Source organism: Ochotona princeps, chromosome 2 (assembly GCF_030435755.1).
Source record: "Ochotona princeps isolate mOchPri1 chromosome 2, mOchPri1.hap1, whole genome shotgun sequence".
NCBI lineage: Eukaryota > Metazoa > Chordata > Mammalia > Lagomorpha > Ochotonidae > Ochotona > Ochotona princeps.
The window spans coordinates 20760672-20817098 of NC_080833.1; the positions used below are offsets into that span (position 1 = coordinate 20760672).

The window sequence follows — 56427 nt, forward strand, 5'->3', positions numbered from 1 at the left end:
TGAGGCTCAGCTTTGACACTTGTACTCCATGGTCAGACCATGGAACCTGCACTTTTCCTCCATGGTTGGGTTCTGAATTGAGCAGTTTGATTGGGGAGATCCCCAAAGAAACTTTGTCTGAGATGATCCCAGACCAGATTCTTGTCTGTGCTTGCAAGCACAGGTCCTGGAACAGTCCTTCACCTCAATCAGCTTGGTTGCAATTGCTGGGTCAGTTCTATTTCCAGCCCTGTCTTCCACATGAACCAATGGGTGTTGCAGCCCAGCCTGATTCTGTCCAGCACACACTCAGCCCTCACACAAACCAGTGGGAGCTGCAGCCTAGTCGGAGCGACCCGCAATAACCCCTACCAGGCTTGCCCCCTGCCCTGGTTCCCATGCTTGCCCATATGTCCCGCAGACTATTCCAGTCTGGCCCACATCACATTCAGGCCTCATAACTGTCAATGGACATTGAAGCCTAGTTCAACCCAGCAAGCTCCACTATCCAGCCCACACACATGCTGATGGTTGCCTTTCTGTCTAGCCACCCCAGTCCCTGTGCTGGTTTTCATGTGCTCCAGTGGGAGTGATAACCCACGAGGGAGGATCCCACTATTTCCCTGCTGGGTCCACTCCCCTTCCAGATCCTGCACTTTCCAGGTGGTTCTGCAGTTTAACTTGACAGATTTAGCCTCCAGTGCCAGCATCTGCCAGCTGTGCTGCAGCAAAACCCAAGCAACTCTCACCCATTCTGATTTATGCTTGCACCAGTAGGAACAGTCAGCCCAACCTGGCTCTTCCCTGATCTGGCTCATATGAGGCCCACAGGTGTTGTAGCCCTGCCAGGCCTGGTCTGTTCCCATCCCAACTCATTCTCTCTAGTGAAAGTGGTGTTCCAGCAAGGGGCCCCTCCATATTCCCAGCTTTACCCATCCCTCCCTGGTTCCTACATGTTGGTTTGGTGCTGCAATTCAGTCTGGCATGGCCCCCTCGCCTTGGCATTTGCCAGTGAGTGCTGTAGCCTGGCCTGGCCCAGCCCATCCCCAACTCTAGCTGATGCTGGTGAAGGTTACAGTCTAACCCAGCCCAGCAGGTACCCAATCCCAGCTGTAATGTGTACTCGTATGTGCTGCGACTGAACCTTGCCCAACCCGCACTATTCTGGTGCTTGGATTCGCCAGCAGGGGATGTGAACTGGTTCAGCCTGGTCCGTCCCCAACCTGTGCCAAATATATGCTGGTGGGTACCTTTCCCTGGCCTGCTCTGGGCTGTTCCCTATCGTGGTTCTTGTGTGGGAGAGGTTTTGATGGAGGAGCTTGGGGAACTCCTCTGTAGTGACACAGTCCCTGGAGTTGAACACAAGAACAATGATAGGAAGCAGCCCAGAGCAGGTAAGGTAATGGTACCCACCAGCATACGTTTGGCACAGGTTGTGGGCGAACCAGGCTGGGCCAGTTCATATTACCCGCTGGTGAATCCAAGCACCAGAATGGAGTGTGGGTCAGGCTGAGTTGGGTCGCAACACAGGTCATTTCATTTGAGGGCTGGGAGCGAGGGCTGGCTGCAGCTTCCAAAGGTGTAAGCTTGTAAGTGGGGGTGGGCCCACTGTGCTGAGGCAGGCCATGCCAGACTGGGCCGCAGTGCCCAAGCAGCACATGTGAGTCTCAGAGGAGAGGGGGCAAATCTGGTACAGGGTCTGCATGAGACTCCCCTGCTGGACCACCATTCCCACTGGTGAGCAGGAGAGCTGGCATGGGGGCAAACCAGGCCAGGCAGGGCTACAATACCTGTTGGCCTCATATGAGTTGAATCTGGGGGAAACCAGGCTGGGATGACTGTTTCTGCTGGTGCAAACATAAGTCAGAGTGGGTATGGGTTGGTTGAACTTTACCACAACATTAGCTGGCAGATGTGGGCACAGGAGGAAAATTCTGTCAAGTTAATCTGTAGAACCACCTGGAGAATGCAAGATCTGGGAGTGAGTGGGCCCAGTACGGAAACAGTTGGCACTTTCCTCTTGGGCTGCCGCTCTGAATGGTAGGCATGAGAACTAGGACTGGGATAAGCATGGCTAGACAGAGAGTGGTACCCACTGGTGTATGTGTGGGCTGGATAGTGGGGCTGGTTGGGTTGAACTAGGCTTCAATGCCCATTGACAGTTATGAGGCCTGGATGGGATGTGGGCCAGACTGGACTAGTCTGTTGCATATACTGCCAAGCACCAGGACAGGGGCAGGCCTGGTAGGGGTTATTGTGGGTTACTCTGACTAGGTTGCAGCTCCCATTAGTGCATATAAAGGTCGAGTGTGTGCTGGACAGAATCAGGCTGGGCTGCAACACCCATTGGTTCATGTGGAAGACAGGGCTGGAAATAGAACTGACCCAGCAATTGCAACCACCAGCATGTGTATAAGCTGATTTGGGTGATAGACTGTGCCGGACCCTGTGCTGACAAGCACACACCAGAATAAGATCTGGGATAACCTCGGATGAAGTTTCTTTTTTTTTGAAAGATTTATTTGTTTATATTACAAAGTCAGATATACAGAGAGGAGGGGAAATAGAGAGGAAGATCTTCCGTTCAATGAGTCATTCCCCAAGTAAGCGCAATGGCCGGCGCTGTGCCAATCCGGAAACAGGAGCCAGGAACTTCCTCCAGGTCTCCCATGTGGGTGCAGGATCCCAAAGCATTGGGCCATCCTCAACTGCTTTCCCAGGCCACAAGCAGGGAGCTAGATGGGAAGTGGAGCTGCTGGGATTAGAACTGGCGCACATATGGGATCCCGGCGCATTGAAGGCAAGGACTTAAGTCCCTAGGCCACGCCGCCGGGCCCTCAGATGTTTTCTTTGGGGATCCTCAACTGAACTCAGAACCCCAACCATGGAAAGATTGCAGGTTCCATGGTCTGACTATGGAGTGCAAGTGTCAGAGCTGGGCCTCCTTGGTGGCTTGGATGGAGCAGTGGACAGCACATCCAGATGCACATGGAGGATATGACAAGTACATTGGAGTCTGCAGAGGACACCTGGTACCACAATAGAGGATGGAGGACAGAACCAATGGATCAACTACCCCAGCCAAGAGTTGGCAGTGTGGCCCGGCGGCGTGGCCTAGTGGCTAAAGTCCTCGCCTTGAATGCCCCGGCATCCCATGTGGGTGCTGGTTCTAATCCCGGCTGCTCCACTTCCCATCCAGCTCCCTGCTTGTGGCCTGGGAAAGCAGTCGAGGATGGCCCAAAGCTTTGGGACCCTGCACCTGTGTGGGAGACCTGGAAGAGGTTCCTGGTTCCCGGCTTCGGATTGGCTCAGCATCGGCCATTGTGGTCACTTGGGGAATGACTCATCGGACGGAAGATCTTCCTCTGTCTCTCCTCCTCTCTGTATATCTGACTTTGTAATAAAAATAAATCTTAAAAAAAAAAAAGAGTTGGCAGTGAATATCTGGGCAAACGGAGACTCTAAGGTGGACTATGTCAGTCAGTGGATTCTGGAGAAATTTCATTGTATTTGGAATGGCAAGTTTGGCAATAATTCAGAACTGTTGAACTGTCAAAAACTGTTGAACTACTGGGTCGTGTCAGATGACTGTCTGCCATCCCAGGATAAAGAGGCTCTGGGAGGCTGGATGTGGCTTCTCTGCTTATCTCTCCTCTTACCCCAGATACAGGAAGGAAAAACAGAGAACATGGATTTGATGATCTCACAAACTTTCCTGTCATCATTGACCATTATCACCCTAATTAACTATGTAAAAATCATCAAAATAAATAAATAAATCTTAATAAATAAAAGAAACAAAAGGGTGGGAACTGGTTGCAGAGAGAGATTTCATTCCAAAGTCACCTGGTGAGTCGGGAAGAAGAGGGAAGGGGGAAGCACCCCTCGGAGAGAGCCGGAAGTTGGGGCGCCTCTTGAATGGACACCAAGAGTTTGAGGAAGGGTCTTAGGATTCTAAGGCCTCCCTGACCCCTCCTTGTTCGGCATGAACCTACAGGTTAAAGGCTCCCCAGTGGTGAGTTCTCAACCAGTTAGGAAATGCCTGGGCAATGCTTGGGCCACCCAGCTGAAGCTACGGCCACAACTTCAGCAGGCTTCGGCAGGATGAAGAGGGTAGAGAAAATTACTGGGCATAGAGTTCCATGTTGGGAAGATGAAGAGATCCTGTAGATGGAAGATGGTTACATAAGAATGAGAATGGCCTTGGCACTGAAGTGTGTGATTAAAAATTGTGGAAAAGGGGCCATAACTGGGGTATAGTAGGTGAAATCACCAATTACGTTGACCACATCACATATGAACAGCTCTTGCAGTCCCAGCTATTCCACTGTGTTTTTTTAAGTATTATTTATTTTAAGATTTATTTATTTTTATTGCAAAGTCAGATATACAGAGACAAGGAGTGCCAGAAGATCTTCCGTCCACTGATTCACTCCTCAAGTGACCACAACAGCCGGAGCTGAGCTGATCCAAAGCCAGGAGCCAGGAGTTTCTTTCGTGTCTCCCACACGGGTGCAGGTTCCCAAGGCTTTGGGCTGTCCTTGTCTGCTTCCCATCCAGCTCCCTGCTTGTGGCCTGGGAAAGCAGTTGAGGACGGCCCAAAGCCTTGGGACCCTGCACCCACATGGGAGACCCAGAGGAGGCTTAGATTTCCTGGCTTCGGATTGGCACAGCTCAGGCCATTGCGGCCGCCTGGGCAGTGAATAAATGGACAGAAGATCTTCTTCTCTGTCTCTCCTCCTCTCTGCATTTCTGACTTTCCAATAAAAATAAAATTTTCAGAAAGCATATATTTATAAATATACATTTATACATTTAATAAAGCCTGTTCTTCCACATGTGATAGAGAAGTGAGAGAACTGTTCACTGACCACTTCCCAAAGTCTGGAAAACAGCTGGCAGCCAAGGTCTCAGTCGGGTCCATAGGTGGGAGGAGCCAAAGTGCGCTATCCCGATGGCCTCCCAGGATGCACAGCAACAGGCAGCTGGAGTCGGGAGCCCAAGAGGATCGCGGAGACCAGATTGGTTACCCAGATGTGGGATACAGGTACCTGCACTGGCCTCTCAACCACTAAACAGGCTAAGGAGCTTTTCCTTCCCCTGATGCACATCTCCAGAGAGCTGATCACATGCCCGACAGTGTTCCACGTCCTTTGGTGCCTACTGATTACACCTCTGAATCCTCCTTTCCGCCGCATGGGAAACACTGTTTGCGTCTCCCCGTTCCAGAGTGGGGAACAGGCTGGCTCAGGGACTGGCTTCAGGTCCCAGAGCCAGGAGGCCTTGGACGCTGTCCTTCCTGGTCTCAAAACCAGGAAGTCAGCCCTTTGCTGTGGTTGCTGTGGGGGGTGTGAGGCAGGGTGGGGCTGGGGCTGAAAGGTGAATCACTGAACTTTATCTAGATTCTTGCTCTTTTTTTTTTTTTTTTTTTTTTTTTGAGAACAGCAACACTTCCTTCTTTTCTGATTCACTCCCCATCTGTTAGTGGCTCAGGAATGTGGAGGCAGAAGGGTGGGCTAAGCTGTGGGGGTTGGGGGAGTAGACACACATAGTACAGACTGCTCTTGAGAGTCACAGTTAAGTTTTAATTTATTTAATTTACTTTATTAAAAAGGACAGGGGATGGCTCAATATGCTGGTCCTCCAACTATGGGTGCCAGCACCCATGCAAATGCTGATCTTGCCCTGGCTGTTCCACTTCTCTTCCAGCTCCCTGCTTAGGGCCTGGGAAAGCAGTAGAGGATGGCCCAAAGCCTTGGGACCCTGCACCCATGTGGGAGACCCAGAGTAAGCTCCTGGCTCTTGGCTTCATATTGACTCAGCTCCAGCTGTTTCAGTCATTTGGGGAGTGAATCAGCAAATAGAAGATCTTTCTCTCTGTTTCTCCTTCTTTCTGTAAATCTGCCTTTCCAAAAAAAACAAAAAACAAAACAGTATATCTTAAAGAAAGGAAAGAAAAGAAAAAAAGGAAAAAGGAAGGAAGGAAGAAAAAAGTGAGAGTAAGCGATAGAGAGAAATAGAGGTTTTCCATACACTGTTTTACTTCCCACCACAGCATGGACCGGGTCAGGTTGAAGCCAGGAGCTTGTGAGGAATGCTCCGCACGCAGGAAGAGCAGGAGGGGATGTCGTGGGAGCCAGGACGCCTATGCGGAATGCAGGCCTTGCTTGGCTCTCATGGAGCTTCTTCCGCAGGGTGAGTGTAGTGGCAGGTAGGCAGGGACCGCAGATAGAAACAGGGTATGTTGAGACGTGGCAGATTGGGGACATGGGGAGGAGAGGGCAACACGGGACCCTGAGAACAGGAAGCCCAGGTAGGACGCCGCGGTGCCCTGCAAGGGACAGAGGCAGCCCGTCTGGAGAGTATGCCAGGCACGGGCAGGATCAGTTTCCCTGCTGTTTCCAAACTGCTTGGTAGCCACCAACTGCCTGTGTCCAGCTCACACCTAAAGTCTCACCAAGGTGGGCCTGGGACGCCTTGGACATCCTGCACTGAGGCCTTTCTTAACGATGCCGGTTGCCCACTAAAAGAAGCTTCAGTTGTTATTGTTATTGGAAAGACATATATACAGAGAGGGGGAGAGACAGAGAGGAAGATCTTGTGTCCAATGGTTCACTCCCCAAGTGATAGCAAAAGCTGGTACTCACCGATCCGAAGCCAGGAGCCAGGAACTTTTCCAGGTCTCCCACATGGGTCCAGAGTCCCAAGGCTTTGGGCCGTCCTCAAGTGCTTTCCCAGGCTACAAGCAGGGAGCTGGATGGGAAGTGGAGCTGCCAGGATTAGAACCGGGGCCCATATGGGATGCCGGGGCGTTCAAGGCGAGGACTTAAGCCGCTAGGCCACGCCACCGGTCCCAGGGTAAATAAATTTTTTAAAAAATAAATAAATCTTAAAGAATTTTATTTTTCGAAATGACATAGTGGCTCAGCAGGGTAATCTGCAAGGCTGGCATTCCATATGGGTGCTGATTCTAGGCCCAGCCGCTCCAAACTCATCCAGAGGATGTCTCAAGTCCTTGACCCCTGCACCTATGTGGGAGGCCCAGAAGGTGTTCCTGGCTCCTGGCTTCATATCAGTTCAACTCTAGCCATTGTGGCTATTTGAGGAGTGAACCAGCAGATGAAAGATCTCTGTCTCTTTTTATGGCTGTAAAACTGTAATTTCAATAAAAACAAAAAGAAACAAACAAACAAAAACAAAAGAACTAGAACACTTAGAGGAAGAGTCTAGTGTTGTGGTGTAGTGGGATAAAGTCACTGCAATCAACACTGGCTTCCCGTGTGTGTGCTTGTTCATGTGGCTCATATCACAACACAGGCACCTCTGCCTGTGAAAGTTGTCCTTTCAAATAAATTAATAACCACTTTTAAGGTTTTATTGATTGATCGATCTAAAAGGAAAAGCTAGAGATAAGGAGAGAGAGATTTTCTATCTACTGGTTCACTCCCCAAATGATCCCAATGACCAGGACTGGGCTAGGTCGAATCAAGCACCCATGAGCTTCTTTTGGGTCTTCGGCATGGATGCAAGTGTCTAAGAATTTGGCCATCCTCTGCTGCTTTTTCAGGCGCAATAGCGGGAAACTGCTTCAGAAGTAGAGTAGCCAGTGACTTAGCCCACAGTTCCATGGTGCTAGTGCCTCAGTGACAGCTAGCTTTTTTTGGTTGTCATGTATTCATGGACTCCAGGTACAACTGTGAATCAGCAACATCTTGTGACCAGCCAATGATGGTACTGAGGGAGAGAGAGGGACAAGAAAGACCTCACGGGAAGGCAGAAAGCAGGAAGCCTTGGTGGGACTGTTTGGAGACTGACGGGAAGATGAAGGATGAGACCGTTTGGACTTCCGGGGTCAGGGTGTTTCTGCCATACAGCTGGAGATGTCCCCAGGAAGCTGGATTGATTTGTGTTGGAGGCCTAGGTTGAGGGTTGTAGATGGGACCATTAGGCCAAGTGTGGAAGAGACCATCTGGGGTGACTGGAGAGAGGGTGGGCAGCGGAGAGCCAAACCTGGTGATCACCATGGCCTGAGGAAGAACCTCTAGAAGCAAGCAGAAGTGCTCTGAAAAGTTGGGTCTGCAGACAGAGGGGCCAGAAGAAGTCCTAGAGCAGGCCGAGCAGCACGGATGTTGAGAATTTAAAGCCGGCAGAAGAATGGAAGCCACTATCCTGGGAACTAGATGTCCATGAAAACAGCCACACCAGGACTTACACAAGTGCCAAAGCATGCTCACAGAGAAATTGCGCCCAACATGAAGGACTGCCTGTCTCATTTTGACCACGGCCTAGGACACCTCCCTGCTGCTGGGTGCTGGGTGCTGGCTTCTGCCTGGGGGAGTCCTTATTCTCTCTTGGCTGGATGATGTCATTATCTCACTAATGTCCTTGTTCTGGTCTTCTCTGCAGCAGATGTCTTTTTGTTTTAGATTACTTTTTGCTACATTATTATTTTTAATTTTTAAGGATTTATTTATTTTTATCGGAAAGGCAGATTTATGGAGAGAAGGAGAGACAGAGACCTTTCATCCATTGGTTCACTCTGCAGTGGCTGCAATGACTGGAGCTAAGCTCATTCAAAACTGGGAACCGGGAACCAACAGTTTCTTCTGGGTCTCCCACGCAGGTGCAGGGTTCCAAGGCTTTGAGCCATACTCTACTGCTTTGCCAGGCCACAGGCAGGGAGCTAGATGGGAAGTGGAACAGCCAGGGCATGTACTGGTACCTTAATGGGATCCCAGGGTTTCTAAGGCAAGAACAATGCCACTGAGCATTCATGCCTGGCCCTTATTTTGTAACTTTACTTTTAACATTTTTACATAGTTGAGAGGGAAGCACACCCAGGTGGGTCTCAAATGAGGGTGGGGAGGCTCAAGGTATTGAGAAAGGTGGATGGCACAAATATTTCAGCTCCTTTTTTTCCTCTTGTGTCTGCACAGAGAGCGGTGGAGAGGCTGCTCCTTGCTATCAAATTTCATCAGCACCCAAGAATGGGGAACCGGGGCCCAGTGCAGTAGCCTAGTGGCTAAAAGTCCTCGCCTTGCAAGTGCTGGGATCCCATATGGACACCAGGTTTAATCCCAGCTGACCTGTTTCCCATCCAGCTTCCTGCTTGTGGCCTGGGAAAGCAGTCCAGGACAGCCCAAAGCCTTGGGACACTGCACCTGCCCAAGACCTGGAAGAGGCTACAGGCTCCTAACATTAGGTCAGTGCAGTTCTGGCTGTTGCGGCTGCTTGGGCAGTGAATCAACAGACAGAAACTCTTCCTCCCTGTCGCTCCTCCTTTCTGTATATCTGACTTTCCTAAATAAATAAATAAATAAATAAATAAATAAATAAAACAAATCTTAAAAAAAAAAAAAAAGAATCGGGGGCGGGGGGGAGGGAGGCGGCGTGGCCTAGTGGCTAAAGTCCTCGCCTTGAATGCACCAGGTTCCCATATGGGTGCTGGTTCTAATCCTGGCAGCTCCACTTCCCATCCAACTCCCTGCTTGTGGCCTGGGAAAGCAGTCGAGGACGGCCCAAAGCCTTGGGTTCCTGTACCTGCGTGGGAGACCCAGAAGAGACCCTGGCTCCCGAATTGGCCATTGTGCTCACTTGAGGAGTGAATCATCGGACGGAAGATCTTACTCTCTATCTCTCCTCTCTGTATATCTGCCTTTGTAATAAAAATGAATAAATCTTAAAAAAAAAAAGAATGGGAAATGGTCATTTGATGAATCCTCAGAGATTCTGATATGGATAGAGTGTTCTGTGGGTACTGAATGTTTTGATAGTTCTAAGATGTCGTCAGCTTTGTTGCACCAGGCTTGAGAAGATCTTTCCAAAGTCTGTCGACTGACCAAGTCCACCTTAGTGCATCCATAAACCCAGGAACATGTTGCAAAGCTTGGCCAGGAGTTGTTCAGCCTGTACTGCTTTCCATCCTCTAAGGAGGCAGTGGACATGCCCTGCTGGCCTAGATGAACTGGCTGTCATGCCCCCCGTGGGCATCTGGACATGCTGTCCACTGCACAGGCATCAGTAACTGAAGAGGCCCAGTCCTGACACATGTACTCCAAGGTTGGACCACATATCTTGTGATTTTCCCTGTGGCTGATATTTGAGTCCAGCTGTCTAACTGGGGAATCCTCCAAGAAACCTTATCTGGTATGATCTCAGAGTTGACTCTTGCGTGTTCCAGCCAGTGCAGGGTCAGATTTTGTCCATCACCTGAACCAGCCAACACATATGCTTGTGGATGCAACTGCCTGGTCAGTTTCATCCCGAGCGCCATCTCTCACATGAACTGATGGGTGCTGTGGCCTAACCCAACACAGTCTACCCCAGGCCCAGTCTTCATGCACACAAGCGGATGCCATGACCTAGTCAGAGTGATCCCCGATAACCTTTGGCAGGCCCACCCCCTGTCCTGGATTTTGCATGTACCATCATGTTCTGCAGTCTAGCTCTCATATACACCCATCGGTATTACAGCTTAGCTCAGCCTGACCTGCCCCCAGACCCAGACCCCGTCCATACACATGCTGATGGGTGCTGCTGCCTTGCATACTGGGTCTGCCACCAGCCCTGGCTCTCGTGGTCACCAGTAGGAGCTGTAACCTAGCAGGGGAGTGCCCACAGTTTCCCCATAAAGTCCATTCCCAGCCTCAGATCTTGCACATGCTGGGGGGTGTTCAATGCAGCCTGGCATGGCCCGCCGGCAGTCTGAGCTCTTGCTGGTGGGTTTTGTAGCCTAGCTCACCTGGGCATGGCCTACACCCTGGCCTGGGTCCCATGCATGCCAGTGGGTGATGTGGCCTTACCAGCCTAACCTGCCCTCAGACCCAGCTTATACAAGTGCTGCAGCCTTTCCTGGCCTGGTTTGCCCTCAGTCCAGCTATTGTGCTTCCCAGCAAGAACTGCAGCCCAGCAGGGGAGTTCCTCAAGTTCCTCTACCAGGCCCAAGATCTCACGGGTGTGAGCAAGTGCTGTTGCCTGGCTGCAGTGATTTGCCCTCAGTCCTGGCTCTTGTATGTTTTCCCAAGTGCTACAGCCTGGCCCAATCCAGCCTCTTCCCAGCCGTGGTCCTGTGAGTGTCAGCTGAGTTTCATGGTCCAGCCTGGTCTGGCCTGTCCCCACTCTCAGCTCTCTGTGCAAGCTGGCAGATGTTACAGTCCCACAAACCTCCTACAGAATCTGCCCCCAGATCCCGTTCTCTCGTATTCTGGTGGGTGCCTTGGTCCAGCCTGATACGCCCCAGCTCCCGTTCTGACACTCACAGGTGTGTGCTATGGCCTGGTCCAGCCAGGCATGCTCCCCAGCCCCAGCTTTGCATGCACCAGTGTGTGGTGGGCGATACAACTTAGCCCTGCTAGGTCTCCTACGAGGGTGGGTGCTCTGGTCTGATCCAGATACGCCCTCTGCTTTCCGCATGGAAAACACTGTCTCAGCTCCCTCACCTACCTGTGAGTGCAGTGGCCAGGTCTGTGGAAGCCCCCAGAAGTCGTTTTTCTGTCAAACATGCCCTAAAATGCTCCCACTCCAATATGTCCCCAGAACCCCTTCCCCAAGCAATCTGCAACCCCCCCCCCCAGTACCCTATGCCCAGTTTTCGCCACCTTTCCCACATCTTTTAAAAAAGGAAAATAAAATAGGTAACTATGCTGGCACACTGGTATAGTTAAACACACATTTGGCATTAACCAGACCCAGGATGCCCACTAGCGATTAGCTATTTTTTGTTTGTTTTAAAGATTTATTTTTATTGGAAAGGCAGATCTACAGAGAGAAGGAGATACACAGAGATCTCATGCAACAGTTGGAGCTGAGCCTATCTGGATGGGAAGTGGAGCAGTTGGGATAGGAATCGCTCCTATGGTATGCCGAGAGACAAAGCAGGGATTTAGCCATTGAGCCATTGTGCCGGCCCTTTCAGCTGCTTTTCTCCCAGCAGTGCAACATTTGCCTAGAGACAAGGCAACCTAACCTGTTCCTATAGTTGGGTGCGCTTCTCAGAAAAGGGTTTATTAGGGGCTGGCTCTGCAGCATAGTGTGTTAAGTTGGCAACCCATATGCGTGCTAGTTCTAGTCCTTCTTACACTACTTCACTGACGTCATTTGGGGAATGAGCCAGCAGATAGAGATCTCCCTCTTTCTCTCTCTGCAACTCGGCCTTTCAGTTAAATAAATTCTTAAAAAAATTGGTAATTAGGGCCTGGCATGGTAGCCTAGTAACTGAAAGTCCTCACCTTGCTCGCACTCAGCTCCTATACGGCCGCCGGTTCTAATCCCGGCAGCCCCCGCTTCCCATCCAGCTTCCTGCTTGTGGCCTGGGAAAGCAGTCAAAGACGGCCCAAAGTCTTGGGACCCTGCACCCACGTGGGAGTCCTGGAGGAAGTTCCTGGCTCCTGGCTTCTGAATTGGAGCAGCTCCGGCCATTGAGGTCACTTGGGAAATAAATCATCAGATGGAGGTTCTTCCTCTCTGTCTCTCTTCCTCTCTGTATAGATACAGCTGAATTTCCAATAAAAAAAATTTTAAAAATAAATTATTTAAAAACCTGGTAATTTATTTTACAGACAGAGATGCCAGTGTTGTAAACTGTTCCACATAAACCAGCACATATATGGGAAGCCAGTGTTACAGGCAGTGTTGTTACCCACTACACCACAATACCAGACCCTTCCTTTAAAGTGTTTTTGTTTGTTTGTTTTTTCAGATAGAGAATTTTATTTGTAAAGGGACCATGTGAGCGGGGAATGAAGAGGGAAGGGAAAAGCCCCTCCTGAAAGAAAGCCGGGAGTTGGGGTGCCTCTTGAAGGGACAGAGGGAGAGACACCAGAGGTCTGAGGAAGGGTCTTAGGATTTTGAGCCTTCGTTGACCCCTCCTTGTTGGGTGGGAACCTATAGGTAAAACGTTCCCCAATGGTGGTCTCTTAGCCAGTTAGGAAATGGCTGGGCAATGCTTGTGCCACCCACTTGAAGGTGTTGCCAAGATTTCAGCAGGCTTGGACTGTCTCAGACCCCCTCCCCCGGACTCCTACATCCTACTTCTGTAGGGGTGAGGGACAAACGTCTTCTAGCTACTTCCTGCTGAAACAGGCATCATTTGGGTAAAGGGGCCCCTGGAAGTGTGGGATCCATAGAGCAATGGTCTGGGTCATCCAAGCTGCTGTGACAGAAGTCGGTCACCATATCAGGGCCAAGTTCAGGACGATCTGAAATCTGAAGGCCCCTTGTGAAGTCTTCTCTCAGTTGAGCTGGGCCACATGGCTCCAGTCTAAGTCTCTTTTTCAAGCCCCATGTTGCGCACCACGGAAAATACGTTACCAGAAAAGCATGGTGAGTTTCTTCCTCAGCTTAATATAGAAATAAAAAGCTGGGAACCAGTTGCAGACAGAAAAGTTTATTTGCAAAGGGACCAGGTGAGTGGGGAAAGAACAGGGAAGCAGAAGGTGCCTCTGGAAAGGAGAGAGGGAGAGACACTCGAGTTGTTTTTCCTAAAGATTTATTTATATTTATTGGAAAGGCAGATCAAATTTATGGAGAGGAAAGACAGAGAGAAAGATCTTTCATCTGCTGGTTTCCTCCCCAAATGGTCACAACCGCTAGAGCTCTGCTCATGCAAAGCCAGGAGCTTCTTCCGGGTCTCTTACGCGGGTGCAGGGTCCCAAGGCTTTGGGCTGTCCTCGACTGCTTTCCCAGACCACAAGCAGGGAGCTGGATGGGAGGTGAAGCAGCCAGGACACAAACTGGTACTCATATGGTATCTCAACTGCTTGCAAGGTGAGGATTAACCATTGAGCTGTTGCTCCAGGCCCTAATTTTTTTTATATATATATCATCTCTGTGGACTCTGGAGAAGGAAGAGACCCTCCTGATTATCCCACCTACATTCACATGAGCTCAGTTAGCTTCTATTGACGTCTCGCTCTTGATCTGTGGAAGTGATCAGTACTCATTTGAACATGATGCTGCCCCTGGCCAGGTCTCTCAAATTCCCCACGCTCTGCCCGGTTAGGAAGTTCCATAGGAACCTCATACTCCCAACAGCAAAGTTCACATTTGAACCCAGAACCCACAAGCAGGAAAGCCTGGCACCTGGGCTGGAGCACAGAGCCCGCTCCTCGCACAGGGTCTGGGACGAGTAACAGGAACATGTTCAAGCAGAGCTTCTGCCTTCGACCCTCGAAGGTATGATAAGGCACTAGGCACATCAAACAGGGGCAGAGTCCTCCAGAGGAGTCGAGAAACCTGGCTTGGGCCCCCCGAAAGGCGGGGCCTTCCTTCGGGCCCTTTTTTGTTTGTTTTTTCAGCTATGACAGTGGAAGGGGAAGAGTTACTGGGGTTCCCAGCGATCTTTCCAGCGCTGCCACGGAAAGCCCCTAATCCCGCCGGCTGAGGTGGAGCCTCCGCGGCACCGGCAATAGGGACGCGTCCCCTTTAAGGCGCCAGCTCCCCGGCGGCGGCGGCGGCCGGAAGTGTGGAAGCCCGGCCTGGCGGCGGCGGCGGCGGGCCCGGCCGTGGCGGCCTGTGCGCATGCTCCGTCGCCCGCCCGCCCTAGCCGCTCGCCGCCCGCCCGCCCGACGGAGACGGTGAGGAGGGGGAGGGGTGGGCGCGCGGGCGCGGGGCGGGGTGGGGGCGGGGGGCGGGCGCGGGGGCCGCGCGGCGGCCGGCGAGGGCGGGCGCGCAGGGGGCGGGGGGCTGCTGCCTCCGCGGGCGCCTCCCCACGCCCCGTGCGTGCCGCCGCCGCCGCCGGGGAGCGAGCGGACGTCGCGGCGCCGCGGGGGGGTGGGGGGACGCTGCCGCGGGGGCCGCCCGAGCGGCCGGGCCGCCCCCAAGCGTGGCCGGCCGTCGGCGTGGCTCGGGCTCCGGCCCGGGTGTGAGGGCGGCGGGGCTGAGCAGCCGTGGGCTGTGTGTGCGTGTGTGTGTGTGTTTGTGTGTGAGAGTGACGGGGACCGGCGGCCCCCGACCGAGGGTCCCGGAAGTCCTCGGTCCAAGGGCCAGCAGAGGTCAGGGCGACTCCGGACTGAGATCTAGACGCCCAGGGGATCCCGGGGCGCCCCGGCCCTAGGTGTGGGGATCTGGGTGGGGAGAGGAGGCCTTGGGTCCCGATCAGGGGGAGGGGGAGAGCCTGCCCCGGAGGAGACCCCCCTCGGCAGCGCGATGGGGAATAGGGTGCTAAGGAAGATAGGGTACTAGCTTCCCCGGGGGAGGGCGCGGCCGAGGCCCTGGGGCTATCCTGTCAAGGGGACAGGAGCCTGCTGGTTTTCCGATGACGGGGACACTAGGAAGAGGCTCTCCGAGGGGGAAGTGAGCCAGGCCCGGGTCACCCCCCAGCTGCGGGGGCGGCGGAAGGAAGGCGAGCTGAGCTGCCCGGAGCCGGAGCCAGGGGCTCCTAACGGGCAGCTGGAGGGGGTGGGGGTGGGCCACTGCGGCACGGGAGGGAGCCACCTGTCTTGCTGCGGGCTGAAGGGTGTGGCTAATGAGGGAAAGGAGGTTAGGGTACTCCTGCTTTTGTAAGTGACCCAGGACTGGGCCAGGTGTCTTGGAAGGAGGGGCTGGAGAGAGGAGGGCAGAATGTTTTGACTAGGACCTCCCATCTGAAACAGGCCTGCTGGGCTCTTCAAAGAGCAGGGCCAGAGCCCTGGAGTCGGCCCAAAAGGAGAGGATTTTTTCAAAACCACTTCCTACCACCACCAACAAGGAGGAAAACTTGGAAGTTGCTGCATGAAATGTGTTTTTCCTCCTTGGACAGGCACTATTGAATAATGCTAGCCTTAGGGGGATTTTTCTAATAGTTACCAAAGTGCTTCTGCAGATTGGTTAGTTAAATTCTTGGTTTTTCTCCCACATGACAGCTCTGGGTGTGTTAGCTATGCTTACTGTCTACTGACCTAAGCCATTCTCACATAGTGAGGCGGCTTGAATCCCACTTTGATTTTGCCTTAGGCATGAGTCCCCTGAGTTGATTCTGAAGAACTCCTTTATCCTAATGTCTTCCCCACCACCCAACACCCACATAGGGTTTCTCCATCCTGTGACATACAGGGACTTCCTATGCTCTGGAGACCTCCCGCCGTGTGCTTCTGCGTAATTTCTTGGCTTTGTTACATCCGGATCATGTAGTAAAAGCATGAGAAGGATAAGGGCCGGGCGGGGGAAGCCAAGTTTTGGCTTTTAAGTAGTGAGAAAGTTTTAATCTGAGCATTTCTTGAGACTAAGCACAAGCCACATAAGTTCCAGTGGAGTGTGGAATAAACAAATGATAGCATTAAGGAATTTCAGATTATTTGGCATTTATTGTTTGCAACTACCAGTTGGGTGTTCCTGCAATCATGTGATGTTTATTTTTACTTCCAAGGTAGCATCCTACCATGTTTCAGACATTGTCAAGACACAAAAATGAGTCATCCAAATAGGTCAAATGTCATTTTAGTTTTCTGAAAGCATGTGTGAGCTCATATGCTTGCTTTGAGCACACCTTTAATTTTTTTTGAAATGACAATATACTTTTATTAAAATTGGCATTTTTTGTGCATTCTCTGGCATGACAAAATGGTGTGATTTCACCAGGTATACTTAGAAGTCCCTTCCACAAAACAGCCGGAGGACCCACTCAGTCATCTTGTCCCCAGAGCTTTTGTTGCTAGTAACTAGAGCTGCTTTGCAGTTTACACTCAGCTCCAAGAGATGACCTTGCACTTAGCCTGTGTAGTGTACAGAGCTGGCTTCTAGTTACCTGCTAAGAATATAGTATTTAGCGTAATGAGAGATATTCAAACCAAACCTGCTTCTCTAAAGAATGGATGAATTGCCGTGTTAAAACAGACGTCTGGGGCCCGGCACGGTAGCCTAGTGGCTAAAGGCCTCACCTTGTACGCATTGGGATCCCATGTGGCTACTGGTTCATATGTCGGTGACCCTGCTTCCCATCCAGCTCCCTGCTTGTGGCCTAAGAAAGCAGTCAAGGACGGCCCAGAGCCTTGGGACCCTGCACCCATGTGGGAGACCCAGAAGAGGCTCCAGGCTCCTGGCTTCGGATTGGCTCAGCTCTGGCCATTGTGGCTACTTGGAGAGTGAATCAGCAGTCGGAAGATTTTACTCTTTGTCTCTCCTCTCTGTGTATCTAACTTTCCAATAAAAAAAAATCTTTAAGAAATGACCAACAAACCAGACATCTGTCTGTGACATTGAGCATTATGAATGATTATTATTGTCTTCTCTGATAAACTCTTAGAAGCTTAGAGGAGCATCCAGCACATTCCTTCTGGGTGTCCAGGTGTGGGAGGGATTGGGAGTAAAATAGGAGTTCCTGCTGAGGAAACATTAATCAAGTTAGTCAACCATTTGCTTCAGAATGCCATGGAGAGGACTCAGTCTTAGGGTGGAAGATTGAAATGAACAACGTCCTTCTAATTCTGCTTCTGTAACTTATTAATTTACCCAAGCCACTAATTTAAAATTTAGAACACTTTTTTGAATAATAGTTATGTTAACTCATGAACTCCCAAAAGTTGCTTTAAAAAGGCTTGTATTTCGCATGCAGTAAATTCATGGACTAATTCTTACTCTAAAAAGGTACTTTCAAGAAATTTAGAAATCAGTGGCTTAGGTAAATTAACAGAATATACCAGCCAGAATTAGAAGGATGCCTGTAACTTAAATTTTCCACTCTAAGGATGAGTCCCCTTTGTGATGCTCTGGAGAAGTTATTGACTAACTTCCTGATTAGTATATTCCTCAATAAGAAACTCATTTTATTCCTTACCCTCCCAAACCTTGAAACCAAAGAAAAATGTTTGCTACAGCTGTTCTCACAGTTTATCAGAGGAGATCATTTAAGTTAATTAAACGTGTAATACTAAAAGAACAGTGTTTAACAATATCCAATTCATGGGCCCGGCGGCGTGGCCTAGTGGCTAAAGTCCTTGCCTTGAACACCCTGGGATCCCATATGGGCACCGGTTCTAGCCCTGGCTGCTCCATTTCCCATCCAGCTCCCTGCTTGTGGCCTGGGAAGGCAGTCGAGGATGGCCCAAAGCTTTGGGACCGTGGACCCCTGTGGGAGACCTGGAGGAGGTTCCTGGCTCCCAGCTTCGGATCTGCACAGCACCAGCCATTGCGGCTCACTAGGGGAGTGAATCATCGGACGGAAGATCTTCCTCTCTGTCTCTCCTCCTCTCTGTATATCTGACTTTGTAATAAAAAGTAAATAAATCTTAAAAGAAATATCCAATTCATGTTAACTTGATTTTTGTTCAGATTATTTACTTATTTGAAAGGGTGACAGAGAGACGGATTTCCTCCACAGATGCCCACAGTAGCAGGAGATGGGCCATTATGAAGCCAGGGGCCAGGATCTCCATCTGAGTCTCCCACATATCTGACAGGAGCTCAAGTACATAATATCTGACTTTCCAATAAAAAAAAATAAAATCTTTAAAAAAAGGTCTGGGACAAGGCTTTTGAGTTATTTTATTATTTTGTTTTTTTATTTGAAAAGGCAGATTTTTTGGGGGTTAAGATTTATTTTTATTGGAAAGTCACATATACAGAGAGAAGGAGAGACAGGGAGGAAGATTTTTCCATCCGATGATTCACTCCCTAAGCGACTGCAATGGGGGGAGCTGAGCTGATCCAAAGCCAGGAGTTAGGAGACTGTTCCAGGTCTCCCACGTGGGTGCAGGGTCCCAAGGCTTTGGGCCATCCTCAACTGCTTTCCCAGGCCACAAGCAGGGAGCTGGATCGCAAGTGGAGCAGCTGTGATTAGAACCGGCACCCATATGGGATCTCAGCACGTGCAAGGCAAAGACATTAGCTGATAGGCTGCCACTCCAGGCCCAGGGAAAGATATTCTGTATGCTGTTTCATTCTCAGATGCTACAAAGCCAGGAATAGGCCAGTTGAAGCTAGTAGCCAGAGACTCCATTCAGGTCTCCCGTATGGGTAGCAGGATCCCCAGTACTTGGGCCATCAGTCGCTGCCTCCAGATGCATTAGCAGGAAGCTGCATCGGAAGTGTGAAGTGATTGCGAGTTGAACCAGGCACTCCGTGTGGCAGCCAAGCACCTGCCCTACTCTGAGCTGCATTAAAATCAAGGTGTACCTAGTGCAGGACACTGCTTTCCTCTGCAATTTTCTGAAGGAGGTGTCAGCCAAGGTCATCTTGCTGCTCATTCTGAGACAAAAGGGCATTAGAAAGCCCCTAGGAAAGCAGATGCTGTGGCACAGCTACTTAAAAAAAACCCCAAAGAAGTAATTCCTAGAGATCATATGTAAATTGAAATCAGCTTTCATTAGAGATCTAAGGTACGCAAGCCATCTTACCCTTACCATGAAGTTCAGTTTAGTTAATTTGCAGATTATTATTTCCTTTATTGTAAAGATTTATTTATTTGAAAGTCAGTTATAGAGAGGGTGTGGTCTTCCATCCTCTGGCTTGCTCCCAAAATGGCCACATGCTGGAGCTGGACCAATCCAAAGCCAGGAGCCAGGAGCTTCTTCTGGGTCTCCCACATGTCACAAGAATTTAGGCTGCCCACCTCTGCTTTGCTAGGCCAGAAGCAGGGAGCTGGATGGGAAGGGGAATGGCCGGGACATGAACCGGCACCCATATGGGATGCTAGCACTTAAAGCTGGAGGATTAGCCTGCTGAGCCATGGTGCTGGCCTTGCACCAGTCCTTCTTACTAAGTATTTACACACAACAGAACACTGATGGGGTATCATGAGTGATTGGACAGAATACAGATAGGATTTCTGCTGTCCAGGACCAGTGGGATGGAACTATCAGTGACTAGAATCATTTTTTAGAAAACAAATAAGCAAAACCTGGTTTGTAGTGCATGTCAATTTCTGTGATGTGTGTATTCCTCACATCACTGTCTCAGTCTACCAACTTGATGTCACCAAACTCAGCACTGAGATGAGAGGCGGACAGTCAGTTCTCCAGAGCTTATAGAGTTGGCTCCAGCTCACCACTGGATGAATCACACATACTGAGAGAATCTGCTGCAGCAAGTGAGTACTAAGGCATTCCTGAAAGATGAGAACTTATATCAGCCCCTTCTCATAGTTCTTGTCCTTTTTTTTTTTAAAAAAAAGATTTATTCATTTTATTACAGCCAGATATACACAGAGGAGGAGAGACAGAGAGGAAGATCTTCCGTCCGATGATTCACTCCCCAAGTGAGCCGCAACGGGCCGGTGCGCGCCGATCCAAAGCCGGGAACCTGGAACCTCCTTCGGGTCTCCCACATGCGGGTGCAGTGTCCCAATACATTGGGCCGTCCTCGACTGCTTTCCCAGGCCACAAGCAGGGAGCTGGATGGGAAGTGGAGCTGCAGGGATTAGAACCAGCACCCATATGGGATCCTGGGGCTTTTAAGGCGAGGACTTTAGCCGCTAGGCCATGCCGCCGGGCCCATAGTTCTTGTCCTTTTCAGAGGGTCGTGACCTTCGGGGTAGAGGTGGTAGTTGTTGCCTTGACATTGCTTTCCTGTGGTTGCCATCTTTTCAAATCAGGTGAAGTTACCAGTGCTTCTTATTTCTGACAGCAGTCCCCTCTGTTTGACTTCATGTGAAAGATGGCTAATGCGGAAGTGAGTGTCCCAGTGGGGGATGTGGTTGTGGTACCCACCGAAGGAAATGAGGGAGAGAACCCTGAAGACACTAAAACCCAGGTGATCTTGCAGTTGCAACCTGTGCAGCAAGGGTAAGTGGCTAGAATATTTGGATTTCCTGAAAAACTCAGGGAGGGTGTTTTTGTTTTTTTAAAAGATTGATTGATTTGAAAGTGTAAGAGACAGAGGGAGAGGGATCTTCTATTCACTGTTTACGCCCCATATGGCCACAGCAATTCTCCATCTGGGCTCACTTGGGTGGCAGGAACTCAGGTACTTCAACTATCATCCACTGCTCCCAAATGTGATGGCAGGGGGCCCAACTGGAAGCAGAGTAACTGGGCCTCAGGCCGGGCCTCAGGCTAGTGCTCCAGTGTGGGCTGCAGGCAGCCTAGCTTGCCAGCTATGCCATAAAGCCCTTCCCTGCTTTCTGTTTTTCTTTATTCTTTTCTTTTTTCTTCTCCTTCTTTCCCCCCTCCCTTCTTTCCTTCCTCCCTCCCTCCCTTCTTTTCTTTATTATTTTTTTTAATTATTAATTTGAAAGGCAGAGTGAGAGAGAATCTTGCATCTGCTGGCTCATTCCCCAAATGGCTGCAACTGCCAGGGCTGGACCAGACCAAAGCCAGGAGCCAGAAAGCTCTTCCAGGTTTCCCACAGGTATGAAAGAGACTCGAGTGCCTGAGTTATCGTCTGCTGCTTCCGGGCACTTAAGCAGGGGGCTGGATTGAAAGTGGACTAGCCAGGATCTGGAAGGACGCTCTGATCTGGGATGCCAGCATTCCAAACAGTGACTTGACCTTTTGTACTACAACATGAAGTGTTGGAAGAAATACATAGCACATTGGTTCTTAACATTATAGGATTTGCAGTTTAGTTGTAAAAATAAACAAAATACAGGGGCTGGCATTGTGGTTTAGTGAGTAAAGCCTTTGCGTGCAACACTGGCATCTCCCAGTGTTTGAGTGCTGGTTTGAGTCCCAACTGCTGCAGTCACAATCCCTGTTAATGTGCTTTGGAAAGCAGCAGAAAATGGTTCAGGTCCTTGGCACCTGCACCCCTGGCTACTGGCTTCAATCCTGCCCAGTCTTAGCTGCTATAGCCATTTGGGGAGGGAACTATTGGATGGAAGATCACTGTCTCCCTCTCTCCCTCTCTTTGTAACTACTTTTCGAATAAATAAAGATTTCAAAAAGTACATAAGTGAGGGAGGATTGAAAAAAAGTTTGTGGGAATAAGTGTTTGGTGCAGCTGTTAAGATGCTATTTGAAATGTCCATTCTTTATTGGGGTTCCTGGGTTCAAGTCCTGGCTCCATTGCTGATTCTAGCTGCCTTGCTGGAAGGCAGCAGATGGTGGTCACGTGAACAGGTCCCTGCCACCCTGCGGGAGACTTGGATTGAGTTCTTGGCTCCTGGCTGTTGCTACGGCACAGTCCCAGCTGTTGCAGGTATTTGGGGAGTGAATCGGTCAGTAGGAGACCTTTTGCCGTCTCTGTCTATGTTCACTTCACATGAATTAGTAAAAAGATGATATGCAGTTTTTGTTTACTTTTTGAAGCTCTCTCATATGTAAATAGAGATTACCTGTATGGCAAAAATCTGAGAAATGCTGAAGCACTTAGGAAATGCTTTGTAGTTCCCAGGAACACTGATTTTGGAAGAATTGTATTTAAAAGGCAGAATAACAGGGAGAGCAGGAAAAAGAGAGAGAGAATGCAATATCTTTTATCCAGATGCCTGCAGTTGCTGGGGTTGGGTCAGGTCAAGATCCATCCTGGTCTCTCACAGGCGTGACAGGGATCCAAGTGCTTAGCCCATCATCTGCTGTTTCCCGAGGTGTACAGAAACAGGAGGCTGGATGGGAAAGGCTGGCGGGCCTCAGTTCCAGGCAGGTGTTCCAGCAGTGGCTTAACCTGTGTGTCACAACTTGCTCCAGTAATTTCTTTTAAAATTTTTATTTATTGGGCCCGGCGGCGTGGCCTAGCGGCTAAAGTCCTCGCCTTGAAAGCCCCGGGATCCCATATGGGCGCCGGTTCTAATCCCGGCAGCTCTACTTCCCATCCAGCTCCCTGCTTGTGGCCTGGGAAAGCAGTTGAGGACGGCCCAATGCACTGGGACCCTGCACCCGCGTGGGAGACCCGGAAGAGGTTCCTGGTCCCGGCATCGGATTGGCGCGTACCGACCCGTTGCGGCTCACTTGGGGAGTGAAACATCGGATGGAAGATCTTCCTCTCTGTCTCTCCTCCTCTGTATATCCGGCTTTCCAATAATAATAAAATCTTTAAAAAAAATTTTTTTAATTTATTTCCAAAGCAGACAAACAGAGGCAGATACTCAAAACTAGACAGAGATGAGAAATTCTGTCTGCTGGTCCATTCCCTGTGCCCATGATGGCCAGGACTGGGCTAGCTGAAACCAGGAACCATGGACTCAATCCAGGTCTCCCACATGATTGGCAGGAACCCAATTTACTTCAGCCATCACTTGCTGTCTGCCTAGGTTTTTTTTGGTAGTAAGCTGTACCCTCTGATAGGAAATGTGGGCATCTTGTTCTTTTCTTTTAAAGATTTTTTTTTTATATTAGAAAGGCAAATTATAGAGAGAAGGAGAGACAGAAAGGTCTTCCATCCGCTGGTTCACTCCCTTTTACTCCCGCTTTCTGTGTAACTCTGCTTTTCAAAAAAGTATCTTTTAAAAAATAAATAAATAAATGGCTGCAATGGCCAAGGCTGGGCCAGGTTGAAGTCAGAATCCAGGAGCTTCCTTCCTCTGAGTCTCCCACATGGAGACTTGGGCCATCCTGTACTGCTTTCCCACCTGCTTTAGCAGGAAGCAGCTTCTTCTTCTTTTTTTTTTTTTTGTTTAAGATTTATTTATTTATTTTAAATCTTAATTTTTATTGGAAAGTTAGATTTATATAGAGAGAGGAGGACAGAGAGGAAGATCTCCCATCCAATGATTCACTCCCCAAGTGGCCGCAATGGCTGAAGCTATGCCAATCCGAAGCCAGGAGCCTGGAAGCCCCTCTGGGTCTCCCATGCTGGTGCAAGATCCCAAGGCTTTGAGCTGTCCTCGACTGCTTTCCCAGGCCACAAGCAGGGAGCTGGATGGGACTGGGGCCTCTGGGATATGAACCGGTGCCCATATCGGATCCTGGCACATGTAAGGCGAGGACTTTAACCACCTGTCTACCGTGCCGGGCCTCTTTGGGGTTATTTTAGACATTGTGAATTCACATAGTCTAGTGGGATATCCAAATGTATTTATCTATCCAGCTAACCTGTATCCTGTGTGAAATTCAGAGGGGAGTTATGTTCTAGAGGTGTGTCACTTGAAGATAGACAATTATGTGAAGATTATTCAGGGAGTGCTTTTAAATAATTAAATAAGGTGCAAAATCGGCACATTTGGCTATTACAGAAATTAAAGAATGTCAGTGGGGCAGGCATTTAGCCTGGAAGTTAAAAGATCCTTACGTCCTGTTTTGAAACACCTGCTTGACCTAGTCTTGGCCATTGTGGCATTTGAAATGTGAACCAGCAGGCAGAAGTGCTCTCTCATGCTGTCTCTCTCTGTCTCAAGTAAGATAAAACAAAACAGAGAGAAGTCACAGTGTATCATGTTAGGTTAAGAGTCCATCCATACATAATGGACACATTTAGAGAATCCGTGATGTGTAACCTTCCCTAAATGGTGCTAGTTAATATCTAGTTACTTGGAGTGTAATTTCTCTATCACCTCTCTTTTGTTTTGAAAGGCAGAGAAAAAGAGACAGGGAGTGATCCTCTATCAGTTCACTTCCAATGCCTGTGGTAGCAGGCCTCGGCCCAGCTGCAGCTAAGAGCCTTGACTTCGCTCTAGGTCTCCCACATGAGAGACTGAAAGGGGCTCAAGCATTTGAGCCATATTACTTTCCAGGGTGTGCATTAAGAGGAAGCTGGAATTGGAAGCAAAACAGGGACCCCCAAACCAGACTCTCTTAGCGAATGTGGATGTTCTAAGCAGTGTTTCAACTGCTGTGCTAAATGTACACTCCCTCTATTACTTTTTTCTGCACTAGGCTTTGCTCATGTCAATAGTTTTGTTATTGTGCCTTAGTAAATGCTAAAGTATTTTTTTAAAGTGCTGGAATTTGGATTCCAGCAAACATCAACTAGCATGATCAACATGTCTTCAACTGTCAGCGGTACTAATATTTAGTCTTGTGAAGTCAGATCCCTGGTGTAAAACTTACTATGTTACCAGCATTGAAAGTTACAAATGGAAAAGTCTGATGAAATGTTGTAGCAAGAACTACTTTCTTTTGTGTTGAAGAGAGTTATTCTTTTCTAAGACAGGCTGTTAAACAGACCTGGGCAGCCTGAAGCTTAAATACAGCAGCAAACTATCTACTCAAAGCACTGATACAGATTGTAAAGTATATTATTTGTTTTGAGATAGATTAAAACAAATTTTAACCCCATGCTGTGAATATTAATTTTTTCATGATTTATGTAGTTTGTTTATCGATGGACACTTTTACAACAGGATTTATGAAGCTGGGTCGGAAAACAACACGGCAGTTGTAGCAGTAGAAACGCACACGATACACAAAATTGAAGAAGGGATTGGTAAGCCTCTTTGTTACTCTGGTACCTCTGACCTTAGCCTCTGTGTGCTTTCCATTTCCCCCCACCCAGTATGCCTTGCCAGTAGCACAGCCATCAGTTGGATAGTAGCATATTGAGGGACACCAGTGACTAAGATAGTTTAGTAACAGCTTACTAGAGTAGCTAAAAAGATTTTTTTTTGTCTATAAAAATGCCAAAAAGATTGGAGCTTGAGGGTTGATTTCTGTCATTGGAAAAGTTGTTGATGAAGACTGTTGAGTTACTGACTAGTAGACAGACAGTAAGAAGAAACTTTGGAATTTAACAAACTTGACAGAATTCTGCTTTCTTACTTCTTAGCTTGTGTGCTTGGGAGTCTCTTTATCTTTCGCAGGGTCATCCACTTATATATAACATAAGAGATAACCACGCCTTCACAGGATTATTTTAAGAAAAAAGATTAAGTGTGTAAAAGTATGTAGTGGCTTCTGGTGCATAGTGGGAGCTTGGTAAGAGCTAGCAGTGATACCAGACTAGCAGAGAATTCCTCAACAGGACCAGCAAGAGTGAACTGTTACCCCACAGAGCATCCAGGAGGCCAGAAACTTGAATTTAAGCTTTAGGGAAGTGATTCTGGGTAAATAACTGATTTCCTGCCTTTCCCCATTTTTAGATGCCAGCACTATAGAAGCAAATGAGGATATGGAAATTGCTTATCCCATAACTTGTGGGGAGAGCAAAGCCATCCTTCTTTGGAAGAAGTTTGTATGTCCTGGAATAAATGTGAAGTGTGTCAAGGTAATTGTCTTTTTATTTTTTCTATTTAACAGAATCACTTACTAATTTTAAAGACAGACCTGGTAGGAGAACTTTGGGGTTGCCCCTGCTAGACTGCACCTGCTGGGCTGGTTACAGTGAGAGAGAAATCTTCCATTTGCTGGTTCACTCCCCAAATGGCCCCAGTGAGGGATGGGTCAGGCCAGAATTTGGAACATGGAATGCCACCTTGTCTCCCACGTGGGTGGCAGGAGCCTAAGCACTTGGGTCATTTTCTGCTGTTCAGGCAGCACTGGCAAGGTGCTAGATGAGAACTGAAGCAGCTGGAATTTGGATTTCATATAGGATGCCAGCATCCCAGATTGTGGCTTAACCTGCTGTCATGACAGCACTACCTGACTTGGATTTAAGTCTCACTGAGTATAAAACCTGTAAGAGAGAACTTACTTGTTTGCTAGTTTTTCCTCAGCAAGTATATGGTGCTTGATATATAGTAAAGGATCAACATTTTTTGAATCAATGGGATTCAATCTGTCACTGCACTAGCTAGATGATCTTAAATAAGTTATTCAATACAACAGATCTCATTTGCTAAAATAGAAATAATTGTATATTATTCTACTATGTAAGACTGCTAGATTAAATACTGTATGTGAAATGTCTTACACTGGTGTGCATGGTCGTAGTTTATTTGAAAATGTTATGGACCAATGGGTGGTGGAAGGGTGCCTGCCACGCTACGACAGGTACCATGCGGACTGGGGCTGTGCATTGCACAGGGAGGGGAGTCTGGGGACAGGGCCACTAGGGCTTGTTTGACATGTGAGGACTATTGTACCAGCAGGTAATTTGGGGAGATGAAATGGATGAATCGAATGGGGCAAATTGGAGGACTTCCCTGGGTCAGACCAAGACATGTGGAGGTGCTCACAGAAGCTGGGGCTGGGAGGCCAGGCGCTGTCACAGCACCTGCCTGTGCTTGCGAGGGCTGTGTTTGAGGGCAGGCATAGTAGGGTTTGTTGGAGTTGACCCGAGTAGGCCACAGCATCCATGCACACATATGCCAAAGCCAGGGCTGGGGGTGGACTATACCTGGCTTGGGGCTACACCTAAAAGTTTGGCTGCTGGCACACCTAAAAGTTGGGATCAGGAATAGGCTGGGCTGTGCTGGGCTAGGCCACAATGTCTTCTGGCTAGAGTTGGAACTGGGGATGGGCTGGACTGGACTGCGTTGCAGCACCCACCAGTGCATATAAGAACTGAGCAAGGGGAAGGATAGGACTGTACTAGGCTGCAGCATCCATTGGGCAAATGCTGGGCTAGGAACAGACCTGGTAGAAGAACTGTGGGGTTGCCCCTGCTAGGCTCACCTGCTGGCACATGCGAGATTAGAACTGGAGGCAGTTTGGGCCAGGCTAGGCTGCACATCTGTAAGAACATGTGAACCAGGACAGGGGAAGCTAGGCTGGGATAGACTGTAGCCCCCACCAGCTCACATGAGATCTGGGTTTGGGGACAGGTCTTGCTGGGCTAAGAGCGTTTACTGATGAGTGTTGGGGCTGAGGGTGGGCTAAAACTGGGTGGGCTAAAGCATCTACCTGCATATGTGAGAACTAGGGCTGGGGGCTGGCCTGGCAGGGATTCTTTGGGGTTGGCTGACTAGGCCACAGCACTTACCTGTGCAAGAGAGAGCTAGGACTGGGGGCAGACCAGGGCCTGATTTGGCTGCAGCACCCACTGGCGTGTGCTGAGAGTGGGCCTGGTGGGGGTTCTTAGGGCTGTTCCAGCTAGGTTGTAGCACTTACCAATTTGTGAGAATCAGAGCTGGGGGTAGGAGTAACCAGCCAGCTACTCTCACTGGGATGTGGGTTTCCTGGCACATGGGGCAGGCTAAGCCAGATCCTGTACCAGCTGTGCACATGAGAGCCAGTTTTGAGAACTTCTCAGGTGAGATTTTTTAGGGGATTCCCCAGCTGGAACAATGTACTCCATTCCTGACTGCAGAGAAATCACAGGCATGTAGTATTGGGAGGGCACATTTAACAGAGAGAAGGAGATACAGAAAGATCCTCCATCTGCTGGTTTACTTCCCAAGTAGCTATAATGGCCAGAGATGAGTCCATCTGAAGCCAAGAGCCAGGAACCTCCTCCGGGTCTCCTATGCAGGTTCAGGATACCAGGGCTTTGGGCCATCTTCCGCTGCCTTCCCAGGCTATAAACAGGGAGCTGGATGGGAAATTGGGCAGCTGGGACTCAAACCGGTGCCTATATGGGATCCCAGATGTGCAAGGCAAGTATTTAGCCACCAGTCCATCATGCCGGGCCCTGCCAAAACACATGTTGTGGTACTGGACCACCTCAGTTGATGTGTCCATGCAATAGAGAACATATCCAGATACACACAAAAGGCAAGATAGCCAACTCATTTAAGCCGAAAGAGGACCTCGAATACTTGTTCAAAGGAAAGGACAAGTTGAACAGCATTCTTGGCCAGATTTTACAGCATGCATCTTGGTGTATGGACACATTGAGATGGACATGGACATCCAACAGCCCTTAAAGTATCTCACTTCTGGTACAAAACAACTTGTCAGAACAATGAAGACCACTCAGGTGACACTCTTAGAACATTCTCCCTCTCATTGGAGTCTCTAAGGCAACGTCAGATGGTCATCTCTGACTCCATGAGCAGATATAGACAGCATGGAGTGGTGCATTTCATTTCCTCTCTGCTACCCTCACCTGCCTACAGACACAGGAGGGGAAGATGAAACATTTTACCCTCACCTTTGGAATTGGAGACTCACTTGGATCTCAACTCCCTCACCTTTGTTAATACTAGAAAAAAAATTTTTAAGCCATGGCATGATGATTCAGTTGGCTAATCCTTCCCACTGCAAACTCTGGGATTCCATAAGGGCACCGCCATTCATGTCCTGACTGCTCCACTTCCCCATTTCCCTGCTTGTTTGGCCTGGGAAAGCAGTGAAGGATGGCCTGCAACTGCACTTGCATGGGAGACCCAGAGGGATCTCCAGGCTCCTGGCTTTGCACGGCTCAGCTTTGACCGGTGTGGCCATTTGGAGAGTAAACCAGCAGATGGAAGATCTTTCTCTCTGTCTCTCCTGTATGTAAATAACTTTTTAAATTAAAAGAGGAGAGGGGGGACATGTCCATTGTGTTCTGTGAGATTAATGTAAACTTGAAGCTTCATCAGGGTCACCATCCCAATTCTTTTGCAGGAAAATTATCTGACTTTTTTTTTCCCTAAAGATAAAGCTGTTTTCATAATGGGAGGAGCTAAGGCCCAAAGGTTAGGAAAGATCCAGCTAGTCAGGGTGCCCAGCGTCTCTCCTGCTAACAATTAAAACAAATAAATCCTTAAAAGATTTAATTAAATAATTTAGAAAAATGCTATGGACCAATACTGTGGTACTCACTTCCAATAAGGGTGCTGGTTCAAGTCTTGGCTGCTCCACTTCTGATCCAGCTCCCTGCTAATGGCCTGGGAAAGCAGTGGAGGAAGCCCATGTCTTTGGGCCCCTACATTCCTGTGGGAGATGCAGAAGCTTCTGGCTTAGTATCAGATCTGCTTTGGCCATTGTAGACATTTGGGAAGTGAACCAGCAAATGGAAGATTTGTGTCTCTCTCTCTTTGCTTTTCAAATAAAAACCAGTAAATCTTTCAAGGAAAAGAAAATATAACTGGTAATAATAATCTTTATGAGAGCATAAGATAGGAATAATTGTTTTTATTGTGTGTCCATTGATAGCTACAGCTATACTCATAGATAGCAGTCACCAGAGTAGCATCTTGATTAATAAAGATTACAGTTTTGAGGCTTTGTAGTACTATTGATTTCTGCCACGTTTATTCTTTCCATCACATCCTGAATATTGTCTATAGGGCTAGATATGTTTATTTTGTTATTTGACCAACCTTCACAATGCTAGACCCCACCACCTGATTCGGGCATTCATGGATTTCAGATGCTTGTCAGTTTCTCTTTCATCTTCCTTCTGAGTTTGATAGTTTTATTAGGAGATTGGATAGCCAGGGGTTGGATAATATAAGGTATGACTTACAATGTTGTCTGGATGGATTTTTTTTTTAACGTAACAAATACAGCTAAGTTCACATTGAATTATTTTGAACTTCTTTTTCTGCTCTAGTTCAATGATCAGTTGATCAGCCCCAAGCATTTTGTTCATCTGGCGGGCAAATCCACCTTGAAGGACTGGAAGAGAGCCATTCGTCTGGGTGGCATCATGCTCAGGTAAGTGATTTCCAAGTTCAAGCCTCTTGAGAAACTTTGGGACACTTAGTCGTGGTTGAATCCTGTCTTTTCTCCACCCCCTGTTTTTTGTTAAAGTTCTTTGTTTCCATTTTATTTGAAAGGCAGAGAGAAGGAGACAGACACATTTCCCATCTGCTGCTTTATTCCGCTGTTTTCACAATACCTGGGACTAGATCAGGTCAAAACCAGGCAAAGAGAAACAATAGCAAGGACTCCAAAAGGTGCTCTGTCATGACGTGCAGGTACATCAAGTGGCAGTGTAATTGCTGTGCCACATGCCATCCCTCCTCCAGGAATTTTAAAATCCAGCTTCCTGATATGCCTACCTTGGGAGGCAGCAGTTAATCATTCAAACGCTTGTCACCCTTGTGGGATGCCAAGTGTGAGCCCTGGGCTCTTGGCTTCATGCTGGCTCAGCCCTGACTTTTATGTGCACTTAGGTCATAGACTAGTAGATGAAACATTTTCCCACCTATTTCTCTTTGCTCTTCAAAATAAAAAGAAAGGGGCAAGTACAATGGCTCAGTTGGTTAATCCTCTGCCTGCAAGTACCAGCATTCATATGGATGCCTGTTTGTGTCCCAGCTGCTCCACTTCATATCTACCTCTCTACGTGTGAGGATGCCTGGGAAAGCAGAGGAGAGTAGCTCAAAACTTTGGGACCCTGTACCCATTTAGGAAACTTGGAAGAAACTTCTGGCTCTATTTTTTTGTTTGTGTGTTTTGTTTTTTAATGTTTACATAATTGACAGGAATAAACAAATGCCCATGAAAACCACTGAATAAATAGAGTGGGGAGGGTTGAGGTATGTAGGAAGGTGGGTAGAACAAATGCTTCCATTTTTCCTTTTCTTCCCTTTTCTCCTGTATGGGGAGGGGGAGGTGAGGAATTGGCAGGGGGTGCTCGCAGCTGCCAGACTGCATCAGTATGTGGGGATGGGGCTATCTGCTTGATGCCATCTTAGAAACACTGATGTATCACAGGATGTGTGGTCCTGAGAGTGCTTGTGTCAGGACTGGGCCTCCTCAGTTACTGATGCCTGTACAGTGGACATCATGTCCGGATGCACGCAGGGGACGTGACAGCCAGCTCATCTAGGCCAGCAGGGGATGTCTACTGCCTTGCTCATAGGATAGAAGGCAAAACAGGTTGGACAGTTCTCCTGCCCCAGCTTTGCAGTGTGTTCCTGAGTCTGTGGAGGAACTAAGGTGGAATTTGTCAACCATTAGACCTTGGAAAAATATCCTCAGCCCTTGAACAATGAAACCAACAACTTCTCAAAATTATCAAAACCACTCAAGTAACACCCTCAAAACACTGTTCTCTGCATTGGAGTTTCTAGGACATCATCAAAGGACCATCCCCCCTCTTCCCCTGTGTACATAGGAGAAAAAAACACTAAAAGACAAGCATGTGTCCTACCCACCTTCCTCTATGCCCACCCTAAACAGAGGCCCACATGGGCTTGTATCCCTCTCAACTATGTAAACAATGTAAAAAATAACATTTTTTAAAAGTGAGAAAATTTAAAAAAAATTAAATGGTCACAAACAAAAAAGCAAAATTAAAAATAGAAACTGATGTGGAGAAGAATTTCCAAGAATATTGCTTGATTGATTTTGATAGTTTTGAGAAGTTGTTGGTTCTGCTGCTCCAAGGTCCACTGACAGAGTTTACCCCAGTGCATCCACTCACCCAGATACTTGCTGTCAAAGTTTGGCCAGGAGAGTTGTGCAACCTATTTCGTTCTCCATTTTTCTTACATGACACTCAATGTCCTCTGCATTAACAACTTAGGATACATGTAATCCAGGGTTGGACCACAAATCCTGTGGTTCTTATGTGGCCGCAGTTTTGAGTCCAGTGGTCCAGTTGTGGAATCTCCCAAGAAACCTCACCTGGGGTGACCCCAGACCCAAATCTTGCATGTACCAGCCAGTACAAGGTCCAGTTCAGTACACCAGCTATATCCTCTTACACACACACGGTGGTTATAGTTGCCTGGTCAGTTTTGTCCTCAGCTCCACGTCCCATCACACCGATGGGTGCTGCTGCCTAGCCAAGCCCAGCATGCCAGAGACCTGACTCTTATGTACACCAACGGGAACTACAACCTAGTTGGGGTGATCCCCACTTACCCCCACCAGGCCTGCCCCCAGCCTCAGTTCCTGCATGTACTAGTATGTGCAGCAGACTAGTCCTGTATGTGCCACGTCCCAGTCAGACTCTTGTATACACCTATGGGTGTTGCAGCTTAATTCAGCCTACCCGACCCCATGACCCAGTCCACACATATGCTAATGGGTGCTGCTGCCTCGTCCATGACCCAGTCCCAGCTGGTGGGTGCTGCCACCTTGTCCAGCTTGATGCACCCCCAGTCCTGGCTGTCACGGACACCAGCAGGAGCTGTGGTTCAGAAGAGGAGTGCCCACAGTTTCCCTGCTAGGCCTAGTCCCCATCCTGGATCTTGCACTTTTCTTTCTTTTCTTTTCCTTTCTTTCTTTTTTCTTTCAGGTTTGTTTGTTTTATTTATTTTTGGGGGAAGGCAGGTTTTTTTTGTTTGTTTGTTTTTACTTTCAATGCCATTTTCCATGAACTTTAAGAAAAGATTTATGTATTTATTTAATTTTTTGGTTTTTTAAAATTATTTTTTATCTATTTATTTATTTATTGGAAATCAAATATACAAAGGAGAAGAGACAGAAAGGAAGATCTTCCACCCACTGATTCACTCTTCAAGTGGCCGCAACAGCCAGAGCTTAGCCAATCCAAAGCCAGGAGCCTGGAGCCTGGAGCCTCTTCCAGGTCTTCCGTGTGGGTGCAGGGTCCCAAGGCTTTGGGCTGTCCTCAACTGCCTTCCCAGGCCACAAGCAGGGAGCTGGATGGGAAGCAAGGCTGCTGGGATACAAACCGGTGGCCATATTGGATCCCAGCACTTGCAAGGCGAGGACTTTAACCACTAGGCTACTGTGCAGAGCCTGGGAAGGCAGATTTACAGAGAGAAGGAGAGACAAAGTTCTTTCATCTGCTGGTTTACTCCCCAAGTGGCTGCAAAGGCCAGAGCTCAGCCATTCCAAAGGCAGGAGCCAGGAGCTTCTTCCAGGTCTCCTACACAGCTGCTGGATCCCAAGGCTCTGGGCCATCCTCTACTGCTTTCTCAGGCCACAAGCAGAGAACTGGATGGGAAGTGGAGCAGCTGGGACACAAACCAGCACCCATATTTGATCCCAGCATGTGCAAGGCGAGGATTTAGGCACTGAGTCATTGCTCCAGGCCTGGATCTTGCACTTTCCAAGAGATATTGTGACCCAGCCTAACATGACTTGCATCCTTTCCCAGCACTTGCTAGCAGATGCTGTGGCATCAGGCCAGTTGGCACTTACCTTGGCCCTTGTGTATGCCAGCATTGTAGTGGCTTGGCCTCCTAGCTCATCCCTCACCCAGACCCAGCTCACATGCCTGCCGACAGTTGTTGCATCTTTGCCCAGTCTGCTCCCAGTCCCAGCTCTCACACTCACCATTGGGGGGTTTGCCCAGCAAAGGATTCACTGCAGCCTTCCCACAAGGTTCGCTCCTGGCCTGGGGTCTTGTGTGTCCCAATGGGTGCTGTGGCTCAATCTGACATGTCCTGTCACACCTCATTATTTGCTGGCGGATGCTGCAGCCTGGCTCTGCCCAGCCTGCTCCCAATCCCAGTTTATGCTGGCAGGTGGTGCACCCTAACCCAGCTTGGCCATCCCCCACTCTTGGCCCTAATATGACCTGGTGGGTATCACATTTTAACCCCACCTGGCCCACACCCTGTCTTGACTCTTGCACTTGCCAGCGGTGTTGCTGACTAGCCTAGCCTGGCCTACTCCAGACCTGACGCACATGTATGCTGATGGGTACTGTAGCCTGGCCTGGCCTGGATTGCCCCCAGCCTTGGTTGTTGCACTTACAAGCCAGGGCCGTGTCTTAACAGGGGAGTTACCCAGGATCTCCTATCAGACCAGCTCCAAATTGCGGATTTTGTGCATACCAGCAGGTGTTTGGCTCAGCCTGATTTTGTCAACCGGTAGAGCTGACATTAACTAGTGGTACTGTGGCTTTGACAGAGCAGCTTATATCCTCCCATTGGTGGGTGCTACAGCCCAGTCCTTTCTGGCCCACCCTGCAGACCAGCTCACACTTGGTTCAGTGAGTGCTGCAACCTAGCTCAGCATGTCACATACCCACTCCGGCTCTTGGCTTTGGATTCGGTCAGTTCTGACTGTTGAGACTATTTGGGGAGTGACCCAGATCTTTCTCTCTGTCTCACTTTTTCTCTGTAAAATCTTGTTTTCCAATAAAATTACTTAACTTCAAAAAAAGGGGAGGGACAGGGAGATGGCTTAACTGGCTAATCCTCAGTCTGCAAGTGCTGAGATCTCATATGGGTGCTGGTTTATGTCCTGGCTATTCCCTCCCAACTCCCTGCTTGTGGCCTAGGAAAGTAGCAAAGGATTGACTATGGCCTTGGGACCCATTTGGGAGACCTGGAAGGGAATCCTGGCTCCTAATTTCAGATCAGCTTAGCTCTGGCCATTGCAGCCATTTGGGAAATGAACCAGCAGATGGAAGATCTTTCTCTCCCTGTCTGTCCTTCTCTCTGTCAATCTACTTTTCCAATAAAAATAAATAAATTTATAAAATTTTTTTTCAAAGTTCCTGTGAAGACATCTGCTGTGATACCATGGATTAAGTGACTGCTTGAGATACCCATATCTTAAGTAGGATAAGATTGTGTTCTGCCTCCGCTTACCGTCAAGCTCCTGCTAATGGGCCCCCAGGGCGGCAGCAGGTGATTGCTCAAGTATTTGGGTCTTTGGGGAGACCTGGATGGTGTTCCTGCCTCCTGGGTTTAGAATGGCCAAACTTCAGCTATTATAAGCATTTGGGGAATGAATCCATGAATAGAAGCCGTGCCTGTCTGTGTCACTCTGCCTTTCAAATAGATAAACTTAAGAAAATCCATGTGAGAACAGAGAGGTTGAATTGAATGAATTCTCAGTGTCTGGAATAGACATCCTGGATATCAGGATTTTAGGCAAAGAAGCTGCCAGGGAGTAGGTGACAGTCCTGTTTGGGATTCCCAAGCAGAGGCAGGGCTATGCCTGGTGCTGAGGAAGCATCGTAACCATGGAGAAGTGTGGGCTGACCGACAAAGCCTGGGATGATCTGGGAAAATAGGAGAGTATGCTGATAAATAACACTTGCACTTAATACCATCCTTGTCCTAACTGTGCCTCTCTCCCATTCCTTGGCTTGCAGCAAGCTTACATTTATCATCCTTCCTTCCTTCCTTCCTCCCTCCCTTGCTCCTTCCCTCCCTTCTTTCCTTTCATATGCGTAGTTTGTAAAGGTTAGCATTATTTGGTATGCGTTGAATACTCACCAAATGATTAAAAATTTTAAAATGTGAGCAAGATTAAGAAGTTCAATGCCATCACTGTGGCACAGTGGGTTAGGACCTGACTGCAGCACCTGCATCCCATAAGGACGCTGATTCATGTCACAGATGATCCACTTCCAATCCAGACATCTACTAATGGCCTAGGGAAAGCAGCAGAAAATGGCCGAGTCCCCGGCCCCTGCCATCCTTGTGGGGAAGTCTGAAGGAGCTCCTGGGTCCCAGCTTGCCTGGCCCAGCCCTGGTCATTACAGCCATTTGGGGAATGAATCAGTGGTTGGAAAATTCTCTTCTTCTTCTTTTCTTTCTGTAACTTTGTCTTTCAAACAAATAAATAAGTCTTTTTTTAAAGCATGAAAACTTCCCTCTAAAACATATTAGGAACCTTTAAAACATCTTTTCTTTGCTTTAAAAATTATTTTCAGTAAAGTAACAAGGAGCAAGAGAGAGAGTGAGAAATCTTCTGTTCACTGGTTCACTCTTTGGATGCCTGCAACAGCCAGTGTCAGGCCAGGCCAGACCTCAGAGCCAGGAAATCTGTCCAGGTCTCTCATGTGGGTGGTAGGGTCCAACATTGGGCCACAGCATGGTAAACCTTTGACACAGCATTCATTATCACAGTGACTCCTTTGAGTCTCAGCAGATCCATTCCGATCCAGCTCCCTGCTGCTTTTTCTGGGTACATTAGCTGGGAGCTGCAATTCCTTCCATGGTTGAAGTTCTGAGTCCAGTAGTTCAGTTGGAGTGATCCTCAAAGAAACCTCATGTGCAGTGATCCTAGACCTGATGCTTATGTGTGCTTGTCGGTACAGGGTCCAACTCACCCACATCAGCCTATGCACACACTGGTAGTGTCAATTCCTGGGTTGATTCTGTCTCTAGCCCTGTCTCTTATGTAATCCAGTGGTTTCTGTGGCCTCAGGCTGACCCTGCCCAGCACGCACTCAGCATTCATGTACACCAGCAGAAACTGCAGCCTAATCAGAGCGACCCTTAGTAACGCCCCCGAGACCCATCCCCAGTCCTGGTTCCTGTGCTTGTCAGTATGTGCAGCAGACTGGTGTGGTCTGTCTCACATCCCATTCAGCTCTTGTACACATCAGTGAGTGTTAAAGCCTAGCTCAACCCAGCCAACCTTGCTATCCAGCCCACACTCATGCCAGTGAGTACCACTGTCTGTCTAGCCAGACCCATCACCAGCCCTGGGTCTCATGCTCACTAGTGGGAGTTTGCAGTTCATTAGAGAGTTGCTCACTGTTTCCCTACTGGGCCCACTCCCAACCCCGAATCTTGCACTTATCAGGTGGTTCTGCAGTATAGGTTGGCAGGACTTGCCCCCAGTCCCATCACTTACCAGCTGATGCTGTGGCAATGCCTAACCAACCTGCACTTACTCTGGTTCATGCGGGCACCAGTAGGTGGCATCATTTATTCTAGCCTGGCTCTTTTCCCAACCCAGCTCACTTGCAAGCCAGTGGGTGTTATGGCCCTACTTGACCTGGTCTGCCCCTTGTCGCAGCTTCATGCTCACCAGTGGGGGAGTGGCCCAGTAGGGCAGTCCCCCACAGTGTCCCCACTAGGCTTCCACCCACCTACCCATGTCTTATGTGTGCTGGTGAGTGCTGTGGCCCAGTCTCACCTTGGCATTTGCCGGTGGATACTGTAACCTGGCCAGGCCTGATCTGCCCCTAGTCCCAGCTCATGCTGATGGGTGCTGTACCCTAGCCTAGCCCAGCCAGCCTGAACCCCATGTGAACTGGCTGGTTTTGTGGCCCAACTTGGCCTGGCCTGTACCCCATCCTGGTTCTCAGATCTACCAGTAGGTGTTATGAACTGGCCCAGCCTGTCCTGCCCTCAGACCTGATTCACACATATGCTGGCAAGTACTCCCAGGGATATCTTAACTGCTGTGCCAAAATCCTGTGCTTAGAGCCAGAAGCTCAATCCAGGTCTCCCATGTTAGGAAATGCAATTATGTAAGCCACTGTTTGCTGCCCCTAGGGTCTGCATTAGCAGGAAGCTGGAGAGAGGAACCAGGAGTCAAAGCTAGGTACTCTGCTATGGGATGTGTTGTCTTCTTTTGTTTTAAAGATTTGGGGGCCTGGCATGGTAGCCTAGTGGTTAAAGTCCTCGCCTAGCACACGCCGGGATCCCATATGGGCACCAGTTCTGGTCCTGGCTGCTCCACTTCCCATCCAGCTCGCTACTTGTGGCCTGGGAAAGCAGTCAAGGATGGCCCAGAGCCTTGGAATCCTGCATCCATGTGGGAGACCTGGAAGAGGCTCCTGACTCTTGGCTTCAGATTGGCTCAGCTCCGACTGTTGCGACCACTTGGGGACTGAATCATCGGACGGAAGATCTTCCTCTCTGTCTCTCCTCCTGTCTGTATATCTGCCTTTCCAATAACAATAAGTATTTTTAAAAAATTAGTTGATTTGGATTACGAGCAGAGACATGGAAGGAGAGATAGAAATGGCTAGAGAGAGGGAAAGATCTTCCATTCATTGGTTCACTCACCACATGTACATAGTAGCCAGGACTGGGCCAGTTCAATTCAGGATCCCAGAACTGAACTCAGGTTTTCCTCATGGGTGGCAAGAACTCATAGGCTTGAACCATCGCCTGCTGCCATCCAGGGTGTGCACCACTGAGAATCTGCATGAGCAGTGGCCATGCAACTAGAACCACAGGCTCTCTGATATGTGTTGCAAGTGTCCCAACTGGTATCCTAACCACTAGGCCAGATGTGTTCTCTGGGATGCAGGGGTCTTAACTAGCAGGATGAATGCCTGTCCTCTCAAAGGTGTCTTTTGTTTTACCAAAAAAAAAAAATTTTTTTTAAAGGAAAATCTACTTGGAGAATCCGTATGCTTAACAGAGATTCAAGTATGAAGCTGTTCATTGCAACATTATTCACTATGGGCAAAAACTGCAATGTGCTTTGCTGGAATAAGTCCTTTCCATTAATTGGTCCAGGAACTTCTAAAGTAAATTATGATTTATCTAAATATGTATGAGTATATGCTATGGCATATTTTTTAATCTGAAGAATTTTTTATCTGGAACGATGATACATGAAAAATATGTCAAATTGATTAGCCAGAGTTATATCGGTTTTATTAATGTGTTCACATATATGTAAGTGAAATTTGTGGACAGAAATACACTAAAACATTGTCATCTGTATTTTACGTGTTTTTTTATAGAAATCTTTTATTTCTTTTTATTGGAAAGACAAATTCACAAAAGGAGAGTCAGAGAGGAAGATTTCCCATCCATTGATTCACTGTCCAGATGGCCACAACAGTCAGTGTTGGGCCAGACTGAGACCAGGAGCTACAGGCTTCTTCTGGGTTTCTCCTAGGTCTGTCATATGAGTGTTTTAGGGGTCCAACCATTTCAGTCATCTTCCCTTTCTTTTTCCAGGCCATTCACAGGGAGCTAGCTCAGAAGGGGAGCAGCTGGGACTTGAACTGGCATCCATATGGAATGCTGGCATTGCAAGCAGCAGCTTTACCTACTATACCACAGTGCCAGACTGCTTTTTGAGGTCTTAAAAAAAATTATTCATTGATTTTATTTGTCCAAAAGAGAAATCTCACTTCTGCTTGTTCACTTGCAAATTTTTACAGCAAGCCAAGGCTGGGCCAGGTCAGAACCGGGATCTGGGAGCTCGGTCCAGATCTCCATACCCAGCTATGAGAGCCATCGCCTGCTGTGTTATCAGGAAGCGAACTGGGAGCGGAGCTGACTCTCAAACCCAGGCACTCAGGTGTGGACGTGATCATCCCAAGTGGCGTCCAAACCAACTTACCAGAAACTCTGCCTGGGATTTTTTGTTTGTTTGTTTTAAGATTTATTTATTTACTTGAAAGAGTAAGAGAGAGAGAGAAGCAGACAGAACTCTTCCATCTGCTGGTTCACTCCCTAAATGGCCACAATGACTGGAGCTGTTCTAATCCAAAGCGAGGAACCAGGAGCTTCTTCTGGGTCTCCTGCATGAGTGTGGCGTCCAAGGACTTAGTCCATCTTCCACTGCATTACCAGACACATGGACAAGGACCTGAATCAACACTGGAGTAGTCAGCACTGGCCCCAAGTCTGTTATATTATTATTATTTTTTTTAATATTTTTTTTATTGGGAAGTTAGGTATACAGAGAGGAAGAGAGACAGAGAGGAAGATCTTCCATCCGTTGATTCACTCCCCAAGCAGCCACAAACGGCTGGGGCTGCATCGCTCTGAAGCCAGGAGCCTGGAGTCTCCTCCAGTTCTCCCACACAGGTGCAGGGTCCCAATGCTTTGGGCAATGCTCAATGCTTCCCAGGCCACAGACAGGTAGATGGATGGGAAGTGGGGCCCCCAGGATTAGAACCGCTGCCCATATGGGACCCCAGGCCTTGCAAGGTGAGGAATTTAGCTGCTGTGCTACCGCACTGGGCCCCCAAGTATTATTTTTTAAAATGTTCATTTCAGGGGCTAGCACTGTGCTATAAAAGGCTGAGTCTCCACTGGCATCCCTTATGGGCACTGGTTTGAGTCACAGTGTTCCAATTCAGCTCCGTTCTTGTGGTCTGGGAAGGCAGTGGAGTCCTTGGGACTCTGCACCCACATGAGGGACCTAGAGCCGTTCCTGGCTTCAGATTGGCTCAGCTCTGGCCATTGTGGCCACTTGGGGAGTGAACCAGAAGATGCAGGATCTCTTTGTCTTTGTTTCAAGTTGTTAAAAAAATCTTTAAGAAAAATATGTATTTTAGATCATTTTTATTCAGAAATCAGTTGGATGAAATTGGGGAGAAATACTTCTTTCATTTTTATTGCCCTTAGTCTGTTTGGGCTGCCTAGAAAGACTAGCATAAGCCACTTTTTCCCACATGGAGTTAGGAATCTGAATGCATAAAGCATCTTTAATAAAAGTCAAGTGATGTTATAACAGGAAGTGTATTGTCATTAAAATACTGCGTGGTTTTGCTCAAGGGTATAGTAAATGTCTTTTACATCCTGATACAAGAGCATTGTCCAGAGGGGAACCATTGGGGTTAGTATAATTGACTCTTCTCTTTGTTTCTAAGGCAACTGCTGTTTCTTTTTTGTTATTGTTGTTAATGGAAAGACATCTGTTGAATCTTTATCTAAGCATGATATCATGTCACATTGGTCAATGAAAACCGATACATCAGAGTCTCATCACAAAATTCTGATTTCCCTGTGTTGTTTCTCAGTTGTGCTGGGATATGAGCTCTTTCTCCTATTGTATTTGGTTTCCCTGGGGAAACTCGGCTGTGATCAGGAGTGTGTGCCTAAGATTCAGTGGTTATGGACAGTAGAAAGGAGTACTCGTAAGGTGTGAGCTTAAGACGGAACCAGAGGGCCCGGCGGCGTGGCCTAGCGGCTAAAGTCCTTGCCTTGAATGCCCCGGGATCCCATATGGGCACCGGTTCTTATCCCGGCTGCTCCACTTCCCATCCAGCTCCCTGCTTGTGGCCTGGGAAAGCAGTCGAGGACGGCCCAATGCATTGGGACCCTGCACCCGCGTGGGAGACCCGGAAGAGGTTCCTGGTTCCCGGCTTCAGATCGGCGCACACTGACCGTTGCAGTTCACTTGGGGAGTGAATCATCGGATGGAAGATCTTCCTCTCTGTCTCTCCTCCTTTCTGTATATCTGACTTTGTAATAAAATAAATAAATCTTAAAAAAAAAAAAAAACGGAACCAGAGCACTGATACATGTGGACAGGACCAATGAAAAGTTCATAGTCCCAGTCAGAGGTTTTACAACTTAATGACTTCTAGTGTTACCAAGTTTCACTAATCGTCAAAGTGGATTCAGCAGTGTTTTGTCCCTATTTGTCCCTCTAGCTGAGGTACGGGCTGAATTGGTACTTCTTGTCTCCCTGTGCACAGGAAAATGATGGACTCTGGACAGATTGACTTTTACCAGCATGACAAAGTTTGCTCCAATACCTGCAGAAGCACCAAGTTTGATCTTCTGATCAGCAGTGCAAGAGCTCCAGTGCCAGGACAGCAGACAAGTGTGGTGCAGACACCCACCTCGGCTGATGGTAGGGGGTAGGAAACCACCTGAAAACCCACTGTGATTCTCAGCTGCACTTTCTCCCTTCGTTTCTCCTTTGTGTTTCTTAATCTCAAATCTTGGGAGTGTTGGTGGGCCTCGTAAGTAATCTCAGGTGGGATCCCATGCCCGTTCTGGAAACAGAACTCTTCATTTTCTCCCAGATGACACTGACCACCAGATCTCCTTCCTTCTTCCGCCCTCCTCCCTCACAATGCCTTGGGAAGCATTGGAAAGATGGTTCAGTGGTTGTAATGCTTACTCAGTAGTCTCACTTACGTACCATTTGACATACCAAAGTTGAAATTAGACTGTTTGCAAAATCCTTGGCTCTATTAGTGGTCAAGGTAGATAACAATGATAACTTCAATCATTGCTCTGAGGTTTGTCAAAGACAGTGCATCATTGGCTGGGTTACACTGTGGAGACCTTGCTAGAAGGATTGGAATGCTATGCCTGGGCCGACTCCAGATTACTAAGCTGAGGTCTCCTTACAGAGGAGATAGGATGGGCAGTGTGGTCAGGAGCTTGGGACATGGCTCCCTACCATACAGGAAAAGTGGATCCCTGTAGGAGATGATTATGAAGGCTTCAGTTAGTCCAGTTGGAGACTTAGCTCATTTGGGTAAAATGTGTTTTCATTGTTGCCATAAGACTTAAGAATATGTCTGACAGAGTCACAAGAAAGCTTCAGAATCTGAAAGAATAGGGAACAAATGCTTTGAAAGTGACCTCTTAAGTTTTCTGTTGGTTAACCCTCTTAAATTTTCTGTTGGTTTTGGTGAGTAACCACTGGATAAGTGAAGCTGAGTCTGTTAGAGCCCAAGTCCCTCTCAGGAATGTTGTGGACAGACACTTAGCAGATTCAATTTTGGGCACTCTTTCACTTGAAAAGTGAAAAATGTGAAATTATTTACTTTCTGTACTTGATTATCCATTCTGATACTGCTTTGTGTGTTTGTTGGTTTCCTCAAGAGTGGAGGATACCACATTTGTCTGGGTTGCTGTCTACATCCGTATCAGGTTTTCCTTACTTTGTTTTAGATCTTGATAGCCAATTGATAGCAAAGGGTTTTTTTCTGCCCTTATAAATCTGTTGAGTTTCTTACTTGATATTTCCTCAGCTTTCTCTTCATATGCTGATAAAACACAACTTCAGTGTTCTAGATGCTTAGTCTTAGATACATTTCTAGTAGAGCTCTTGGTAAAACACCATAGTTTTTTCCTAAATTATTTTCGAGCTTCCTCACTCTCAGTGTCTGGGCAGGCAGCCTGGCACTTGTGCCTGCCTTCACTGTTGAAGTGAAGTAGCATTCCTGTCTTGGTGATGTTATCTTTCCCTTTCTATTCAGAGTAAGAAATCATTCCCCCCCTGCCACCCCAAGGAAGGATTTCTTCAGAAAATCCTTACCTAGCAGTCAAGTTTTATTGCTGTGAGTATGAGAGTAAAAGATAACTATGACTCTAAGTAGAATTCCCTGACCTCACCTCTAATGGACTGCTTTTAGGTAGCATCACACAGATTGCCATCTCAGAGGAGAGCATGGAAGAAGCAGGGCTGGAGTGGAACTCGGCCCTCACCGCTGCTGTTACCATGGCCACAGAGGAGGGTGTAAAGAAAGACTCAGAGGAAATTTCAGGTACTTTTCTATAGGGCTTAGATACCTTGCAGGTTTTGCGATTCTTACTGCCAAGACTGTGGACACAAGAGACCTCTTGATTGTTTTCATCGTTTTCCCCATGTCTGTGAATGCTCATTATAGCCACAGACCTCTTGTTGTGATCCTTGCAGCAGCCATACAGAATCACATTTTACACATAAAGAAATTAGGATTCAAGAAGGTTCTACAACTTGCCTAAGACTAGTCACACAACCAGCTCCACTATTTGGCCCCATCATTCATGCTTTTTTATTCAAGTTGCCTCTAACATTTCTTAGCTACACCAGGCTTTGAAATGTTGGAAAAATTCGTAGCATACAGTGTGAAAGGGTGGTGACTCATGAGTCACTTCAAGGGAATCATCCCTCTAAGATGAACCTTCATTATTAGCTTCCATTTATTAATTCATATTAAAACTTATTTAAACTTATTAATTTAGTAAATATTACTACCTATTTTTGGTTGATACTGTTGCTAGGTATTAGCTACTAGGTACACAGATAAAAATACAGTCACCATCTTTAGCATGCGTATAGCCATACCTATCCAACTGTTTTATTTTCTCAAGTGTAAAATGAGGAGGAATATGTCTCTTGATATTTGACTTAATTTCTATATTCTTTAACTTGTATAATATTGAATATTAACTAATCTTAAATTATATTTGAGTTTAATTAAATAATAGTAAATATTTGATGTTTATTTAATATTTAATTTGATCTCTTTATTGGAAGAAGATGCCGCTTCTTTGTAACTAGAAACAAATTGAGGCAATTAGGTATCCACGCAGGGAGGCAATTAGTGTTACATAAACTCCTTCCCCCTTCCCCAGAAATGGCCAGCAAGAAAGCCTTTGGAACCGAACTGAGTTTGAGTTTCACATTGTAGAGGTGTGCCTAAGCATCTGGGGGCATTCGTTATTTACCTTGTCTTGTTCCTCCCATGCCAGAGGACACGCTGATGTTCTGGAAAGGAATAGCTGACGTGGGGCTGATGGAGGAGGTTGTCTGCAATATCCAGAAGGAAATCGAGGAGCTTCTCAGGGGAGTCCAGCAGCGGCTCGTCCAGACACCCTTGCAGGTCACAGGTGGGTGACAGATCCTAAAACAGTGCTCATTCATTGAATGCAGGTAGGTCTTGTTAGCCTGCAGCGACCCTGAGGTGTGGGTGTTATCACCTACGTTTTACAGATAGGGAAGCTAAGGCTCATTAACCTTAAGTCACGTGTCCAAGGTTCATAACTTGATTTTGAACCCAGGTAGGCCATACTTTTTCCACAGGTAACTTTTGCCTTTATAAATGGCTTTAGAAAGAATCTCATTTTTAGAAAGATTTATTATTTATTTTAAAGAGTGACAGAGAGAGAGAGAAAGAGAAAAAGAGAGAAATCTTCCAACCACTTGTTCACTCTCTCAAGATGGTGGCAACATACAGATCTGTGCCAGACAAACTAGGAGTCCAGCTAGGCAGGTCTTCTACACGGATGGCAGGGATCCAAGCAAGTACTTTAGCCGTTGCTGCTCCCTCCCCAGGTACACACTAGCACAACACTGGAGTTGGAAGCAGGGCTAAGACTTGAGCCCAGGCTCTTGGATGCAAGATGAGGGCATCCCAGGCAGTTGTGTTAAATGTCTGATCAATGCTTACGAGGGGCGTTTGTTTAAGTACCATAACTGCTGAATGGTCAGAGGTAAAGCCTAGTATCATGTGTGTCTGGGGTGGACACATGCCACCTCAATTAAGACCCTACCTAGCACATCCTCATCCCATATGTGTCTTTGGGTTAGATTCCCAGATGCAGTTTGGAGCCCATCTTCTTGCTCATGCGCACTTGGAGACAGCAGGTGATGGCTCTACTATCTGTGCTGGGGAACCAGGATGGAGTTATAGGCTGCCGTTTTGTGCCTGCCCTAGCCCTTGCGGTTGGAGGCATTTGGGGAATGAATAATAAGTTAAGCTAAAAAATTTTTAGGGCCCATTGTGATGGCTCAGTGACTAAATCTTCATCTTGCAGATGCCATAATCCCATAGAAGCACTGGTTTGTGTCCTGGCTGCTTCACTTCCTATCCAACTCCTTGCTTTTGGCCCAAAGCCTTGAGACCCTGCGCCCATGTGGGAGACCTGGAAGAAGCTCCTGGCTCCTGGCTTCAGATCGGCTCAGCTTCAGTCATTGCAGCCACTTAGGGAGTAAACCAACAGATGGAAGATCTTTCTCTTTCTCTCTCTCAGTAAATCTGCCTTTCCAATAAAAATAAATAAAATTTTTTTGAAATCTTTAAAGATGTATTAGGGATATCTATTTGTTGTGAGAGATATTAGAGGGCCCTGATACAAGGCAAGGATTTAGCCACTAAGCTATTGTGACAGACCCTTATTTTCAATTTTTTTTTAATAATCATTTGGGCCTGGCGCCATGGCCTAGTGGCTAAAGTCCTCGCCTTGAACGCTCCGGGATCCCATATGGGCGCCAGTTCCAATCCCGGTGGCACCGCTTCCCATCCAGCTCCCTGCTTGTGGCCTGGGAAAGCAGTTGAGGACGGCCCAAAGCATTGGGACCCTGCACCTGTGTGGGAGACCCGGAAGAGCTCCTGGTTCTTGGGTTTGGATTGCCGCAGCACCGGCCATTACGCTCACTTGGGGAGTGAATCATCGGACGGAAGATCTTCCTCTCTGTCTCTCTTCCTCTCTGTATATACGACTTTGTAATAAAAATAAATAAATCTTTAAAAAAAAATCATTTATGTGAAAGAGTTAGAGAGACAGAGAGATCTTTCATCTGTAGGTTCATTCTCCAGATGGTTGCAGTGGCTGGAACTGAGCCATCCGAAAGCTGGGAGCCTGGAGCTTCTTCTGGGTCTCCTCCATGGATGTAAGGACTCTTACCACAGTGCTATTCCCTTCATGTTTATTTTTATTTATTTGAAAGGCAAAGCAAGAGGTAGAAAGGTAAGAGAGAAGTAGAGAAAGAGAGCGAGGGGAAGGAAGGAAGGAAGGAAGGAAGGAAGGAAGGAAGGAAGGAAAGAAGGAAGGAAGGAAGGAAAGAAAGAAAGAAAAACTGAGAAGGATCTTCCATCTGCTGGCCCATCTCCAAATACCTGCAATAACCAGGACTGGGCCAGGCTGAGGCCAGGAAGCAGGAATTCACTCTGGCCTCCCATGTGGGTGGGAAGAATCCAGACTCTTGAGTCATGTCTACTACCTCCCATGGTGTGCATCCGGAGGAAGCTGGATTGGAAGCAGTGAAATTCAAGACACTCCAGTATGGAATGTGGACATGCCAAGCAGCAGCTAAACCTGCTTAACCACAGAACTGGGTAGGATGACTATTGAAAGGGAGTATAAGTAAACAGGTTCTAGTTAAGGAAGTAATGACCACAAATACAACTTTGAAGGCATTTTGTATAATCCAGAGTGGAGATAATATTATTAGTATAATTAATGTAATACTGCATGTCTGTCCCCAGGTTTGGCACTTAAGATGATATATCTAGTCTTCATATTCGTTTTATACAATAACATCAGTTTCGGATGAGAAAACTTGATACTGAAATGAGTTATTCATATTATATAGGCAGGAAATAGCAAAGCCAGTTCAAACTTATTTTCTTTCTTTTTAAAAATAAGATTAGGGGAGAGGGGCCCAGTGCTGTGGCCTAGCGGCTTAAGTCCTCACCTTGAACGCGCCAGGATCCTATATGGGTGCCGGTTCTAATCCCGGCAGCCCCGCTTCCCATCCAGTTCCCTGTTTGTGGCCAGGGAAAGCAGTCAAGGACGTCCCAATGCCTTGGGACCCTGCACCCACATGAGAGACCTGGAGGAAGTTCCTGGCTCCTGGTTTCAGAACGATGAAGCACTGGCCATTGCAGTCACTTGGGGAGTGAATCAACGGACAGAAGATCTTACTCTCTGTCTCTCTTCCTCTCTGTATATCTGACTTTGCAATAAAAGTAAATAAACCTTTAAAAAAATAATATTATAGGGGCTGGCACGATGGCTTAATGAGCTAATACTCTGCTTTGGGTGCCAGCATCCCATATGGATGCTGGTTCATGTCCAGGCTGCTTCACTTCCCGTCCAGCTCCCATCCTGGGAGTGCAATGGAGAATGGCTCAAGTCCTTGGCTATTTCACCTTTGTGAGAGACCCAGAAGAGGCTCCTGGCTCCTGGCTTTAGACTGGCCCAGCTCGGTCTGTTGCAACCATTTGGGGAGTGAACTGCAAATGGAAGATCTCTCTCTTTCTCTCCCTCTTTTTGTAAAATAAAGTAAATCTTAAAGAAAAAAAAAGATTATGGCTGTGTGACTTCTTTTTATAATTTATTTATTTAAAAGCAAGGGAAAAGACAAATTTTTCATCTGCTGGTTGATTCCGCCAATGCCTGTGTAGTGAAGGCTGTCTCCCAGAGTATGCATTTGCAGAAAGCTGAAATTGAAAGCAGAACCAGTATTTGAATCCAGGATGCAGGTTTCCCAAGTGACCCCTTAACTGTCATGCCAAATACTTTAAACTGTGACTGTGTTTTATAAACAAAAGTCAGAGCCTAGGGCCTGTCATGATGGCTCAATTGGCTAATCCTCCCCCTGCAAGCCCTGGGATCCCAAGTGGGCACCGGTTCATGTCTCAGCTTCTGCACTTCCCATCCAGCTCACTGCCTATGACCTGGGAAAGCATCAGAGGATGGCCGAAGGCCTTGGGACCCTACACCCACATGGGAGTCCTGGAAGAAGTTCCTGATTCCTGGCTTCAGTCGGCTCAGCTCTAGCTGTTGTGGCATTTAGGGAGTAAACCAGGAGATGGAAGATCGATCTTTCTGTCTTTCCTTCTCTTGGAAATCTGCCTTTCCAATAAAAATAAATAAATCTTTAAAAAAAAAAGTAGTCAGAATCTATATGCAGTTGTAATGTCCCTCCCCCTGGTTTTGTATGTATTTATGTGCTAAAATAAATATAGAACAAATCAACATTCTACATGTGGTAAATCTTTGTGAAAATTTTATGAAGATGCAATCTTGGGGTCCCATAATCGCACAAAAGGCAGTTTTAACACTATGTGTGTCTTCTTTTCCATAGATGCTGCTGTTCTCAACAATGTAGCACATACCTTTGGCTTGATGGACACAGTCAAGAAGGTTTTAGATAACAGAAGGAACCAAGTCGAGCAAGGGGAGGAACAGTTTCTCTTCACTCTGACAGGTGTGTATAACTCACCTTCTTATGTAAGACTGTGGGAGCGCTCTTGCATCTTGTCATTTCCTTGTTGACTTCTACTGGGATTGACCTTTTTAAAAAAACTCACATAGTATCAGATTTTGTTGTTGTTGTTTAATCAAACAGCCCCAAGAGAGGAGAAATGGTGGGAAGCAAAGGAGGATTGTCTACTAATTGCTTCGTGGAATGTCTGCAACTTTTTTTACATTTTATTCCGACTTCTTTTGGTAGATATAAATTTAGTGCCTTCTCCATTATTTGTGGTAATCAGAAATCATAGCACATGGGAAATGTAAATCCTTTTTTAGTAAATATTTTATGTTAGTCTCCAGAATAGATGTTAGAAATATATTATTGATTAAGGTACTCTCTGTCTCTTCAGGGTCTTCAAGAAAATTAAGAGAAAGCTAGTATAGAAACAGGTACACAGAGTAGTTAAGTTTTGTGACAGGTGTGTTGTGGGTAGATAAAAGAGCAAAGGGCGAAACTTCTGGGGGCAGTAAGCCAGGTAAAAGCTGTAAAGCGAGGCAGAGGTTTGCATTATCAGTCTTTGAATAATGTCAAATGAATTACAGCTACTTGTGAAGCCAAAAGGAAAGTTTATTTGACAAGAGAAGGGTGATTTGGGTTATTTTAAACTTGTTTTTTTTTGTGATTGATTATGGTTTTATTTACTTGAAAGGCATATAGACAGAGATCTCCTATAATCCCAAATGCCTATAACAACCTCAGCAGAGTCAGATGAAAAGAGCTGAGAATTCCACCTGGGTTTGCCGCACGGGTGGCAAGGACCACCTGTATTTCCAAGGGCGCACATTAATTGGAAGCTGGAATCAGAAGTGGAGGCAGGATGCAAACCCAGGGACTCTGACATGGGCTGTGAGGAACTCAGTTCAAGTCTCCCCCATAAGTGGCAAGGATGCCAGTATGTGAAGGGTCACCTGTTGTTATCTTCAGGGGTATACATTAGTGGGGAGCTGAGGCCAGGAACAGAGCTGAGATGTGAACCCAAGCTCTCTAATGTGGGGTGTAGGTTCCCCAAGCAGTATCTTAAATAACCATTTTACCAGACAGCCACCTTTGGATTACGTTTTGTTGATGAGGGACAGAGGCGAGAGGAACTGCTAGATTCGATTATGTTAGAAATACAGCTTCAGACTGATTCTGGGAGAATATGTTTGAGACAGTAGTTGAGGCATCACTTGGGACACCTGCCTTCTATATCTTTAGTGCCTGGTTTGCGGTCTGGCTCCTCCGCTTCCTAATCCAGCTCCTGCTGATGTGCATTCTGGGAGGTAACAGATAGTGGTCCTTGCCACCAAGTGAGTGACCCAGATTGAGTTCTGGGATCCTGGATTTGCACTGGCCCAGCCCTGTTTGTGGGCATTTGAGTGAGGAACCAGAGTATGGAGGATCTCTTTTTGTCTATATCTCCTCCCTCTCTTTCAAATACAATGAAAAGGGCCCAGGGCTGTGGCCTAGTGGCTAAAGTCCTCGCCTTGAGCGCACCAGGATCCCATATGGGCGCTGGTTCTAATCCTGGCAGCTCCACTTCCCATCCAACTCCCTGCTTGTGGCCTGGGAAAGCAGTCGAGGACGGCCCAAATCTTTGGGACACTGCACCTGCGTGGGAGACCCGGAAGAGGTTCCTGGCTCCCGGCTTTGGATCGGTGCAGAACCGGCCGTTGCACTCACTTGGGGAGTGAATCATCGGACGGAGGATCTTCCTCTCTGTCTCTCCTCCTCTCTGTATATCTGACTTTGCAATAAAAAATAAATAAATCTTTAAAAAAAAAACCACAAATACAATGAAAATAAATAAAGTTTTAAAAATGAGCAAAAAGGATTCTGAACTTTAGCTCTGCCTATAGATATAGAGCAAAGTTTGATTCTTGGAGAGAGTTTTAAATCATCCAGACTAGTACTTTATTTTAAAAACAAAAGTGAGTTGTCTGGGATATAGAAATAAAACCAGGACTTGACTCCAAGTTTATTCTTGCCAAGATTCTAATTCCCTCCTTAAGAATCTATCTTCTGCCCCTAGACTTGGAACGCCAGTTGGAGGAGCAGAAGAAGCAAGCTCGGGATCATCGGCTGAAATCCCAGTCAGTTCAGAATGTGGTCCTGATGCCCGTGAGCACCCCTAAACCCCCCAAGCGGCCCCGGCTGCAGCGGCCCGCCTCGACCACCGTCCTCAGCCCCTCTCCTCCTGTTCAGCAGCCTCAATTCACGGTCCTATCGCCCATCACCATCACGCCAGTGGGCCAGTCGTTTTCCATGGGCAATATTCCAGTGGCCACTCTCAGCCAGGGCTCCAGTCCTGTGACTGTCCACACGCTGCCTTCTGGCCCTCAGCTCTTCCGTTACGCCACCGTGGTTTCCTCTGCCAAGAGTAACTCACCTGACACAGTGACCATCCACCCTTCTTCTAGCTTGGCACTGCTGAGCTCTACCACTATGCAGGATGGGAGTCCCCTGGGCAACATGACCACCATGGTGAGCCCCGTGGAGCTGGTGGCCATGGAGTCTGGCCTGACCTCAGCAATCCAGGCTGTTGAAAGCACTTCCGAGGACGGGCAGACCATCATTGAGATTGACCCAGCCCCCGACCCGGAGGCTGATGGTACTGAGGGCAAAGCGGTCATCTTGGAGACCGAGCTGAGGACTGAGGAGAAAGTTGTGGCCGAGATGGAAGAACACCAGCATCAAGTCCACAATGTGGAGATTGTGGTCTTGGAGGATTGACTGGGGAACTGGGGCCAGCAGATAGGTTTTGGTTTGAAATTTTAATTATTTGTTTATTTTTATCATTGTCCCATTCATTTCCAAATAGGCGCCTCCTTATTTTTGTTGTTGTTGTTTAAAACAAACTGTCATTGTCCTAACTGAAAATGTCGGGTTTCTTCCACCCCTCACTGAAAAATGGACACCACAAACAACCTTCCAGAAGTTGAGAGTAGGTCACTCTGTGTCCTAATACTAAGAATGATTTCTTTCAGAGGAGCTGGCAAGATAACTAGGAACTCTTCCAGACCAGTCAGTGTGAGCATGTGGTTTTATTATTTTAAAGATGTGTTGACCAAACTCTGGATCACAGATCTGGCACTGGAAGGCCACCTGCTTACATGTGGATGCAGAAGGGCACTTTTATTTTGTATCCTGGAAGGGGCCCAAAGGCCAGTGCAGAACTCTGAAAGCAAAAGGAAGTGGAGCTCTGCATGGAGGGGAAGGTGGCGTGCCAGCAGCCGCTTAAAAGCGGAAGTGCTTTGATGAAGATGGGGCAAGGATGTTTTCTTTCTCCCAGAGGTGCAACTGGTGTCCTTGAGGTCTCTGAGGAGATCAGAGCTGTGATTTTGAGAGGATGCCAGTGAGGAGTGGAAGGGCCCATCTCCAGAGAGCAAGTAAGGCGTTGGCCTGTGGCTGTGCAGAAACAGCCACCGACGGACGCCATGGCTGTACTTTGGTCTTCATGGTGATAGCCACCTTGCCCCTCACTTTGTTAAAGCACTTATCATCCTGAACTAGCATCAGTACAGTCACTGGCAAGCTGTGATGTGGTACAGCTGGCTGTGGCTCTTGGACTGGGACTGAGACTGCTGGGGTTGCAAATCCAGGGCTAGGAGCAGACTTCGTATGCAGATCAGCTGCCATGTTTGCTGGGGCCTTTATGGTGATGATTCTTTGGCTTTGGAACCAAAAGCAGCCACTCATTTGGTGCTTCCTCTCATTCTCCCCACCGTCCTTGGACTCCTAACGGCATCTGTCTCCTGGATCCCACACTCTTCAGCTTTTTGGCTGGTTCGGAGAACAGTGACAGGTGCCCGCCTGCTGCCTTCCCCTTTTAGAGTCATTTGTACTGCAGATGTTTCTATGAGATGTAGAGCTCATAAAAACCGTAGGCTTGGCAGGGAGGCCTCGACACTCCCAGCCTTTGCTGAGGCACCCGCTAGCTGCCTCCTCCTGAGCGAGCTGGACTCCCTGGGAAAGAAGCATTATCCGCAGCATTATACTATAGGAAGCATCCCAGGAATGTCAATAATAATGTCCTTGGGGGCTTTTCTTGTTTTGTTTTCTTTTTAATGTTGTTTGTATATTTAGAGCTGGGCCATTTTCCATGCTGTGATTCCTTCTCTCTGACCCTCTTCAACACTTGGGCCAAGAGTGGACCGGATTTTTATTTCTTTGGTTGTATTGTTTACCGCTTTAGGAAAAGTATAGGGAAACTGCAAATGATTTAAAGGAAAAATAGGTCATAAAAGAAAGCACACACTTTAGAAGTGGGAGGGTTTTTGTTTTTTAATTAAAAGAAAAACTTTGAACTGGTTTCTTTCTTTCTTTCATTTTTGAAGAAGACACCTGAAGCTGTGTTTGTTGGCAGCAGATATTGGAAACCCTGTCAAAATAATTGAAAATTGCGTTCTGCCATGTAGCCACAGAAGTCCTCCAATTTGGGACTGCTGTTAAAAGTCTTAAGTAAAATTTCTGAACCTTATATATTTGTGGGTTTTAGCTTTAAAATTGCTGTTTTACTTTTCTTTTCCAGATGTGTAATGGATTTATCAGCCTGTTTAAAATGAACCTTTGGCCTTTTACATATCTTTCATGATAGAAGTGCCTTTTATTTCCTGCTTCTTTAGGTTTTCTGTTGCTTCATAAAAACAAAATACCTTTTTTTTTTTTTTTTTTTAAGATCGACTTATTTATTTGAGAGGCACAGTCAGAGAGAGAGAGAGAGAGAGAGGTGGTTCATTTTCCAGATGGCTGCAATGGCTGGAACTGAGCCGATCTAAAGCCGGGAGCCAGGAGCTTCTGGGTGTCCCCTGTGGGCACAGGGACCCACTACTTTCCCAGGTGCATAGGCAACAGCTTTAATGGCTACAATGCAGCATCAGCCCCTAGGAAAAAAATTTCTAAGACAAATTATTACTTAAGCCTAGAGAGGCACATCTCATTTCTCAGGTGTTTTTTAGGGGCACCATTCTTTGTGCCAGAGGTAACAGGGTCCCTACAGATCACTCCTGTGCCGACTTGGATTCCTGTTCTCATTCCCTCAGAGCAGATAATAACAGAATATTTTAAAGTGGTCTGACCAAGATGTTTCTGAAGCTAAGAGATCTCAAGACCGAGCCTGTTGACTTTTACTTTCTGAATCTTCCAGCTGGTAAAACACTACAGGAGTTTTTGTCATCTTCCTGGGCTGACAATAGTGTGTTGGCATCTGTGCTTGAGTGTGGGTTCCCTTACAGCCCTGGTCTACTTGGTTTCAGATGGATGAGACACAGGCAAGGCATTGGTATGTGCTTACACATTTGCAATGAATCATTCTACAGACTAACTTGAAAGTGAATTTTTTTTTCTGTTCCATCATTAAATAAGTATTTCTGAGCATTTTCTGTGTGCCAGGCTCTGCATTCAACACTGGCCATACAGAAATGAAGTTGCAATTCCTGCACTCAAGGAGCTCATATATTCCAGATGTCTGGAGCAAAAAACTAGATTTCAATACAATTGGTTTCCTTTGTAATCCTATGTATTATATATTATGCATTGAAAAACATTCTGGGAATTGGTTCATAGGTTCAGCAGACTGAAAAAGACAGAAAAAGGCTAGGGTGTTCTCTAGTGAGCTCCTGCAAGAGTCATCAATAGGAGTCGGTCCAGTGGCGGGGCTGCTGCCTGGGAGAAGAGTGAGTCTGCAAATATGGAAGATTTTTTAGAAAAGATGTGTGCTTGAAAAGATTCAAAAGATACCATTTTTGTTGAGTTTTAAGTACCTGGGCTTTTTAAAAAATTGTTTTAAAGATTTATTTTTATTGGAAAGGCAGATTTTACAGAGAGAAGGAAAGACAGAAAGGTCTTCCATCAGCTGGTTTACTCCACAAATAGCCACAACGGCCAGAGCTGAGCCAATTCAAAGCCAGGAGCCAGGAGCTTCCTCTAGGTCTCCCACTTGGGAGCAGCGTTTCAAGGCTTTGGACTGTCCTATACTGCTTTCCAAGACCATAAGCAAGGAGATGGATGGGAAGTGGAATATCCGAGACTCGAACCAGCACCCAGATGGGATCCTAGTGCTTGAATGTAGAGGATTAGCCAATTGAACCATTGTACCAGGCCCCAAATATCTGGGCTTTTGCTGCTTCAGCCTGCAAAGCCAAACTGTCTCCAGAACGTGCCCCACTGCAGAAGTCTAAAACATGTGGACTTGACATTGTCATCAGATGTGACTCAGAGTGGGATCCAGTGCAGGTCTAGAGGCTGGCTAATGCAGGGGAAATGCCCCAAACCTTCCAGCCCCGTGGTTTCCACAAAAAACCTGTCATCTCTGCACCTGCCTGGTCTGTGCCATGTCCCTGTTTGGTGCCTGCGGAGTGTTCTCTTCCCCAGCTTGATTTTTGGCTCCTATCCTCCTCTTGCCCCTCCCAAAAATAGCCATCAGTTATGCTAAAGTACAAAATGGGCCATAGTCATGAATATTTAAGATTCAAAACTACTTCTTTCCTAGCTTTGGAAAATGTTAGTCCACGTGTTTTGAAGATTAGTGGTTCTGATATCCTTTATTGGTGAGATTTTATCCAAGTTCATTGGCGATACTAAAGGTAAATCTATGTACGATAGGGAATATTGATTATGAGAAGGTAGAAATCAAGCAGAGAGCATGAAATTCCTAGTTAGCTGAGTTACAAGTGATCCAGATTTTAGCACTACCAAGGAAACAGAAAGGAGAAAGAAAAGGCTGAGTTCTGAAAAGCGTGAGGCTCTGACTCCCTTGGCTGCTCACCTGAGGAAATAATCATTGAGGCGGAGTCAGGCACTGGCCTAGCTCCTGCATTTCAGTACTTTCCTAATACAGCTTACCACTGCCTCTCTCCCACGTAGAACAGTTCCTCTCTGAGAGAGATTTACACTCACTTCCTGAATAAATGATTTTGGTGCCATAGGAATCCTCCCTCATCACGATTATGTGACGCTTCTGTTACATTTGTGAGCCTCTGAGCTAATGTGGACCCTACCCTAGGCTGTGAAACTGCCTCCTGGCTCGTGGCTTGGGCTGTGGTTTCCAGTTCTGCACCACTATGAATTGGGATTGCTTGAAATACAGCACAAGTTTACATGGAATATGTTAGGTTCTCAGAGAAACAGAATCCACAGGGTAAGTAATTAGGCATGTGAAAGGGGATTGGTGATGGTAATTGGCTAACCTTACCCCGAGTGAGAACTCTGATGACAGGTCATCTTCCAGGCTCTGGTATGTTTCGGTCCATGGCTTAGCGCCTCAGAACTAGGGAAGCTGAGGCTGAGTGGCAGCCAGGGGGCACTGGTGTAAATCCTGCAAGACTGGCAGCTGGCACGCATGATAGGAGTTGAGCATTTCTAAGCTCTCTGCACAAGAGGTCAATTTGCCTTCAGTATTTAGTCTGTCCAGAGGCTCAGCCAGTTGATGGTGCCATGCACATCAGGGCTAAGTCTTCCCCCTTGATTCACTCAGTGCTCACATGGGAATCTCCTTTGGAAACATCCTCCTAGGTACCACGACCAATGCAGCATGACCAGACATGCAATTGAGAAAATAAGAAATGAGACAGACACAAGATAAAGACTATGAAAATGGGTAGCCAGAGCCAAGCCTCTTCTCTGAGGAAGGAGGTCGACCTACAAGGCTCACTGCCTCGATCTTTTATTAAACTGATTGTGGAATCAAGTTACAGCAGTTGTTGCGGCACAAACGTTGATAACTGTGTCATGTTTTGATGTTAACCATCTTGTGCTTGATGATCAGAAAGCAATAGTGTGACCTGAGTACAGGAGTCAGTGT

At 47.4% G+C, this 56427-nt stretch overlaps 1 protein-coding gene across 8 annotated transcripts; it reads left to right on the plus strand.

The window, feature by feature from the left end:
• Positions 1 to 14428: 14428 nt before the first annotated feature.
• On the plus strand, positions 14429 to 51463 carry GMEB1 (glucocorticoid modulatory element binding protein 1). Of its 8 annotated transcripts, none has more exons than XM_058677776.1 (11): positions 14955 to 14969; positions 19877 to 19978; positions 20515 to 20672; positions 25076 to 25188; positions 25841 to 25965; positions 30118 to 30221; positions 41578 to 41735; positions 43255 to 43386; positions 44357 to 44494; positions 48477 to 48599; positions 50659 to 51463. In XM_058677776.1, exons 3-11 carry the CDS (start codon positions 20545 to 20547, stop codon positions 51357 to 51359), a joined length of 1722 nt encoding a protein of 573 aa, XP_058533759.1. In that variant the 5' UTR covers positions 14955 to 14969; positions 19877 to 19978; positions 20515 to 20544; the 3' UTR covers positions 51360 to 51463. The 8 variants fall into 8 exon arrangements, with proteins under 8 accessions (XP_058533767.1, XP_058533781.1, XP_058533754.1 ...); XM_058677781.1 differs by lacking the exon at positions 14955 to 14969 and adding an exon at positions 18814 to 19268; XM_058677784.1 differs by lacking the exons at positions 14955 to 14969; positions 19877 to 19978 and adding an exon at positions 14429 to 14552 and having other exon boundaries at positions 20518 to 20672.
• The last annotated feature ends 4964 nt before the right edge of the window (positions 51464 to 56427 follow it).

Excerpts from the sequence above, each read along its gene's own strand:
- GMEB1 (XM_058677784.1), top strand. The coding sequence starts at position 20,545 with ATGGCTAATGCGGAAGTGAGTGTCCCAGTGGGGGATGTGGTTGTGGTA. Across the intron at positions 30,222-41,577 it reads CTGGGTGGCATCATGCTCAG|GAAAATGATGGACTCTGGAC; the intron begins GTAAGTGATTTC and ends CCCTGTGCACAG. Across the intron at positions 48,600-50,658 it reads GTTTCTCTTCACTCTGACAG|ACTTGGAACGCCAGTTGGAG; the intron begins GTGTGTATAACT and ends TTCTGCCCCTAG.